Source organism: Setaria viridis, chromosome 3, assembly GCF_005286985.2.
Source record: "Setaria viridis chromosome 3, Setaria_viridis_v4.0, whole genome shotgun sequence".
Classification (NCBI taxonomy): domain Eukaryota; kingdom Viridiplantae; phylum Streptophyta; class Magnoliopsida; order Poales; family Poaceae; genus Setaria; species Setaria viridis.
The window spans coordinates 17990449-18057408 of record NC_048265.2 but is presented as its reverse complement, the minus strand read 5'-3'; the positions used below and the strand labels follow the sequence as shown (position 1 = coordinate 18057408).

The following is a 66960-nucleotide window of genomic DNA, read 5'->3' as shown; positions in this document are numbered from 1 at the left end:
ATGCTGCATGCATACTGTCTCCACACCACTCGCTCGCCCCTGCATTAGCCTTGTTATTTTGATTTCTACTTGAGTAACTCTGCTGATACTTGCTATTGATATTCTCATAGCATTACAAAGTACTTGCTGATTTACTAGTGTGACCGTAGGCTGTTTTCTCCAAGGGCACAATGCGCATGAGCTAATACTGCTGCCTCGCTCTCTGCCAGCTTGTCCCGTTTCGTTTTGCTAGTTTGGTGATTGGTAGACCACAAACATACTAATCTTCCCATAAGCTATTTATTTTGCTATATATACAGTAGCACCTTGAATTGGGTGTGTCAGCTTTATGCATAGAAGAGCATAATTGTGTAGCCATGGACTAGTGGTCATCTATATGGAATTGGCCCCCCTTGAGTTTTCACCACGCTCCCCCACTGCTGCGGTGCTGCCTCCTGCCCTGCAGTCCGGCCTCCTCCAAATTCCACGTCCTTGTCACTCACTTGGCCGCCTCAGCTCCTCCTGCTCGCCGCACACCGCGCTCATTGGACCGAAGGTTCGCCGCCGCACACCGCGCTCATTGGACCGAAGGTTCGCCGCGCTACCCCCACGCCACGGCGACGCCGACTCCCCGAACCTCCAAAATCCAAATCCCTGTTGGTGCACACTCGCCGAAACAACGGACCACAAGCCATACATGGAGAAAATTCTGTCATTGAAATTTAGCCCATACTTTATATGCCATCCAAATTGAGTCCATCCCTTCAGTGCCACTAAAAATTTAACTTCATCCCCTACATGCCATTGCTGTCAGCATGTCACTACACGGTTAGTTGGCCGTTAAGTGAACGAGGAAAATGTTACTCAGATGAACCATTTTTCTTCCTACCCCTTTCTATGTCACATTGCAATAAAAAACAATACTCTGTATGCATATAAGCATAGACCAATACTGGCAATACACGCATGGACCGAATCAAAAACCTTTTGAAGTCCATACGGATGCGCATACATCCATTGATGTTCACTGTTAGCACACTGCCCAAGATAATGGTGAGTCCCACATGTTAGATGCCTTCTCTCATCTTCCTCATCTCGCCAGAAGAACAGGCGGTCGATCCTCGGCTCCATCCTTGCTAGCTTGCGGCGGAATCCGCGCATACACCACGCCGACAACCAAGCCAGGATTGCGCAGCGGCCCGCGGCCACGCCTCCACGGCTGCATGTCCACCTCCGTGCTCGCGCCGGCCTTGCTAGCCCGCGGTCCTCCTCATCGGCAAGCTCAACTACTAGAGGCTCCGCTCTGCTTCCGTCCGCGTCGGGCGTGCCGCGCATGGCCCGGCCGAGCTCCGATGGACGCCATCGACGGTGCCCAACGCTTCTCCCAAGCCCATCTCTTTCCCCAACCTCTCTTCCTCCCATCTCTCCCCACCTCTTCCATGCCGGGAGGCGCACTCCGGCTGCACGCCGTGGCCCGACGCCTCGCCACGCCCCGTGGCGGCCCGGCGGGCTCCGCCCTGCTTCGCCTTGCTCGGAGCGAGCCGGCGTGCGGGCTCGCCTCGAGCCGCAAGTTCGCTCGAGCGAGGGGGCGGCCGCCCGGGGAAACACGGTCGACGGTGTTGGATAGGAGATGGGAAGGGTAAAATCGGAAAACAGTGAATAACGGGCACGATTTAACGGCGTCACGGTACTTTTCCGCAGGAAAGATGATGATAATGACACATAGGGATCAAGTTAAAATTTTAGGGTGTATTTGGTTTAGGTCGAACTGGTTGGAACGAGGTCGATCTCTATCGATCTGCTGTGGCTAAATGCATCTAGGTTGGATCGGACCTAAAAGTGAATATACCTTCTAGATTCTGATGGGATGGATTCCACCAAAATGAGCGGACTATTCCAACCCACATGGATGGCGTCGTTGCTCCGTTTCCCATAGATACAAGCGTGGGTTCCGGCACAACGCCGGCGCGGAGAGGGAGGAGCGGAGGCCGGGGAGACGGGAGAAGGGAGAGGGGAGGGGCGGCGGCCGAGGCTAGAACTAGCTCCGCCTAGGGGAGCTCTACCACCGGCCAGGCGAGCCTATGATCTCCTTCTTCAGCTTGGGTGGCACCACGGACAACACCTCGACGAGCTTCTCGACAAAGGTGTCGGCGTCGGCGAGGAAATCGAGCCACCGGAACTGCGAAACGATGAGCCTCCCCACTTCTTCCTGCAGCGGCAATCCGTCGAGCACCCCGCCGCTGTCATCGAAGTGCTCGGGCAGCTTCTCGAGGAGTAGCGCGAGGAGGCCCGGCTGGAGCGCCGAGACGGAGAGGAACACGCGAGGCTCGGCGCATGCGGAGCCAAAAGGAGGAGCAGCTGGCGGAGCCGTGCTGGGATGCGGACGCGAAGGCGGCGACGCCCGCGAGGAGGCACGGGACGGTGGAGGGGTCGGCGGAGAGAGCGCGCCCAAGGCTGGGGCGAAGGCCGTCGGTTGAGGCCGGCGTGTCGGGACGCCCGTCGGGGGAGGACGCGGTGGAGGCTGGCATCACGGGGAGGAGCGGATGAGGACGCGCCGCGTAGAGCAAATAAGGCCAGTCAGGAAAAAAAAGAAAAGAGAATGGGACCTATAGATGACATGTGGGCCCTGCTGATAAGGGTGGGTAACGGTGTTAAAATGGCATCCATCCTAATTCTCTCAAACCCTCCAAGAAAAAAAATGGAACGGACCCATTGTCGGGCATGCATCCCAAGCCCACGAGTAGGCCCTGTGTGGCCCACTAAGGGGCGCACTCGGACGTGATCAAGACTCAGGGGCTACGCAACAAAGCGTACCCTACTCGGACTCCCGAAGACTAGTTAGGTATATATATGGAAACTACTCTGTCTACACCGAGCAGAACTCTGTAACCGTACCCAACTAGGATTCTAGTTTGTAACCCTACTCCCCCGATTATATAAGGGCGGGCAGGGACCCCCTCAAAGACAACTCCCTCAACTCACCCGAGTTCAATACAATCAACACACAGGACGTAGGGTATTACGCCATCTAGCGGTCCGAACCTTTCTAAATCGTGTTCCTCGTCACCATTGACTCCTTGATTCTCGACAGCACTTACCGCACAAAAGACCACCTAGGGTACCCCCTAGGCGGGTTGCCGGTCTAAAACACCGACAGCTGGTGCGCTAGGTACGGGAAGTCGCCGAGTTTCTCTGCGCGAGCTCAATGGTACCTGTCATTATCAAGCCTGCTTTCACCTTCGAGGCAGGCGCAACTTTTGTTTTTGGATCTTGGCTCTGCATCACCGACGATGCTGGATCGTTTCAGCGTCAAATCATCAGGATCCAAGAGAGAAAACCCTCTCGACGAAAGCTTCCTGCAGACAGAAACGGGAGATTTCGTCAAGAAAAGCCAAATTTTAAAAGTCAACAACACCGAGTTCGACTACGCTTCGGACTTGACTTCGGTTCGGATTAGTCGACACAAGCCAGAGCCCTAGTCACTTTACAATTCGACTTCGACTCCAAAACGATTCCCATATTGTCGTTGTCAAGATTGGCGGATCAAGACTTAGACTAGTAAATTTCTTTTATGCGCGTAAGGCTTCAGATGGTGGCGTGGGAGACACGGGTTTAGACTGGTTCAGGCAAGGGAAGCCCTACGTCCAGTATCGAGGATGCTCGTATTGCCCACGCGGGGTTCTGTAGTAGGGGTTACAGATCGACGAGAGAGGGACTGGTCCCAAGTCTCTTTGTACTTGTGCTCTTCGGGAGCGTAGTGGTGTGCTGTGGCTTGTGGGAGAAGAAAGTCGATCCCCTTCTCCAGCCCTTGGTGCCCCCTTTTATATCGTAAGGGGGGCGGCCGGAGTTACAGCTGAGACCGGTCGATGAGGACAGTAAGAGTGTAAACGTAGTACGGTAAAAATACGGCAGGAAGGGAGGAACAAGTTCCTAGACGTCCGGCGCCTTCGCCGGCCCCTGACGAGCGCCGGCGTGCACGCTGGAGGAGGGGGGCGGCCGTGTGCCAACTGTCGTCGCGCCCTATAGATAGCCCCTTTGGTGTTCGTAGGCGTCGGGTAATGATGAAGGCGTTTCGTCGTCACTTCGGTGTCCGTTGGGGAGGACGGCGGATGCCACCGTCCTGATGATGGCTTCTGGAGAGAGGGCGTCACCTCCCCGCTGCCGGGCGCGCGGGACCCGAGGGCGCGCGGGGCCCGAGGATGGGCGAGTCTTCCCTCTGTTCCAGTCGGCGCAGGCCATGAGTACCCTGCGGCGAATGGAAGGGAGCCGCCAGCACTGTAGTTTGTACAGTGTAGTCGTGCATGGGTACTTGCAGTGGGTTGCGTGAGGAGCGCGGTCATCCTTCTCCCTGCCAGGCCTGCGGCGCATTTATGCCGAGGTCGACAAGAGGGACCCACGGGATTGTTACCTTGGCCACCTGATCCGCACCCGCGAGGGACGTCCATCCTGGGGGCCCCAGCGAGTCCGACCCGTGTGCCCGGGGTCGGACGTGGCGGAACCTTGTGGCGGGGGGTCGGACGCCCCCGACCCCGGGGTCGCGGTCGGACGAGGCGGGGCCTCGCGGCTGGAGGTCGGACGCTCCCGACCCCGGGACCGCGGTCGGGCGAGGCGGAGCCTCGTGGCGGGAGGTCGGACGCTCCCGACCCTGGGACCGCGGTCGGACGAGGCGGAGCTTTGATTATGCTGGGTGGACCTGGGCCTTCGTGTTTGTTCTTTTAAGTGGTATTTAGGAGATCGTTAATATTTCCCCCCAACAGTAGCCCCCGAGCCTGTGGTGGAGCAAAAGTGCTCCTCCGGAGGCTTCTTTCGCCGTTTTGCCGCAGATCTTGTTTATGGTGCGTTTGCTTTAGCCCAGCTTGGCCGGGGAACCTGCGAATCGTGGCCACACGCGTGGCCGTTGGTTGCGATGCTAGCCCCCGAGCCCCCGCGCGTTGCAGGAGACCGGTCGGGAGGCCAGGTCGACTTTTGATCGTTGCCCCTCAAGCGTCCGTTCGCTAGGACGGAGGGGTTGAGCCGTGCCACGTTATCCTTGTTGGACGAACCGTGGTGCTCGTTTGAGCTGCGAACGGGTAGGTTCGAGTGGAGTCCCGGTCCCCGTTCGGGGGGGTCCGGCTCGGGCCAAGCTGGTGGCGTACTCCGATCTCCCGCCGGCCAGTTCATATAGTTCCCGGGTCCGTTCGGCCAGATCTGGGGGCTCGTTGCCTTTCCTTGTGGAAAAACCATGAACTTTATGCCGGTCGGGACTCGAACGTGAGGTCGGGATGCCCTTGGCTTTCGCTCGCCTGGGTGTTGGTCGCTAGCGGACCCGTCCCTTCTCACCCCTCACTCGGGGGGTGTCCTGAGGCGGTTGTCGAACCTGTGGCGGGCCAGCTTTCGAACCTCTAGGCCGTAATGGGCCGTAGGGGCATTTTCAGCCCCGTATCCCTTTCTTACCTTTCGGTGGGTCTTGGGCCGGAACGGAGCGGTCGTTGCGTTTGGGCCGAACGTGGGGGACGTCATGGGCGTGCCTTCTAGGAGACGGAGTTATGGGGAGCATCGTCCCGCGGATCGAGGAGGATAGGATGTTTTCGCGGCCGATCGCGCGCGCAGTTTCTGAAAAGGAAGTGGGCGTGGCAGGGGCGTACCTGGCGCCGCATTTATGGCGGCAGGGGTGTCGATTTGGCTTCCCCCGCGCCTTTCCTATAAAAATGGAAGCCCGCCTCGCTGGTTACGCCTGCCTTCTGCATTTGAGCCCTTTCGTTTTTCAGCCTCGCGCTTAGCTTGCCTGCGTCCGCTTCGCCTTCCTCCGCTCCAAGCCGCGCCCTTTCTTCTCACCTCCGTCGAGCTTCCCCCTCCTTCGGCGATGGGTTCTTGGGGGATCTCCCATTTCAACTCCTCGCGCGCCGAGGGCCTACTGCGGAAAGGCCTCCTCTGTGAGAGGACGGCGGCGGGCGAGTGGGAACTGTCGGGGCCGGAGCAAGTGCCGATGCCTCCCCCTGGCTACGTCGTCTCCTTCGCTCACTTCCATGAGCGGGGGTTCGCTTCTCCCCCGAGCCGCTTCTTCCGGGGGCTCCTCCACTACTACGGGCTCGAGCTCCAGCACCTCAATCCCAACGGGATCCAGCATATTGCGGCGTTCGTCGCACTGTGCGAGGGGTTCCTGGGCATCGAGCCCAACTTCTCGCTGTGGAAGTACTTTTTCACAGTGAGTTTGTACCAGAAGACGGAGAAGAGGGGGAGCCAGCAGCGGTCGCCTCCGGTGCCGATTGGGTGCGCCGGGATCCACCTCCGCCATAGTCGCTCCAAGGAGTATATGGCGATGAAGACCTCGGCGTCCCACAAAGGGTGGCACAACCAGTGGTTCTATGTGAAGAACTACTCGGACTCCCCCCTGCCGGGGTTCACCGACCGCACCATCAACGTGGCGCCGGAGGTGTGGGCGTACGGGCTGGTGGAGAAGGAGAAGAAACGGATCTCCGACCTGCTGCAGGCCATCGAGCGGCTGAAGAGGAGCGGGCTTAGCGGCGCCGGGGTCATTGGGGCGTACCATGCCCGGCGAGTGGCGCCGTTGATGCTCCGGGTCCGCCCGCTTGCCGCCATGACTCCCGACGCGCCGACCGAGGGCACCACCTTGGCGGCAGGTGCGCTTGCCGCCTCCGAGATCCGGCAACGGATTTGGGAGGCGCTGGAGGACAAGGACGCCGAGTACCCGATTCCCAGGCACCCGCCGATGCGCCCGGACGCGGGCTTCAAAGACCTGGTAAGGGGTTGGGGAGTCGACCTCCGTTCTTTTCATCTTGCGTTTGTCATTCTGACATGGGGCCGTTTGCGTTCGTAGGGCGTGCTGTCCCGGGTCGTGGACTCGCTCCCGCCGGTGCCGGAGGACGCTGAACGGCGGATGCGCAACCGTCTCCTTGCCGAGGCGCAGAAGCGTCGTAAGGACAAGGAGACGGCGAAGAAGAGGAAGAAGGCCGCCAAGGAGTTCCAACGGCGATGGAGGGGGCCGGTCGTGTCAAATGAAGACGATGACGACAACGATGATGATGAAGAGGATGAAGATGAGGAAGATGATGAAGAGGAGGAGCTGATTTCCTCCCTCCGATCAGGCGCACTTGTAATCCGGGAGGTGCGCTCGTGGACGGCCGCGGGGGGTGAAGCGGAGGAGGCGTCCGCTCGGGCCTTGGCTCCGCAAGGCCCTAGGGCTGCGCCCCAGGGGTCGGCACGGAGCACCCCCCAGGAGTTGACGCGGGACGCTCCCCAGGGGTCGGCGCGGGGCGTCTTCCAGGGGCCAGCGCGGGACGCTCCCCAGGGGTCGGCGAGGGGTGCCCCCCAGGGGTCTACACAGGGCTCCTTCCTGGAGCCGGCGCGGAGCGCCCCTCGGGGGTCTTCGGAGCCTGCCCCCGCCGCTGCTCTGGAGCCAGCGTGTGGTGCCCCCCAGGAGTCCGCCCAGGGCGTTCCCCGGGGGTCCGCGGAGACCGCCTCCACCGTCGCGCCCGAGACTGGAGGGCGGCGAAGCGGCGACAAGCGGCCGCTGCCGGATGCCCCGGGGTCGGCGTCGGGCTCCGAGGTGAAGCGCGCGCGCCATCCCTGCGCTTCAAGAACGTAAGTTGGCCTTCCTTGCGTCTCGTTCCTCTCTCCTTCTTGCGTTCGTTCCTGCTTACGTTTGCTCGTTGACGTGCAGCGCCGCTCCTCGTGGCCTCGTCCTGCAGCTAGCGCCTAAGAAGGCATTGCGAGCGTCATCCTCCTCCGGGGGGCGGACCGTGGTCCCGCCCGCGGCGAGCGGCGGGGTCCTTGGTGAGGCCGCAAACCCCTCCGTGGAGGCGGCCCTGGTGACGGCGGCTGGCGAAGCGACGGCGGCGTCGGCCGCGGGAGGGGGAGCGGACTCTATTCCGTCTTCGGTTCCCCCGGTTGCCCCTACAGCGCAGGGCATCATCCCCCCGGGTCCTCAGGCCGGGGAGGTGATTGACCTTGACGCCGACGAGGCGGAGGGGACGACGGCGACGGGAGGTGGGGCGGATGCCCCCGCAGCTGTGTCGGGATCGGCGGCGGAGGGGGCACCTGCCCCTGAGACCGCGACGGAGGAGGCAACGGTGACGGAGGCGGAGACCTCCGCCCCGATCATCCCAGTGGAAGTGGCTCCGGCGGCGGAGGCGGAGGGGCCCGCTCGGGGGACTCCGGCAGGAGCGGAGGAGCCTCCCCTGGTGGTTGCGGCGGAGGGTGAGGTAGCCGCGGGGATACCTATCTTGCCGCCTGCGTCGGAGGCGGCGCCGCCATTGGGCGACCCCGCGGCGGCCTCAGCGGCGACGAGTGTGCAGGCGCCGGGGCCGTCGGTGAACCTGGCGGCTTCCGGTGTGATGGTGCCGACCTTGACGGCAGCGTCAGGATTGGCTCCCAGCTCGGCCTCGGCTCCCCCCATTCCCAGGGTGTGGAGAGGGTCTGTCCTTCGCTGGGCATCTCGTGAGGACCCGCCGAGACACCTCTTCACCCTGGACGACGCCGCGGAGTGGCACAAGTGGCAGGCGGTGCAGGGTGGCCTCGCCCACGCCCGCGCGGCTCTGTCCTCGGCGTTGGGGGCTTTGGACAACACCGTTCTCCCGGGTAACCAGGTAGGTTGCTTCTCCTGTTGGTTTTCATCATCTCCCATTGCTTTGTCCCTGATGGCACGTTGCTTTGCGGACCCTCCAAGAGTGCAGTCGGGGGAAATCCGATTTCCTCCGGCTAGAGCGGGGGCTCTGGGAGCGCTTTAACATGGAGAGGGAGCACACCAGGGAGCTGTCTATGCAGGTCGCTGCCGCCCAGGGGGTCATCGGCGACCTGCAAAGGCGTGGGAGGACGGCGCTGGAGGAGGCGCGGCGATCGGAGGCCAAGCTCCAAGCCGTCATCGACAAGGCCCGTCTTGACCACGAGGAGTTCCAGGCTGCCGCTGAGAGGGCCCGCCACGACGCTGAGGAGCTTGCACGGCTGCGGGGGGAGCATGAAGCCCTCCAGAAGACTGTCGAGTGCATCCGGCGCGAGCGGCACCAGGCTTTGCAGGACCGGGTCGCCGAGAGGGCCAAGAAGGAGGAGGCCGAGAAGGTGGCAGCTGACCTCGGCGCGGAGGCCGGTAACCTCTGTTCGCAAGTGCAGGGACTCCAGACCGCCGTGTCTCAAGGAGCCGACCGGGAGCGCGAGCTGAAGGCCTGGGTCGACGGTGAGTCTCCTTTCCGTTCCCGCGTTCCCGTGGTGTTGTGGTTTGTTCTTGACTTGGTGGGCTTTTTTGGATGATTCCTGCAGGCGAACTCGCCAAGTTGAAGGGCTTGCTCGACGCGGAGCGCAGTGAGCACGACGCCCTGCGGGATGCGGTCCGCGTCGTCTGTGACAGCTTCGGCGTGGTTCCAGAGGAGGGATCGAGCTCTCTGCCGGCTCGTGTCCTTGGGGTGCGCCGCCGGAGTCGCGAGATTGCTGTGGACACGCTTCACACCGGTGTGCGGTGAGCCTTCGGAGTCTTCGGCTCCCACTATTCCGGCATCAACTTTGCCGGGATGAGCAAGGGGTACGCCGCCGGTTACTCCGAGGCCGAGCTGGACGAGATTGATGCAGCGGTGTTCACCCCGGCTGAGGCCCTCGCGAAGCTCCTGGAGGAAGAGGCCGTCCCTCCTGCAGACCCCCCGTCAAGTTAGCTGTACCGGGCTTGCGCCCAAATTGTAACTATGTCAATTTCGAACTTGTTTCGCGATGGCCATATGGGCCTGTTTATAACTTTGCCGTGCGAAAGTTTCCGATCCCCTTTACTGTTCCTTTGGGCTTGAAAGTTTTCGAATATGTTGTCGGGTGTGTCAGTAAGCTTTGATGAGTGAAGGTGCCGTAGCCGCTGGGGCGTAGGTCTTTTCGCAGTCCGATCAATCTTGCCTGAGCACCGTTCGCGCATTCTTTTCTTTTTTGCGTCCAAAAAGTCTAGAAAGGGGGGCTCGGTTTGAAAGAAAAAACGTTTCTTTTAGATGGTGCCAAGTGGCTGGGGACGGAGCCCCTGATAGCCCCCGAGGGGTATGCGGCCCTGGAACAAGGTCAGGGTCGGATACCCCTGAGCTTGACGGGAAAAGCCTGAACCGAGACGGCTTGGGGTTTCTTTTTCCGCAAAAAAGAAAATTATCGAAATTGCAGACAAGTTTGTGCAGAACTTGGAAATAAGAGCTATGGGTAAAAGCGCCTTAGCTGTTTTATGTTCCAGGCGTTGCTGAAGATCTGCCCGTCGGGAGTCGCCAGCTTGTAGGTGGGGGAGTTAGCTTGTGCCGACCCCTGTTGTCCTGGACGAGGCGGAGCACCAAGTCGCCGATGTTGAAGGCTCGGCCTTGCACCTTATGACTCTTGTAACATCGTAGGGCCTGCTAATATCTAGCCGAGTGCAGCAGGGCTACGTCTCGCGCCTCATCGAGTTGATCTTGTGCGTCCTCGAGCGATGCCTGGTTCCCTTGTTCGTCGTATGCCTTGACCCTTGGCGATCCGTATTCTAGATCGGTGGGCAGGATGGCCTCGGACCCGTAAATCATGAAGACGGGGTGAAGCCCGTCGCTCGACTGGGGGTCGTCTTCAGGCTCGAAAGGACTGCGGGGAGCTCGGCAACCCACCGTCCGCCAAACTTTTTAAGGCGGTCGAAGATCCGTGGCTTGAGACCCTGGAGTATCATGCCGTTGGCTCGCTCGACTTGCCCGTTCATGCGGGGGTGCGCCACGGCCGCCCAGTCCACTCGGATATGGTGGTCGTCGCAGAACTGGAGGAATCTCTTCCCGGTGAATTGCGTGCCGTTGTCGGTGATGATGGAGTTTGGGATCCCGAAGCGGTGGATGATGTCGGTGAAGAATTGTACCGCCTGCTCGGACCTGATTTGCGCCACCGGTTTTGCCTCGATCCATTTGGAGAACTTGTCGACGGCGACAAGTAGGTGGGTGAAGCCCCTGGGTGCCTTCTTGAAGGGTCCGACGAGATCCAGCCCCCAGACCGCGAACGGCCACGTGATGGGGATGGTCTGCAGCGCTTGCGCGGGCAGGTGAGTCTGGCGCGCACTGGCGCGCAAAGAACTGGCACCCCTCACAGGTGCGGACTACCTGGGTAGCGTCAGCGACCGCGGTCGGCTAGTAGAAACCTTGTCGGAAGGCGTTGCCAACGAGGGTCCATGGCGCGGCGTGGTGACCGCAGGCTCCGACGTGGATATCCTGAATCAGCGCCTTTCCCTGTTCGATCGGGATGCAGCGCTGGAGGATCCTAGTGTGGCTTCTCTTGTAGAGCTCCCGGTCGATGATGACAAAGGATTTGGCGCGGCGCGCGATCCTACGGGCCTCCGTCTTGTCTGCCGGGAGCGCGTCGCGGATGAGGTAGTCGAGGTATGGGGCTCTCCAGTCAGTCGGGGAGTCGGCCCCCACCGCGGGGTCTGCCGCGATTTCCATGACCAGGGGGTCGGACGGATCGGCTTCCGGGGCCGAGTCGGGCAAAGCGGTGTCAACCCCCTCCGGACTGGCGCTCGGGCCTGGGATAGGAGGCGTGCCGCTGACCTCCCCTGAGTCGGGGCCCAACCCTAGGGCCGGGGGTGCTTCGCCGACCCCTGCTAGTTCTGGGTAACGGATTGAAGGCTTCAACTGGTCGCTAACGAAGACACCATCGGGGACGGGCATTCGGTCGGATGCCGCCTTCGCCAGCTCGTCGGCGGCTTCGTTGAAGCGCCTTGCGACGTGGTTGAGTTCTAGCCCGTCGAACTTGTCTTCGAGCTTACGAACCTCATTGCAGTAGGCTACCATCTTGGGGTCGTGGCAGCTCCACTCCTTCATGACTTGTTCGACGACTAGCTGGGAGTCGCCCCGGATATCCAGCCGACGGATGCCCAGCTCGATGGCGATGCGGAGCCCGTTGAGGAGGGCTTCGTACTCGGCGACATTATTGGACGCAGGAAAATGGAGGCGGATCATGTACCTGATGCGCATGCCCAGAGGAGAGACGAAGACGAGGCCCGCTCCGGCGCGGGCCCTCATCAGTGACCCGTCAAAGTACATTGTCCACTACTCCTGCTTCTCCGGCACTGATGGCGCTTGAATCTCCGTCCACTCTGCCACGAAGTCGGCGAGTACCTGGGACTTGATGGCGGTGCGGGGGATGTAGGTGATACCCTGGTCCATGAGCTCAAGCGCCCACTTTGCGATCCTCCCCGTGGCGTTCTGGTTCCGGATTACTTCGCCTAACGGGAATGACGAAACAACCGTTACCGGGTGGGAGGTGAAGTAGTGGCGCAGCTTCCTCTTCGTGATAAGGACGGCGTAGATGAGCTTCTGGATCTGTGGGTAACGTGTCTTGGACTCGGACAAGACCTCGCTGATGAAATACACCAGGCGTTGTACCTTGAGAGCGTGTCCTTCCTCTTCTCGCTCCACCACCAGGGCCGCGCTAACCACCTGGGTGGTCGCCGCGATGTAGAGCAGGAGGGGTTCACCGTTGGTAGGCGGGACTAGGATCGGGGCCTTCGTCAGGAGGTCCTTGAGTCGGTCAAGTGCCTCCTGGGCCTCGCCGATCCATTCGAAGCGGTCAATCTTTTTCAGGAGTCGATAGAGAGGAAGCCCTCGCTCACCGAGGCGGGAGATGAAGTGGCTTAGAGCCGCCAAGCATCCCGTGACACGCTGGACTTCCTTTATGTTCCGGATTGGCCCCATGTCGCTGATGGCCGCTATCTTCTCCGGGTTCGCTTCGATGCCGCGTACGGAGATGATGAAGCCTAATAGCATGCCCCTTGGGACTCCGAACACACATTTTTCGGGATTGAGCTTTATACGCTTATCCCTCAGCCTTTCGAAGGCTAGTTCAAGGTCGGGGACGAGCTGATCGCCCCTCCTGGATTTGACTACGATGTCATCAACGTAAGCCTCAACGGTCCGCCCGATGAGGTCCCCGAAGCACTTTAGCATGCATTGCTGGAAAGTAGCCCCCGCGTTTTTGAGGCCGAAAGGCATCTTGACGTAGCAGTAGGGGCCAAAGGGGGTGATGAAGGAGGTGGCGAGCTGGTCGGTCTCTTTCATCGCGATCTGATGGTAGCCGGAATATGCGTCAAGGAAGCTGAGGGTTTCGCACCCGGCGGTCAAGTCGACTATTTGATCTATGCGTGGCAAAGGAAACGGATCCTTTGGACACGCTTTGTTGAGACCGGTATAATCAACACACATCCTCCATTTCCCGTTCTTTTTTGGTACAAGGACAGGATTAGCCAGCCACTCGGGGTGGTGCACTTCCTTGATGAACCCGGCCGTCAGAAGCTTCTGGAGCTCTTCGCCGATGGCCTTGCACCTTTCTTCGTCAAAATGGCGCAATCCCTGCTTTACTGGCTTGGAGCCGTCCTTGATGTTCAAGGAATGCTCGGCGACTTCTTTCGGGATGCCAGGCATGTCCGAGGGCTTCCACGCGAAGACGTCGCTATTCGCGCGGAGGAAGTCGACGAGCGCGCTTTCCTATTTGGGGGACAAGGCCGCACTGATCCGCACGACTCCTCCGTTGGAACAGCTGGGATCGAGGGGGACCTCCTTGATGCCTTCGGTGGGCTCGAAGGAGGTGTTCGGCTGCTTGGAGTCGGGCCGGCCCTCGGTGGCTTTCGCGAGCTGGACTGTCGAGTCGCTTGTGACGGTGATGGCCGCGGCGTACTCGCAGCACTCTACATCGCACTCATACGCCTTCTGAAAGGTCGTGCCGACGATGATGACCCCGTTAGGCCCCGGCAGCTTGAGCTTGAGGTAGGTGTAGGTGGGGATAGCCATGAACTTTGCGTAGCATGGCCGTCCCAAGATGGCGTGGTAGGTTCCGCGGAACCCTACCACCGCGAAGGTGAGGACCACCTTCCTGTAGTTGGAAGGGGTCCCGAACGTAACGGGCAAGTCGATTTGCCCGAGAGGCATTGCCTGCTTCCCTGGCACGACACCATGGAAAGGTGCCTTGCTGGGACAGAGGCGGGAACGGTCGATCCCCATAGCGTCGAGGGTCTCGGCGTAGAGGATGTTGAGGCCGTTGCCCCCATCCATGAGCACCTTGGTGAGGCGCGTTGTGCCGACGATGGGGTCGACGACGACGGGGTAGCGTCCCGGATGCCGGATGCGTCCAGGGTGGTCGGACCGGTCGAAGGTGATGGCCGGTCCCGACCAGTCCAGGAAGGCCGGAGTCGCTGGCTCGGCCGTGTAGACCTCCCGGCGTTCCAGCTTCTGCTGGCGCTTGGTGTCGTACGCTGCGGAGCCGCCAAAGATCATGAAGCAACCGTCCACCTTGGGAAAGCCGTCTTCCTTCTCTTCGTCGTCCTTCTTTTCCTCATCGGGCTTCCGCTTCCGATCGCCTTTCACCGGATTGCCCACGAAGTACCTCTTCATGAGGTTGCAGTCCTTGTAGGCATGCTTCGCGGGGAACTCGTGGTTCAGGCACGGTCCCTGGAGTAGTTTGTCGAAGAAGCCGGGAGTGCCCTCGGGGGGCGGCTGCCCTCGCTTGCGCTCGACAGCGGCCACGAGGGGGGCCTCGCGCCGCTGTTTGCCCTTCTTCTTCTGCTGGCGGTTGGAGGTGCCCTCGTCAGCATCCTCCTCCCGCTTCGCCTTGCCTTTGGAGCGGTCGAAGATCGCTCCAACAGCCTCTTCGCCCGAGGCGTAACTGGTGGCGATGTTGAGGAGCTCCTCCGTAGTTCGCGGGCCTCGGCGCCCCAGCTCGTGGACGAGGGGCCGGCAAGAGGTTCCCGCTAGGAAATCCCCTATAACGTCGGCGTCCGCGACGTTGGAGAGCTCGGTGCGCTTCCTAGAGAAGCGCCGGATATAATCCCGGAGGGACTCATCTGCCCCCTGGCGACAGCTCCGGAGGTCCTAGGAATTGCCGGGGCGCGTGTACGTGCCTTGGAAGTTCCCTATGAAAACCTCCTTCAGGTCGTTCCAGCTGCGAACTCGTCCCGAAGGGATATGTTCCAGCCAAGCTCGCGTTGAGTCGGCTAGGAAGAGGGGTAGGTTGCGGATGATAAACAGGTCATCATCCGCCCCGCCGGTTTGACATGCAAGCCGGTAGTCGCTGAGCCATACCCCAGAATTCGTCTCCCCTGAGTATCTGGCTATATTTGTGGGTTGCCTGAAACACGGCGGAAAAGGCGCATTCAGGATGCGCGCGGAGAAGGCCCGGGGCCCAGCCGGGCCGGGGCTCGGGCTGCGGTCTTCCCCGCTGTCGTAGCGCCCGCCACGGTGAACGTGGTAGCCTCGATCTACCCCGTCCTCCCTGTCCGCGCGGGAGCGCCTCCGCGCGTTCAGGGTGTCGCGGGCGTCGCGGACGGGGCCGACACGCTGGTGGACGGATCGAGCCTCACCTCCCGTGGGTAGTGGCGTCCGTCGGGCGGACGCGGCCTGATTTGCCCTAGGAGGGGGTTGATGGACAGACTCCCCCCGCCTTTCCGAGGGCGCGTCGGGTGTCGCCCTGCTGGCATTCTGCCCGCGTCGCCGGAACGCGAAACTTTCCGCTTGCTGGACGGCGGCGCATTCGAGCAGGTTGCGCATCTCTTGGCGTGCCCGTCGCTCCTCGGGCGTCGCCGGTTCGGGGAGTTGCCAGAGCAAAACCGCCGCGGCTGCGACGTTTTGGCTGGCGCGGGCAAAGAGCTGTGGATGCTCTTCGTCAGTGCAAATGTGCTGCTGGACGTCGCACGCCCGTTGTCGTGCCCCGCCCTCGTGGTGGGAATGCTCGACTTCTTGGCGGGCGCCTACGCACGCCTCTGGCTGCTGAGAGCCCTCCGGTGCCCTTGGTAAGGCTCTGGTTGTAGCCGCGGCGCGCGAGGGGGGAGTCCTCTGTCTCCCCTCGGCGCCACTGCCGTTGGACCCCTCGGAGTGCACATCGGCCATGAGACACTCTCGCGAGGGGTGGGGGCTCCCGCTGCTGGAGCCAGTGTCGGAGATTGTCCTCGCCGTGCCTGCGAGCTTGTTGCTCGCGGGCAGCGCGGTCATGGACCGCGCTAGGAGGTGGCCGTAAGCCCTCGTGGCGTTGCGTAACCCGAAGGGCCATCCTTCTGGTGAGGGCCTCCTGGTATGCGACCGGCCGCTCGCTGCTGTCCTGGCGGCGGGGCCGAGGACAGCAGGACGAGCGGGCAAGACGAGGATAGGGATCAGCTCGATCCCTTCCCCGGTGGCGAGGAAGTCCAGGCTCCCGAAACGGAACAGGGAGGCCGGAGCGAAGCTGCTATCGTAATTGGCCATCTAAGGCTGGAAATGTACGCGCAAAGGGCCCCTACCTGGCGCGCCAACTGTCGTTGTCAAGATTGGCGGATCAAGACTTAGACTAGTAAATTTCTTTTATGCGCGTAAGGCTTCAGATGGTGGCGTGGGAGACACGGGTTTAGACTGGTTCGGGCAAGGGAAGCCCTACGTCCAGTATCGAGGATGCTCGTATTGCCCACGCGGGGTTCTGTAGTAGGGGTTACAGATCGACGAGAGAGGGACTGGTCCCAAGTCTCTTTGTACTTGTGCTCTTAGGGAGCGTAGTGGTGTGCTGTGGCTTGTGGGAGAAGAAAGCCGATCCCCTTCTCCGGCCCTTGGTGCCCCCTTTTATATCATAAGGGGGGCGGCCGGAGTTACAGCTGAGACCGGTCGATGAGGACAGTAAGAGTGTAAACGTAGTACGATAAAAATACGGCAGGAAGGGGGGAACAAGTTCCTAGACGTCCGGCGCCTTCGCCGGCCCCTGACGAGCGCCGGCGTGCACGCTGGAGGAGGGGGGCGGCCGTGTGCCAACTGTCGTCGCGCCCTATAGATAGCCCCTTTGGTGTTCGTAGGCGTCGGGTAATGATGAAGGTGTTTCGTCGTCACTTCGGTGTCCGTTGGGGAGGACGGCGGATGCCACCGTCCTGATGATGGCTTCTGGAGAGAGGGCGTCACATCCCCGCTGCCGGGCGCGCGGGACCCGAGGGCGCGCGGGGCCCGAGGATGGGCGAGTCTTCCCTCTGTTCCGGTCAGCGCAGGCCATGAGTACCCTACGGCGAATGGAAGGGAGCCGCCAGCACTGTAGTTTGTACAGTGTGGTCGTGCATGGGTACTTGCAGCGGGTTGCGTGAGGAGCGCGGTCATCGTTCTCCCTGCCAAGCCTGCGGCGCATTTATGCCGAGGTCGACAAGAGGGACCCACGGGATCGTTACCTTAGCCACCTTATCCGCACCCGCGGGGGACGTCCGTCCTGGGGGCCCCAGCGAGTCCGACCCCTGTGCCCGAGGTCGGACGTGGCGGAACCTTGTGGTGGGGGGTCGGGCGCCCCCGACCCCGGGGTCGCGGTCGGACGAGGCGGGGCCTCGCGGCTGGAGGTCGGACGCTCCCGACCCCGGGACCGCGGTCGGGCGAGGCGGAGCCTCGTGGCGGGAGGTCGGACGCTCCCGACCCTGGGACCGCGGTCAGGCGAGGCGGAGCTTTGATTCTGCTGGGTGGACCTGGGCCTTCGTGTTTGTTCTTTTAAGCGGTATTTAGGAGATCGTCAATATTTCCCCCCAACACATACGGATTCCGCAGTACGGCCAAAGTCTACCAAGGTCTCCTTACTCAAACCCAACTCGAACACGGGAAAGACAAAGACGACAACTCCGATTCAGACTACGTTCAAGAAATTCCATTATCAGGGCCAACCCAAGGTTTGGTAGTCACTTCAACGCCCCATGGCAGGTTTGTTCACTGGCCAGGAATAAGGCCATCTCTCCTTACCCACGACTATGAGTCACGCCTTGTCGCTCACATAGACAACCTTCCGTACCAAGTAGGCACCCCACTCACTTCAAGCCACGAGGAGAGCTCCACAAAAATCGCAACGTCAAGCTCTGGAAGCTACTACCCAGACAGAGAAGTCTTTGTCATCACTCAAAATAACAATAAGGGTACTAGTCAACAGAGAACCCCTCGACGGATAGCGCAGCTTGACAACGTTTTAGAGGATGAGTCATCGGCTAACGCTCCACAAGATGAAACTTCCAATCAAAGAAATCAAAGAAGGATGCGAAATATTACTCGGGCTGAACGCCGACAATTGCTAGCCACAAACATTCCCATCACAAACCTCGAAAGAGTGTTTGATGCAGTACAAGCTCAAGAACATAACACTCCACTTGCAGCAATTGCCTCAATCAATCTCATATCAACTCTCATATCTCAAGATAGAGACAATGAAATAACAGCTCAGCTTGCACAGCGAGGCAATGGGCTAATCGCGCAACTCGCAGAACAAACATACAAACTACTCGATAAAGAATCACCAATCCCATCTGTTCCTCGCAACTCGGCTCTTCAGGAGGGCAGTAGGGGTGCTACAGTCGACAATGGCCTTCACAAAACCCAAAGGAACAACGAGGTCATCAACCAATCGAGGCGACTAAGCCAGGGACAGAGCAAACACGAAGCTCTAGTGCGACATAAAGATGTTGGAGAGGTCAGCTGCATTCCGCAAAAAGTCCTCGCCATATTAGGAAAAATCACGAAGTATCAAACTTCAGCGATCTACGGGAAATAATCAATAGTCGACACGAACGAGAAATCGACAACTACAACCACTTTCCCACCTTCACAACTCGGGTAATGAGGACAAGACTACCCAAACAATTCAAGCCAACAGGAATCACTAAGTATGACGGCAAGCAAGACCCAATTCAATGGCTCTGATGTTACTCATTGGCAGTCCAGGCAGCCGGAGGCAATAACGACACAAAAGTCATCCATTTTCCCATATGCATGGAACCCGCACCTCTAACATGGCTTGAGTCACTCAAGCCCAGAACAATTGACTCATGGGAGGATTTGACAAAGGCTTTCACCAACAACTACGCGGGCTCCATGACTAGACTAGGCAACAAGATCAACCTAAGTCAAGTAAAATTTAAGGAAGGTGAAACACTGCACGACTACCTACGGCGATTCTTCGAGAAGGAGGCCACTATAGTCGACATTTCAGAAACAGATGTCATCGAGTACTTCCAAAATGGCCTCTATGATCGGCGAACATACCAAGACTTTGGCAGACAACGACCAGTCACCGTCAAAGACCTCAAAATTATGGTGCAACAATGGACAAATGAAGAAGATAAAGAACGAGAACGATTCGGCTCTCATCGCAACCGTGGGCGCGACAATAACAGCCACGAGCAGGACAGGAACTGAAACAACGATACTCGAAACAATTACTCGAGCAACCAAAATCACAAACGCAAAACAGACAACACTATTGCTTCCATGACCAACTCAGGAAAGAAGGGATCCCGCAAACACGATGAAGGACCAAGCTTCACTGAACTACTCAAAAAACAATGCCCATGGCACCCACACAGCAAATACTCAACAATAGACTGCTACAGCATGCGCCGAGTAATGCTAGACACAACCGTGCACCCCCCTCGAAGAGTAAAGGGACATAGTACTTTTAAAACAGCAATGACAATAATTGACGACCGCACGACTACTCGGCTGGCACTCAGACTTGCTCCAAAATGACAAGAATTGACAATGACTCAGCAGACTTCAAACAAAATTCAGAGATTATCTCGGGTAAACAAAGTACTTGGCAGATTACAAGGCTATACAAGCCTAAGGCTCTTCCAAAGATACAAACTCAGACATCTTTGAAGCGATTGGCTCAGCCACCTCAAGATATTACGCATAAGCATCCTCCGTGCAGTTTCGAGCAACACCGTCACCAGCCGCTGTCAAATCCGCCCTCGGGTAATATGACTTAACCACCGCAAGGACTTGTTTACAAACAGCCTTGCAGAGGCCAGCAACCTTACCCGGAGCAGTCTTCAGTCGCTCGACTAATGAACGGGGCATCGCATCATCCTCAAGAGGAGCAATGGCATTTACCACATCCCGCGTAGCATCAGTTAACTCTTGGAGCTCACCTTGAAGTCTTCCTATGGTCTGGCCATGATCTCTACAAGCCACCATGGCCATAGCGAGCGTAACTCCATTCTGATTCTTCCTGTCCCTCTGATGCTCACATGCAGCCTGAGCTTCAGCTAGCGATGCGCGGAGACGATCAGGCTCATCAACTACTCGGTCATGCGCATTCCTCCAGTCAAGAAGCTGACTACTCGCAATAGCCTCTTTCCTCTTGAGCTCTGCAACAAGGCAACAGTTCAAAAACCCTCGACTATAGTCGAAAATACTCAAAAATTGCAAGTACTCACCTTGATACTTCTTATTCAAAGACTTATAGCGGCTCTCCAACTTCTCTTGCAAAACTTCATGATCCCTCCGCTCCACGGCAAAAGACTTCGCAGCCTCCTCATGAACCTTCAAGGACTCGGTGAGACGGCTGCACTCTTGCTCCAATTGTGCCAACCGTTGCACGGAATCATTTCACTCTTGGAGGGTCCGAGCATTTTTCTGAGCGCTGTCATAAAGATCCTACGAATAAAAGAAAATCATCAAGTTTTCAGGAAAAACAGTCAGACAAAGAAAAAGCACACCTGAAAGCTCTGGATAGCTCTCCGAAACTCAGACTCCGATGGTAGCTCGAGCACTGGACCTTCAGCATTTTTAACAATCTGAGGCTCTGGAGCTCCGTCCAAGACAGCACCTGACAAACAACACACATTAGTCACAGGATATAACACATCGACTTAATAAAGAACACCTATACTTCGACTACATACCCGGTGCGCCAGCCTCATCCGCTTTAGTCACATCAACTAAAGTCAGGGTACCACCAGTCGACGTTGAAGATGGCACACCTCCAGAATCTGAAGGGACCGTAGGGCTCTCCACTGAGCGGAGCACTTCTTGAAGCATGGACATAGTGGCACCAAGGCGGCTTGTGTTAACCTCAGGTACGTCATCAACAGTCAAATCAACCAAGGGACCAGAAAGAGTAGTCGAAGGATAAGACTCCACTACTATGTCCACAGGGATAGTGTCCTCCGCATCCCTGTATCAAAACATGGAGTCATCACACATGCTTCAGAAAGTTCAAAAACACAACTTAAAAAACTCACCGGGACGAACGCGGCGGTAGACGCACGTGTTTCTTCTCAGTGACTGTCGGTTGAGTACTCGGCACCACAGGGTCAGCCGAAGGTGCGATATTTTCACCAAGTTCTGCAAAGACAAAGATAAGACTACGAAAATTTCGGACTAGCAAAAATAATCAGAAAAAACTCACCACTAGCGATAACATTGGACAACAAGGAGCCAGCGGCGATCACCGGCGATTCTGCCTTCGCAACATCTGCCACCTCAGCAAGCAAACCTAAAACTGCCTGGTCAGGGACAGCAACTCGGTAGCCGACGGTGTCAGGACTGCAGGCTCGGGGGCTGCTCCCGAATCTACAAGCGGCACCCCCACCGGCAAATCTTCAACAACCGCAACACTAACAACATCCTTGGCGGTGGTGACTCCCTCGCCAGAAGTAGCCTCATCACCACCAAGAGTCGCATCGACAGCCTTCCAAGTAAACTAAAATCATCAAGGATTACTGGACAACTCTACAAGAAAATTACCAAGAACAAATGACTACGTACCTTGGTACTCTGCGACCCTTCAGGGGTCAAACTCGACGTCAAAGCAGACTTCATAATAGCCCTCTTTCGAACTACTCGTCGCTTTTTTGCAGGAGGAGAAGGCTCGTCTTCAAAATCAGACACGTCTACCTCCTCCCCCTCAGACCGCGCCAAATAGCCGAAAAGAACCCGGGACTGCAAACAAGTTGTTACTCAAAGATATCCCAACATCTCCAAAAACAGAAGTCAAGCAAAAAAAAAACATACCTCTTTTGGCCCATACCAGCTGTCAAATTGACGAAGGACTCCTGGAATAACCGGTACCCCCTGATAATTCCTGAAGAACTTTGCCAGCAACACCTCCACATCATCATCAGAAATATCATCAGGAGACATACGCGACGGGTCATCAAAACTCGAGTACTCGGAGCCTGAGCGAGTTCGCTGCTGTAAAGGCTGAACTCTCCGCTTGAGAAAACTAGCAGCCACATTGGTGCCAGTCAAGCCCAACGACTTCAATTCAGCAATTTGAGTCAGCAGGTTGGAAATCTTAGGGGTGTCTTCAGGCTCGCTCACCCAATTCTCCGCGTGCTTTGGTGCATGTCCAGTGACTACCGGCAAAGAAGGGTTGTGATTCCCAATATAAAACCATTTTCTCTTCCAGTCACCATGCGAGTCAGTCAGATTGTAGTCAAGATAAGCACCCGAGTTCCTAAGCTGGAACCCGACACCTCCAAAAACCTCTGTCCTAATCGCGCTAGGCTGCGGCTCACAGCGAAACAGCTTCCTAAATAGCTCAAGACTAGGAGGGACACCCAGGTATACTTCACACAAGTGTACGAAGGTAGAAATATGAAGTACACCATTGGGATTCAAGTGGATCAACTGGAGTTTGTAGTACTCGAGAATACCTCTGAAGAAGTCGGATGTAGGCACTGATAGTCCTCTCTCAATAAAGTGTGCAAGCATGACAGTCTCATTCGGATGCTCCTCGAACTGCCACGCATTGCCAAAAGCAGGCCTCCACTCGAGTACCTGCTTTGGCTGGAGAAGCTTGGCATCAACCAGTGCCTGAACCACTGCCTCCTTCATCACAAAATTCTGCCATGTGATCCCAGGCGGTGGCGGCGTAGTCTGGTTCGTCGGACCAACCTTTGGCACTAGCAGCGCAAGCTCTTTCCCCTTCTTCATTTTGGATCTCAACTTGCCGGCTGCCGCGGCTTGGCCCTGAGTCTTCTCGGGTTTCTTTCCCATCTTCTTAATGCACATCAGACGGCCTCGGGGACAGCAATGAGGGGGAAGAATCTGCGACAAATCCCTCTCAAATGAAGGAGGAAGCAATAATGGCGGTGGCGGCACTGGAAAGCACGACGGCTCAACGACGAACAGGAGGGGGGGGGACAAAATAGATCTGCTAAAAAAGAAACGTAACCCTAACCATCAGCCCCCCCCCCCCCCCCCCCCGTTATATGTCCATCACCTCCGGATTCCAAGCGTCAATTACGCAACGGTCAGATATAAACCGGATTTATCACCATAATATCCAACGGCTACTCAAATCAAGAGGTTTTGACCACTTCATCGACTACAGAAAAATCGCCTAAGTGCTCGGGGGCTGCGGATACCATACCTGCTGGACAAAGTTTTCTTTTTTAGAAAACTACTGAAGAAAAATAACCAGAACACGAGATTGACCCTCAGCCTGATTCTTCGATTCAAACTAAGGCTCGAGGGCTACTCCATATGGAGTGCGATTGTTATCGCACTACCATATAATTTCTCAAGACAGAAGCAACTCGAAAGCGAAAAAATGAAGAGTACCTTCCAGCCACACGACAGTATTCGAGTACTCGAAGACACTAGAACCGCTGCTGGGAACTACTCGGATAGCGGCTTCTGAGTACTCGGAATTGTGCCGCTCGACTACAAAGTACTCGGTGGCTTGTCGGACATGCATCCTAGGCCCACGAGTAGGCCCTGTGCAGCCTACTAAGGGGCGCACTCAGACGTGATCAAGACTCGGGGGCTACGCAGCAAAGCATACCCTACTCAGACTCCCGAAAACTAGTTAGGTATACATATGGAAACTACTATGTCTACACCGAGAAGAACTTTGTAACCGTACCCGACTAGAATTCTAGTTTGTAACCCTGCTCCCCTGATTATATAAGGGTGGGCAGGGACCCCCCTCAAAGACAACTCCCTCAACTCACCCGAGTTCAATACAATCAACACACATGACGTAGGGTATTACGCAATCTAGCGGGCCGAACCTGTCTAAATCGTGTTCCTTGCGTCACCATTGACTTCTTGATTCTTGACGGCACTTACCGCACAAAAGACCACATAGGGTACCCCTAGGCGGGTTGCCGGTCTAAAACACCGACACGCATCTCTCCTAACCAAACATGAGATGGATTGAACCCAACTTAGAAAAGTAGGATGGACCCAATCTATTCTACTTGGTCCCAAAACCAAACACATTAGTGGCACCGAAGGGATTAACCAAATTTAGATGGCATAAAAGATGAAAGAGATGGAAGGAATTTTCTCCGAGGCCTAAGCCTGCGGAGGGGGGTGGGCGAGTTTGGCTGGACACAAAAATAAAAGGCCCGCCGGAGAGGAAGCCGCGGGCTCTGCTGCATGGATAGTACTATTTTGCGGCCCAGACTCTCCTTTCCTTCGGTTTTGATTTTCCTTTTGGCATACTCAACAAGTCAACATCCTACAATTTAAAAATTGAGTGAGTATTAGATTTACAACATCCCGAGTGCCTTTTTAAATTGGAAAAACATTATGGTTTTCTTTTAGGATTTTTTTCAAACAAATAAGTACTTTTGTCTAATTATTTCAAGAGTTACTCCTTGTCTCTTAAAGATCGCAATTTTGGTATTTAAAAATGTGTCATGAAAAGTGACATCTAAGATATTAGACCACCTTACTCCGTAGTACTCCCTCTGTTCCAAATTTGATCAAAGCATCTTCAGTTTGATCAAATTTATACAATAAAATACTAATATTCATGATACCAAATAAGTACCCTTAGTTTCATCATTAAATATATTTCCATAGTATATATATTCGGTGCTATAAATCTTTGTGATTCTCTCTACAATTTTGATCAAACATAAATGGTTTGACTCTCTAATAAAGTTGGAATGACTTATAATTTGGAACGGAGGGAGTATTCTACATGGCAAGTGATCAAACTTAATTTTCCATCCTTAATCACATGCATGCCTAATATTATGTACGGCAAATGGTCAAATTTGATGTCCCATATACTCATTCTGTCCACAATTATAAACATTTAGAACATCAATACGATTCCAATATCTTACTTGATCAAAAATATCTATCAAAATAAATTATTTCAAATAGAAATAGTTACATATTATAATTATTGGTTTCACGATCAATCTAGTATCATTTTTGCATTATAAAACTTTACAATTTTTCGCCATTGGTAGTCAAACTTTAAAAGGTCTGATTAGAACAAAACAGAAATGTTTATATTTGTAAAGAGGAGTGTATATGCCAAATATTGCCCCCGTGGATACCGAAAAGGCAGCACAACTAATTAGGTAGGCCTTTTGCGATTCAGGTGTAGAAGTGTTTAGTGCCAATTCATTGTGCGTCCAATGGCCCAGAAAATTAAACTTCCTGGTTTATGGCATGTGGTTGTTCAAGATACAACCATTAAACTTGAAATGCCTTTGCTCTCAAAATATGAATCCAGACTCTGTTTAAAATATATGTGTTGTTAAGAATCAAACCATCCATTATAATACGATCCGACACTGAATGGCCCTTGTGGACTGCGATTTGGAAGAAAAGATTCACACGGAGGATATGCAAAGGAGGTCCAGCTGCGTGCTGCCTCTGCAAGCAATTTCGAGGTAGTGCACCACTGCACCAACTGCCAAGAGCCCAAGAGGCGAGAGTAGTTGACTTCATGGCGATTGGTTCAAGGCGTCCGCCGCCGCCGACGTACGAAATTAATCGTCGGGTAGGATAGGCCATCCTTGTACTTGGCAAATGCATATGCCAGGCCTAAGCGACTTGACATCAAAGCCAAAGTCTAGCTGCAGTGCTGCGCTCATCATCTGCGTCTGATTGTGATTGATGAGCAATTCGGGAGGGAGCACCGTACCATGCGCCTTCTAGTCCTCTACCTTTTTTTCTCTTTAGAAAAGAGAATATAGCCTTTATTCTGGCTTCTGATATGCCTCTATGGGCATTTGGTTTGAAGAATCACTCCATTTTAGATGAGGTGTTGCATCATGAGTCCATTTCCCAAATTCGGTGGAATGATCCCATTTCTCATACTAGTACTAATTATTAGCTTGTGAGGAATGAAGTGACAGTGGATCAACTCATTCCATTCCACGAACCAAAGAAAGTAAGGAGTGAGAAGACGATAAACTATCTCATTCCTCGGACCAAACATCCTATACATACCTATTGTCCATGCTGAACAGAGGCAACAAACACTCTGAAACATCTGCAAATTATTGCCGGTGCTATTCACCCATTAAACAGGTCATGGTCAACCAGACGTCGTCTGTTTGTCATCAATGGCGATTTCATACTAACAGGCCTGGCGTCACTTCTCTTCAGATCACTCTCATGAGTTTGTCGCGACACAACCTGCAGGCGGCACTTTCAAGCTTCATCGTCCTTCAAGCACCACATTGGTTATATAAATACGAGCATAATTCATTATTGATCACAGCCAGTACAGATCAAGCCGTTTCATCGTCTCATATACCAGTACTCCACAACAACCGATCTAGAGACGACAGAAGCGCACAGTCCACAGGATGGCAGGATCAATGGAGGCTGGCGTGACGGTCCTCCTAACCGTCATGGTGGGGCTGTTTGGGCTGACGAGCGCCGTGCTGGGGTTCATAGCCGAGGCCCAAAGTCTCACCGTAATGATATGATCAAATTGCTAATTTGCATATGAATGATACAATCGCCAAGGCGTTGATGGATTGATTAATGTTCTTGCAGCCGAGTGACATCCACGTGTCGGGCAGTGAGTGCGTGTACCCGGCCAACCCCGCTCACGCGCTGGGGGTATGCGCGATCCTCCTGCTGGCGGTGGCCCAGATCACCGCGTCGGCGGCCGGCGGCTGCTGCGGCTGCTGCAGGCCAGGTGGCGGTGCGTCCAAGTCCACCAGGCGAGTCGTGGGCGTCATCGTCGCTATGCTCTCATGGTGAGCACTAGCCCGATGCACTTGCACCGGCCGGCTTCGTCGTTCTCAACTCCATGTCCATCTTCTCAAATCGATGATGAGACGTGGTGTGTATGTGTGCAGGATAATGGCCATGATCGCTGTGTTGTACTATTGGAAAGGCGTGGAGTGGAACGCGCCGGGGACGCACCCCGCCGCCATCGCCGGCGGCAACGAGGAGTGCGTCTACTTCAAGGACGGTGGCTTCACCAGGGCGGCGATCCTGAGCCTCGTCGCCACCTCGCTCGCAATCAAGTCCTTCTTCCTGCTCCGTGCTCCAGCTTCTACGCCTGAGGCGCTAGAAGGTGCCGACGAGCCCAAGGCCGACGGCCAGCATCCACCGGAAGCCGGGGTCGCGGTCGGTCTGCCACAGTGGCCGGCTCCGGGGAACGGGCATGCGCCATACTCGCACCCTGCACAGGGCTAATTTTGGTCAAGCGCCGAACACGCAGTTGGATGAAATGCTTGCAAAGGGAGTGCTTGTTTGGTCTGTTTTTTTTTCTTTTTGGATGAAATGCTTGCTTTTGGTCTGTTCACATTTTTCTATTTTAATTGTGTAATAAGTAGCAATAAATAAGGTTCAGTTGTGTAAAGACTTTGGATATACATCACATTATTCATTTCAAATTTGAAGCATCGCTTACCGATTGAATAGTTTAAAATTCAGATATTAGGAATCCAAGAATACTAGAGCACTTGTACAAACGCTTGTTTGAATGTCATGGTTTTAGAAAACTAGTGGTATTAAGAAACACCAAAATAAGGCCACCTAGTGAGTTTTACTAGGACCTCTTTTTTGGAGTTTTACAAATTCCATAAATACTATATGGATTTGTTTGGATGTGTTAATTTTAGAGAAACAAGAGTAAAGATTTTTTATGCACATGGCACTCCACCTCACCGGGTAAAAATGATGCATTTTTTCAAGCAAAATACGTGTGTACATCGCAACATGTAACAGTGTAACTTCTATTGCATGCAAGTCCACCAGTCCAACTCATGTTACACAGTTACAGAGATTGTTTACATAATAAGATTTGTAAACTTCTTTACCTGCGTACATTACTTTGTTCTTATAACTAGCAGATGGTACCGTATATCCTGTCTTAAGTAAACGCTGGCACGTGGATGTCATCCATTTGCATATGAAGTTGTCTTTGTAAAGGTTAATAAGTATATGCTTCTTGGTTCATCAACATATACAATAGAAGCACACAATTAAGTGCATAACATCGAGGTGCTCAGGTAAATAATTTAACATCGCAAGGCAGCGATTCACACTATGTACAGAACAAAGTCACATGTTTATTTGGAAGTAATAAGGCATAGTTTTAGAAATGTATAGGTCGTCTTATCAAATTACACACTTGCTTGATCAAGACGTGACGGTGATAACAATCCAAATTGTAGCTCTACTCATCATTTATTAAAGATGAAATAGCAAAACCCTCCTACAAATCACTTTAAGTTGCAAATACCTCATCTACAAGAAAATAATTGTATCTATATATTACCTCACGAGTCTAATCTCATTACCCCGAAACATGACAAGATCAACACACACTTCCTTGCTTGTGCTTACCGACCTCCTACGCCAGTACCTAGCGAACATGGCCTCATTATGCCATAGTTTAAGATTTTGATGATTGAGTGATAACATAATAGTTGGAATTAATGAACTGTTTAGATTACATCTTAAAAAAAAATTTAGGTCCCAAGGAAGCAAACCAAATCAAAGCTATGAAAAAAACCAAGGAATTGTGCACTGACCCAATGCAACAACGCAATTGGTGGGGCAGCGAATTAATCGGTGACCAAGGCGCAGAAGAAAATTGGGACCATCCGATGATCTGATGGGTGCCAGACTGAGGCATCGGACTATCCGATGGCCACAATGGCAGGTATATGAGGGGAGGCACACCGGATGATCCGACAGGCTGTCTTTTGAAGGCGTCGGATGAATCGCTGGAGCCAAGGCAAGAAGACACCAAGCATCGAATGATTCGATGGGTTGTGTCGGTGACTGTTGGAGCAACCATATTTACTTCGTGAAGTTCCAGAGAGGTTTTGGGCTGAAAACCATCAGCACCAGATTATCCGATGCACCATCGGACAGAGCACTGGATGAATCGATGGGGCAGCGGATGAGTCGATGGAATACGTTGGTGAGGAATCTGGGTGCGGGGAGACCAATGGCTAGTTGCACCGGATGTTCTGATGCTTCTACAATGTAACCATCGAAACATCCGATGGTATATTTTAACTAGCTATTAGAGCAACGGCTCTTTGAGGCCTTAGGTTAGTTATACCCCCTCCACTTGCCCATTTGAAGTTGTTGGAGTGTGCATGAGTCCATTGGAGTGCAAGACACATCAAGAACACATCCAAGCCACCAAAAATGCATAAGTGATTAATCAAAAGCTTAGCACATTGCTTAGAGAGTGATTAGTACTAGTATAGGTCTAGAGAGTGAGTGCAAGGTGCTGCTATCTTATGATTGGTTGAAAGAGTGAACCACCATTGTAAGCTAGGTGTGCCGACATCTTGGAGCCTTGGTGGCTTGTCGGTAAGTCTTCGAGCCTCCGGCTTGGTGTGGAGCGACGTCGACGATCGTGTGCGGGGGATGAGGAGACCCCTTCCTTAGTGGAGAAGCTCCGTAGTGGAGACGGCATCAAGGTGATTGGAAGAGAAGGAGTAGTGAGCCTTGCCTTGGTGGCAAGCTTCTCATCCGGCTTGGCACGAGCCTTTGTGGCGAGTCCAAGGCCTTGATCGGGAGAGACTTGGTGACCGGGAGCATATCCTTGGTGTAGCTCCAACGTGGACTAGGGGTGGTATTTGCCTACCGGTACCATGGGATAAAATCGTTGTGCCGAGTTTGCATCCTTCCTAACCCAATCGGCCAATCCTTTACGTTTCCGCATTTCATACATGCAACTTGTGTACCTTTATCTTGCTAGGATTGGCTATAGGTTGCAAAACTCTTCGTGGGTGAGAAGTTTCACCAGATAACCATAGTTGCACATCTAGATAGCATGACCTCATTTATATTTTGAAGCAAATAGTGGAAGTTATCGGCTAAAGATTTTAAGATTGCCTAATTTATCCCCTCCTCCTCTTAAGCTAAGAGCACCGACTCCTAATTTATCCCCTCCTCCTCTTAAGCTAAGAGCACCGACTCCTTACACAGCATTGCAACTTGCGAGTGAGCTGAGCTCTCTTCAAGGCTGCAAGTGTCTATATACGCATAGAGACAGAAGAGCCACGGATCTCTTTTCCCTGCCGGAAGCACAGAGGGAGAGAAGAAGTCCACTGAGAAAGGGATAAGACGGTGGTCATCGTGTGCGCAGTGGTCGGGTCTTTAGGAGTGTTGAGTGTCATATTGGGTTTCTCGGCTGAGGGGACAAAGCACACTGTGCTGAGTGCCCGGTGACGACTGACGAATCGTTTTGATGGACGCATTGTACATCACAGTGTAGTTCTTCAGTTCACGCAGAATTCAGGGGAAACTTCAGCATGCAAGGTTACATAACGTCAAGCCGTCAACAAGCGAGACGTGACTATCACGACGGCGGAGGGACAACCCACAGCTTTACTGACTTGGCGACCATTATTGGCTAGTTCATGGAGTCAAGGCATCTGTCGCCGGCTAGCTAATCAGGTTCTGGTTCAGGAAATTGCGCCCAATCAATCAGAACTGACCGGTAGACAGACAGGTCATCCTTAAATCTGACAAACTAAGGGCATGTGTTCTGGCAGTATTGCCTTCCGGGTTGACTTGGGACCCCAACAGCTATGCACAGGCTATAGCCCAAGCCATAATCATCAGCTTTTTCTCCGTTAAATTGCTGGGATGAAATCCCCTTTGATTCCCTTTGATCAAGCAAAGCACGTCGTGCATGCTACCTATGCCTCTGGCGGACATGCACATGAAACACCAGGGAGGCCGAACTTTTCTTTTCTTTCCAGACATTGCCTATTGATCTCTCTTCAAACATATTCATATTCTGCTTGTTCAGCTGCAAAAATAAGCGGCTACAGCTCCTACAGCCGCTTATTCTTCTCTCACAAAATTTGTAGCTACAGTACTTACTACAGTACTTTGTGTATAGTGCTTTTTGAGACAAGAATAAGCGGTTGCCGCAGCCGTAGCCGCTTATTCTTGCAGCCCAGGTTGAACTGTTCAGATTTGTCTGGAACGGTACTCTCAAAACATCAAACTTTAATTTTCTTTTATAAATATATGTGAGAATGGATATTATCAGCAAATTTTGTGTTCTACCGACTCTCAATTTCCAAAAACATATTTCTTTTCCATCCCAGACAACAGTATAAAAGCAAGTTGTTTCCACCTGCCTTGTTGTTGCCATTACTGTTATCTTAGCTAGTATTTATTTTGAATCAGTCACCATCCATATGTTGGCTTAATTAGTTACTAATATCACCCATGTAATCAGAGATTCAGATCATCATAATTGATATATCATCAATGTCAACTCAAGTTGGTATAGTTAACCACCATGCCGGGTAAACTACGTTATCATCTGGTATTGCGGGTTGGCATTAGTAAGAGTCTAAGAGATACCATTATCTGTAGCACTAGCAGGTACCTCCTGAATCTTTTTGCCACACAAATCAATCATTTGAAGAATTACATCAACGAGTCCTGATTAGTATTCTCTGTCGTGACATATAACTTGGCATTCTCAACGTTCTCTATATAAACACGAGCATAGTTGATCACAACTTGTACAGCCAAGCAGACTCACGTTTCCATATCTCGCACCTGCAGAAAGACACAGAACGAGACACGCTGCAAGGCATTTGAAAGATCATCAAGTCGGATTCATGGATACTAGCGTGATTGCCCTGTCCGTCGTGGTGCTACTGTTCGCGGTTGCGAGCGCCGTCCTGGGGTTCATCGCGGAGACCACAAAGCTCAATGTAAGCAAGCTAGCTACGGCATATCCTTTCATTTCCGTTCTACTCTTGACTACTGCAAACCTGTAGCTAAGACGACAATGGATCGACGAATAATGTTGTTGCAGCCGGATGAAATCAAGTACTCTGGCGGCGTGTGCGTCTACCCGGCCAAGCCAGCATACGCGCTGGGGATATGCGCGGCGGCCCTGCTGGCGGCGGCCCAGATCATCGCGTCGGTGGCCGGCGTCTCCGGCTGCTTCAAGCCGCAGGGCGGCGCTCCCGGTCCCAAGCGGAAGAAGGCCGTCAGCTCCGCCGTCCTCTCATGGTGAATACTATTTCCAGCCGCCGACGCGGCGACGTGCCATGGATAGGAGCCCTGCCTGTTAATAATCGCTGACACCATCGTCCCCACATGTGCTGCAGGATATTAGCGGTGGTGGCGGTGGCATCCTACGCGCAAGGCGTGGTGTGGAACGCGGCCACGACGCGCGACGCCGTCACGGACGGGTGGTTCATCAAGTGCCACTACCTCAAGGGCGCCGTCTTCAGGAGGGCGGCGTTGCTGGGCCTCGCCGCCGCCGTGCTCGGGATCTGCGCGTACGCCATTCTTCGCGAGCGACCTGCTGGGGACGAACCCAAGCCCGACGGACAGCAGCCGGCGGTCGGGGAAGTGCAGAACACGCGAACTCCTCCTCCACAGGTTCAAGCACATCCGCAAGTATAGCGTAGGCGTGACCTGATGACAAGACACGAGGGCTCGATCTGCTCGATCGTGCTGAGTCCGATTCGGAGCCGTGGTTCTGCCTCTTTGTGTGTGGGCAAATGTACGTGCCAATGTCTGTGCGCGCGCGCGCGTGCGACGTTGAATCTTTGAATGATCTGTGCCATGTGTGTGGGGGTGGCGCGGTTTTTTTCGTAATTCGTTACTCCTGCCGTCTTTCTTAAACATAAGCATTGTGTAAAGATTTAGCTGGTTTTCCATTCTTAAACATAAGTATTGTGTAAGACCTATGGAATTTCCGTTCTATGAATGAGAATGGGGTGAACCTCGTATCGAAAAAAAGTGTAAAGATTTAGCTGGTTCTTGGTTTCCGATCATGAACTGATCAACCACTACTGGAAACTTTTTTTCCCTTTGTGTTTTAAATTTTCCTGTAGGTTTTTTTGAAAACCCATAGGGAAATTCACATTTCCTTGTCAGTTTTGAAAAATGCACGGGGAAATAGCATAGAACACACGGGAAACTATGCATTTCCTTGTGTGTTAGCTAAAACACAAAAAAAATCATATAACGCACATGAAAATTAGACATTTCCCTGTGAGTTAGGTAAAACATATAGGAAAATTCACAAAACATACAAGGAAATTATGAGTTCCCTTGTCAATTTATGGTTTCAGAAATTTAATAGTACCAAAGTTTTTTTTAAAAAATGTAAAATTTGGTTGATGACAAAAATACATTCTTATAACATCCCTTAAAAAGTTTTATCAAGAAAATCAAACTTAGATAACGGTTGCTTCTTTTGGTGTTTAGTTCATAGCACATGTGTATAGCTTTGTATTTCCTTGTCGGTGAAAAATCAGTTTCCAGTAGTGAACTCCCACTACTACATGGTCATTTGATCGATCAGTCCGTGCATGAACGATGGACGCTAGTACGCCACAAACACAATCGTGTAGCAGCCCGAGATGCTGAAACGCGCGGAGCAGTTCAGTAAATTGCACGGTTGAGGAACTTTTACTTATGTACTATCATGTTTTTCAAGAGAATGTGCTTTTATCTGATATTGTAATAACCAATGGTTGCAGGGTTCTAATAATGAATGCCTATGTTCATGTTCAGTAAAAATTAGAAATAGAAAAAAAAAGGTGACATCCGACACGTGCCGCCTATCGTGAGGTGTGCAGGTGGACCGAGATGTTGGGCCATTAGCATATTTTGTTCCATGGATCGTCGCAAGTTTTCTTACTTCTCCTATACTTGGATGAAATTCTCTCTTTCATACAATTGATGAGGGTGAGTTCGATTCCGCCGATAGGTTTATCCACCGCTAGGCTTCGAGTGATGATCGGTTGAGGCGATACCGGAGCATGGCGGGACACTACCAGCCATGACCAATGAAGGACAGCCAAGTGGGCAGCATCAGCAACAAGTGAGACAATGACATAGCATAATGCAGAGAGAACAAAATTGTTATGATGCCACTTTCTCAAGAAGAAAATGGTGAATAATGCTTGATAGGTTGTGGATAGCTGGAGAGAGTCCAATGAAAGAGAGCCATGGACTGGAGAAGAGAATACACATTAGGATACTATCACCATTTTCAGAAAGGGAACGCAAAAGATATGGTAGCACTTTGATTGAGCTGTACCCCTCCTCAGTTGGACCGGACACGGAATTCAGCTGAAGGTCCAAGTTATACATCATGGACCACACCATCCCATAGGGTTGAAGATGTGGCCCAGTAGAGTGGCCCTCCTAGCAGAAACCGCGGGCACTGGAAAGGGATTCGACCCGACCTAAGGTTTGGGAGGTGATTTCTCCACCACCACATCACTTTAGAACTTGTGTCAGCAACGAAATATAGATGAATTTGAACCGTTTTGGACCGGTGGTCCAACCGGTCAGACCAATGAACCATCAAACCGAGGACTTTAGCGGTTCAATCACAGGGCGGTCTATCCCTAATAAGTAATAGCTATGCTTCCTAGTGCATTCTGCTGTTGACAAAGGAAGTCAAACGAGACTCTCACCTGCGAGATAATGCCAACAATGCAAACATGATTAGCACGAAGACGAACGAGGTGCTGGTACATCCTGTACCTGGCTGACTTCATGATTATCTGGAGACATCCGCCGGCTAATCAGGCTTCAAGGATACTTGGTATCCAACAAATCATTAGACAGTTCATCCTTAAATTTGGCAAATGCACGCCACTACCTTGCGAGTTGACTTCAATCCAGAGTTGGGATGACCACTCGGCACGCGGCAGCAAGCCACATTCTAGCTGAACTCACTCTCCGCATCTTTTGTTGCTCAGATAAATCCCCTGATTACGCATTCCACGAGCACGTCGTCCACGCCATCCGTATCCATTGCCCAGCATGAGCAAGAAAAGGTAGCCGCTCCTTTATCAGAAGCGAGATTACCGGTCTGTCTCCTTAATAAAGAGTCGAGGAATAGGAGGAGAATCCACTGGTAGTCTTAGCAAGGAGCTCCCCGAACACAACAGTTATGCATGCACCTAGGAATGGATGTTCTTGTGGAGCCTGTCGAAAATCCTCTGCCTACGATATTCCAGTTAACATAGCATTAGTGTAATCCCATTACTATTTTTTGTGGAAAGATCCATCCCGTTACTGAGTAGCCAGTTGTCAGCTGTCACCAATGTCAACTCTCCGGTTAGTATGCGAAACCACCATCGCGCCTTGCCGTTGAACTCGAGTACATTATGTTATCAGCAGGACGGCTTGGCTTGGGTGAGTTGATCATTTCGGCAATACTATACGCTGCGTATGTTTCGTTAAGAATGAGGAGCGCCGCCTATGTTTGTCGAACATGACTTGCTACGGAACGTACATATGTCGCAACCATCGTTCTTCACCTCACCTGGGAGATGCTGACCACGCACCGCGTTGACTACTGGGCTATAAGATATCATTTCCTCCATCGTTTTTCTTTCCTCCACTTTGGTCGTGGAAGCAATGATGATACAAGAGCTAATGCTAATGGACAGAGCGAACCAACCTTCCGTACCTGATTAATCAACATCCATCGCTGTCACGTAGCCAAACACCCAAACGCACTCTCCGGCCACCTTCTCTACATATAAACATGAGCACGTACATTTGGTCGCCACCAGCCGTCTCATCGATATCCCTGAGAGAGGGGGCGAAGCGCATAGGATCGAATCGATGGATGTGGGCGTGATCGTCCTGACCCTCGTGGTGGGATCGTTTGGGTGGCGAGCGCCGTGCTGGGGTTCATCGCCGAGCGCACAAAGCTTACGGTAAGCAGCACAGCAACAATCCCAACTCCACTCTTAGTCGATCTGTGTTTCAAACGGCACTTGCGATGAGATGGATGGCTGTGTTCTTGCAGTCGGATGACATCGGCATCGACGTATACTCCGAAGAGTGTGACTACCCGGCCAATCGGGCTTACCTGCTGTCTATAATCGCGATCCCGCTGCTGGCGGTGGCCATGATCATCGCCTCCCTGGCCGGCGGATGCTGCGGCTGCTGCAGGCCGCGGCACGGAGCCTCCGAGTCCAAGCGGATCATCGGCATCATCGCCGCCGTCCTCTCATGGTGAGTAACGCCATCTGTAGATTGTAGTGACATCTGACAAGGCACAACCGGCGAAGGCTGAACCAGAGCTGTGGTATATAATTTGTGCGCAGGATCGCGGCGCTGCTCGCGGGGGCGTTCTACGCGAACGGCGCGGTGTGGAACTTCCCCATCACAAGGTATGGCATCACGTGGTGCAGGCTCCTCAGGCACGGCTACTTCAGGCTGCCGGCCCTGCTGAGCCTCGCCGCCACGGCGCTCGCGATCCTGTCGTACATCATGCTCCGCGCGCGGGCGCCGGATGCCAGACCGTCGACGGCGCCGGCAGCAGGGGCCTCCGAACCCAAGCCGCAAACACCGCCGGTTGGGGAAGCGGTCATGGTTCCACCGGAGCCTCAGTGGCCCTCTTCTCACGGGCACAGGCAAGCGCAACAGCCGCTTCCGGAGCACCGTGTGGGAGGGCCCAGTTGGACGCCGTACCGACAGGTCGCTAGTCCCCCTCGGCGTCAAGCACAGCCAGCAGTAGAAATGATGATGGCTTAAAACTTAAAAGAGACACGACATCCCTACTCGTGTTGAAGGCTTTGAAGCGGATGTGAGTGCAAGGTTCCTGAATGTATTCCAAGTTGCAACGCCTGTGTGTTATGTGCCAGTACGTGTGTGTGATTCTTTGGATGTCCTTCTACCATGTTATGTCCAATCGGGAATGTAAGCGTGCAGCTTGCTGATCAGATCTGTTTTCAAACGTACAAATTTCAATGGGGGGAAGGCCCAATCAGCACCCGAATTTAGAGTGTTGATTCATCTAATGTGACGACCTATTTTCCCACTCCTTTTAACATTACCGTCGTTTTCTTCACATGTCACGTCTTATTTTAAATAACTATACCCACCGTATCAGTTAATATTGCCAATAACAACTCTGGCGATCACCCCGCATGCACATCCTCTACTATACCCACTCAATCTTATTTATAGGCTTCTTAGTTAGGCTCTCACCCTTTCCACCCCATCATTGTTTCCGATGGCTTCCGGCTATTGAATCCGACGCCACAATGACTTAGTGAAACATGAAGCCTCCCTCCCCTCCCCCCAACACACACACACACAACCCAACTGGTGGTTCTCCGCCTCCCATGGATGGTACCTCAACCGCCACCTCACCGCCCCCACTCCAATATCGACCACCCCACCTGAGCCTACTCTTGCATCCCTTTTAAGCCCAAGTACTTAAGTGAGAATACAAACTCCTAAACTATAGTCTTGATTCCTTCCTCTTCGAGCAATCACATTTGCCTTTCTTCTTGATGCCCATGAAGTGAAAGTGTCAATCTGGTGCGCAAATGTCATTCTCAAGTTGCCTAAATAAAAGTGTTTAACTTGATGGCAACTTGAGAATTTGCTGCAGGCATCTGTCTTCTATATGTCCTTGCATTGGTTGTTGGGTTTACCTTGGTTCATTGAACCAATTGGATAGTTGAACACCTTTATTTGGGTTTACCTATGGATGACCTCGAATTGGTTTGCTTTGGAATCTTGTTTTCTACTCCCTTTTGCGATCTAGATGTCAATGGATGTCCTTAGATGCTGGCCTGCTTTGGAGTGGTTGATATGTTGTTTTTCTTGTCTACGTGCTTGCTGTAGCTCGGTCGCAATCTTTATTATATGTTGTTTGATTTATCTTCTCCTTTACCTAAGTGAGCGTGCATTGTGATTTAATTATTGAAAAAATTGGTTCTACGACATCGAAGGAATACCGTTTTAGAAGTATACCATCGAACCGACCTGGTACACTTAAGGGGGTGTTTGGATACCACCTGCTAAAGTTTAGCACCTGTCACATCGGATATTTGAATACTAATTAGGAGTATTAAACATAAGCTAATTATAAAACTAATTGCACAGATGAAGTCTAATTCGAGAGACGAATCTATTAAGCCTAATTAGTCCATGATTTGACAATGTGGTGCTACAGTAACTATTTGCTAATGATGGATTAATTAGGCTTAATAGGTTCATCTTGCGACTTAGCATAGGGGTTCTGCAATTAGTTTTATAATTAGCTCATATTTAGTCCTCCTAATTAGCATCCAAATATCCATGTGACACTGCTAAAGTTTAGCACCTAGTATCCAAACACCACCTACTAGCGCAGAAAGATTACCCCGTTTAGAAATTTACCATTCTGTCACGTTTTCCGTCCAGGCTTTCTCGTTTCCGTCGTCTACCGTCTTATTCGCGAGTCAGGGGCGTCTGAGCATCCGTTCCACTTTCCTTTTCCTTCTTTCCCTTCTTATCCCAAACCATAAGCTCAATTCAGTGCAAATCTGTGACAATTAGATGATTTGGACGAGGTGGAAATTGATCTCGTCCACGGCGGCAAGCTCCGCCTACACTGACTGATGATGCTTCAACCGGCGACCTGCCCATTGGAACCCTCGATTTGATGCATTGTTGTTCCGTTTGGCCACTGGGATGCTTTGATTTGGTGCACTGTGGTTCAGTTTTGTTGCTGAGTTTCGATTTGGTGGATTTATAGATCAATTTCGGTGGCCCGCGGTTTGATTGGGCTATTTGTGCTCGCTTTTGGTGAACGGCAACTATGAAAGCAATCAGCACCCGGGTGAGGGGCGGCGTTTCGGCCTGTGCACTCATTGTTGCTCAGATGGCGTCACTTGCCTGCTGCTGCCTGCTGCTCATCACGCGCGTAATTGCTCCCGGCAGCTTTGCCAAGAAACGTGAGGAGTTGCGAAGCTTTTGGAGGAGAGACGCGTGCAGCTTGGAACAGAGCAGCAGGACGAAGATGCAGCAACGGAGAAGATGACTGCATTGACGGAATATTTGTAGTTCCCTTTCTCCTGATTGCCAACATCCCGTGATAGGGTTGACCACTTGATCTTGTAATACCTCTTCGAAGAACTGAATGTTTAGGTGGGTCCTTAGCGCTTCTCCAGTGGCCGGTGCACGGACCTACGTGGCATGCTCAAAGCGACTCATCATGAGGAGTTCGATTCATCACAGGGAAGATTCAATTTATATTTTTTAATCGACTCATAGATGTCAGGGCATTAGGAAGAGTTGTGCCAATTTTTTATCCTTTTCGTGGGGCCTATATAGCTTACTCAACCATTTTGCTTGCGTGGCTCTCTCTCCTCGACGAATCGGATCACTACTAGGATGCTCTTAGCTCTCCAAAAGAAACTATAGTCTTGGCAGGAGGACTTTCAAGCCCAAGTACTTGTGTGAGGACCCAAACTCTCCAAGTATAACTTTGGCCGGCCTTCCCAGAGATGGAGTAGAGAGGGTGGCCAGGAGAAACAAGAAAATTTAGGTGCGCACGAGGTAAGAAACAGTTGGTTTGATTTTAGCTTTTTAAATAAAAAAGAGTATAGTTCTTTATAGATTTTTTTTTAGAATTCACAAGTCCCAAACAATTGCTATAGAGATGCTCATTTCTTAATTTGATCTCAAATGGAAGTCTTTTCATCTCGCTTGTGTCTACTGCTTAGCACGTTTTGAGAAACGGATTGGTACTACAATGCGGCCTTAAGTACATTTTATTTTGGACCGAGAATGCACGAACGACGGATCGAATGCCACAAACAAAGTTGCAGCTTAGATTTCTAAAATATTTATAGATTAGGTGGGAGGTAGGACAACAAGAATCGGAATCACGAGAAACTACTTAGGTGGTGATTCTGATTCATAGTAAAAAAAAAGCAGAAACACTATAAACGTTTTTAGCAGGATGTGATCGTTCTCCGTGATCGTTCGGCAGCGTTTCTAGTGATTCAAAAAAGAATCGGAACCGATTCAACCAGCCAAACGGGCCTAATACACGATGTGAAAGCACCAAGCGGCTTCGCGGTAGTCAATATACGGATAAATTTCTTTATTGCCATTGCAATTTCCTTAGGTCCCTTGTTTTGTCAGTTTTGTCACTGTTGGTAGCACAAGTAGTTACGAATTTGTTGCAAACGGCAAACAAAGGATTGCTCTATTTTTTCCGAGCCACCAAAGGGTTCCTCTATCAATATAATAATGTGCTAAACTACAAACATGATGGGATGTTTTCCTTTATTTCGTTGGCAAACTTGTGATTTATTACATGCATACTTTCCACACAAACAAAATGATCAGTACAAACACATGGCGAGTTGCAACTTGCAAGCGTCAGTCACCTCCACCTCTGCTCTCCAGGCGCCCGCGGGCGGAAACGTTTCAGAGCGCAGAGCCGCAGAAGGGGCAGAACCGGAACTGCGGGTCGACGGCGCGGCTGCACGCGCCGCACCGGGCCTCCCGGGGCAGCAGCGACGGGCCCGGCTCGGCGCCGAGGGAACCCGGCGCGAGGAGGCCGCACTCGCGGCAGAGGTAGGCGGGGTCCTTCCCGGGCCACCGCCAGACGGGGACGAAGAAGAGCTTGAGCACCTTCTCCGTCTCCACCAGGTCCGCCGTGCCGCCGCACCGCAGGCACCGCCCCGCCGCCTCCTTGAGCGCCCGCCCGGCGCCCTGCTCCACGCCGCCCACGAAGAAGAAGAACATCCTGCCGGATCCCGCTTCCTATCGTCCACTCTTGATCGATCTCGCTTCGATTAGCTGGTTCGGTTCGAGGTGGTTGGGGATTTTGAAGGGGTTTGGGGCTCTAGGCGGATTGTCTCTCGGGAGAGTGGGGGGAGGAGAGGAATTTTCTCGAGAGCTCGGATTTGGGGATGGATCACGAATTCACTAGAGTTCGAGACGCTTCACACTTGTGTTGGGAGACAAGCTGGTGGATTGGTGGTGGCCTGGTGGGTGCTCGGCTTGAGTTGGAGCTTGCGGGCCGTAGGCCGGAATGTCAAGCCCAATATACGTCTAAGCTCTTTTTTCGAATGGCCGAGCGGAAAGGCCCAAATCGTCTGTGGTCTTTTTTCAAAGGCCCGAATCTAGCTTCCTCATTCTCCGCAAGTGTTTCTAGAACATTCCTATAATATAAGGGCTAGGAAAGTGTTTTTGGGAAATGTGAGGAGTCTATTTTCAAATAAATAAAGTGGTATTTCGACACGGAGGTTGGTATTGTTCAGGTGGGACCCACGCACATTCAAGTGGGTCCCTCCCCCCACACACACATTCTCTTAATCTCTGATGGCAAAACCTGCATGCAACCATAACCCATCTGTTCTTTAATCTCTCATGGCTACTGTAACTGCAAATCTGCTGTGTGTTTCACACGTACTCATCGCTCTCCCCCATGCATTCACACTACTTTTTTGAGCTCTCGAGCATTTCCCTGTTCTCAAAAGCATTGCTAAGCATTGTCTTGAGCAATGTAGGAGCTCATACAAATGAGCGATATATGCACAAATACATCATCTCATATTTCAATGTGCACTTGTTGGATTCTCTTCCTCACGAACAAGGACGCAAGCCGCACGGTAGTAATAACTAGCTGTAGATGGAGCTTATGCACCTTGTCGTCTTGCAATTGCGTGCTGCTGCTTTATTTGCTTTGCTAACCGGCCACTGCGCCACTCGACAGGTGGACGTTTGCGAGTACTCCTTCAATTCACATAAGATTGCTTTATCACGGTGCATTTACTTATTGAATGCAATTATTTTAGTTTTACAAAATTGTCCAATACAAATGGATATCATGGGAGGCATAATTTAAATTGCGTAGATGTTGATTAGCATGAAATTGCCCCCCCCCTCGCCCCCCCCCCCCCCCCCGTTTTAGCTCACGCTTTGCAGTTTAGGACCCACAGTACTATTGAGTGGCTCTATTCATGATCGTTTATTAAAAAAAATTATTGATGGCAATTTTTTCTATTATTTGCAGTTACATTGTATGAAAAATATAGAATATATTTAATTTTTTTCTATGTACGAAAGCTAATTCATTGGTTGGATGCTTTGTTTCAAGATTTTTTCTATTGTTCTATTGGGTCTCACACGACTTCATGGGGGCTACTCTCTATTCTCTAATTACTAATTAAGATTGTTCATTTTGACTGAAGCGTCTTTGTTCCCAAATGAGCTGAGTCCACATACACAGGATGATCAGTTTATGTCATCCAATTTTGAGACAAAAATTGAGAGATTATAGCTCTTCTGCATGGGATGCTTACAGCAAGTTAAATGCAAATAAGGACGAAAAGGCCTAGCATAATTTCGAAACAGCATAGATGGATTCGACAAGACAATTTATATCATAATACTCACACAATATTACAGAAGCCATTACATGCTCTGTTCCGAATAACAGAGTACAGAATTACAGGTGATCAAAGAAGTATAAAGTCACACGCACTGCAGCTTTCGTCTCTTCGCACAAGCCGCAGGAGCCATGAGCGGCTTCTTCTTCCCGGGCAACGCCGATGCCACCTCATCTTTCCTTGGAAGCTCCAACGCGTCGACCTTGGCAAACCACATGTGCTTGAGCGCGGCGTCCGCCGTGAGCCTCTTGCCGGGGTTGCAGGTGAGAAGGTCGTTCAGGACCTCGAATTCTTCCTTGGACAGCGTCGCCTCAGGAAAGAGCTCGCGCAGACGATTCTCCCGATGCTCCGCTTCCCGCTCCGGCGAAACTTTGGCGGCGAACGGCGTGGAACAGAACTCCGGCCATGTCTCATCGTCCGGCACGCCGAGCACGTCGAAGATGGCGCGGAGCTGCCCGTCCTCGTCGCCGCCCTGGAACGGGGGCCTCCCGTTGTTGATGATCTCCGCCATGACGCATCCCAGGGACCAGGCGTCGACGCGCGCGTCGTAGTCGGGCATCTCCAGCATCATCTCGGGTGCCTTGTAGGAGAGCGTGCCGGCCTGCTCGTACGGCGGCGCGTCGGACATGGACATGGCCAGCCCGAAGTCGCAGATCTTGACGGCCCTGCGGTCGCCGGCGACGAGGATGTTCTCCGGCTTGATGTCGCGGTGGACGACGCGGGCGTCATGCATCGCCTTGGCGGCCGTCAGCAGCTGCCACATGACGGCGCGCACCGTGGGCTCCGGGAGCGGCGGGAGGCCGCGGCGGCGCCGGTGGTGGAGGTAGTCATGGAGGCTCGGCCCGTCGACGCACTCCGTTACGAGGCAGATGCGCGACGTGGCCGGGTCGCGTGCGAGGCCGTGGAAGCCGACGATGAAGGGGTGGTCTCCGCACGCCTCGTGGAGACTCGCCTCGCGCATCGGGTCTTCAGCCGCGTCGGCGGCGGCCGTGGTGAGGCGCTTGATGGCGACGGTCTGGCCCGTGACGCGATGGCGCGCCTTGACGACGCCGCCGAAGTTGCCCTCGCCGAGGCGGGACACCTCCTCGTAGTGCTCGGTGCTGCCCACGGAGACGCGCCGCCTCTTGCGGCTCGCTCCTGCGGCGGCGGGGGCGGGGCGCTCCATGTCTCGACGGGATCGTTCAGAGGAGGAAGATGAGAGACGGCTCAGGCATTGCGTTGCCCGGCCATTTATGCACGTAGGGATCAGAGGCGTCTGAGGTCGGAGTGTCGGATTGCTGCTGGCGACACAGATCATCGAGCTTCGTTTGCCCTAAGCGCGTGTCGGACCGTAACGAACTCGGCTCCGACTCTTCTTCGGTTGCCATGGCTTGAAGAAACGCGGGAAGACAATAGAACCGGTGGTAAATCATCGGATGGACACGGAGCCTGTTCAGACAGAGTCGGAAGTCGGAACACATAACGGAAACAAACTAGGGAGCGCTCTATGCGACTTTTTCCCCTTTGAGATGTCTTGCTATTCGATTCTTTGCATGATATAATTCAGAAATGTTGTAGCAGACGATTTTTAATCGCAAGGGAAACTGAAGCAGTCTAGAAAACTGAAGCAGTCTAAAAAAATTCATGAAGCAAGTCAATTGGTACTCGGCTCTTCTGGAACGCAAACATCTGAAGTTAGAATGATGCAACATTTAGCGTCTCCGTGCTTCTGAAATTTGCAGGAGCGAGCGCCAGAAATCTTTAGAGCACAATTTGAGTTCAGTGAGCACCCGTCTGCAAAGTTTCTGCTCCATGTTTACGTTTTGACCTAAGCATCGGCGATTCGGCATTCATGTCTCTCGAGATTATCAGAGTCCTCGCTTGCTAGCACCAGCAGCCACCACAAACATTCAGAGATGTATTCGGAACTAAAAAATTCAATTTAGGAATGGATTCGAGAACCAATTATGCACTGATAAACTCCTAATGCCAAGGAGCCGGGAGAGGAAAACGGAGCTTCCAAATCGTGCATTATGCCTTTTTGAACATTATAACATTAAGAAGCGACTGTAACTAGTATTAATCCCTTATTATTAAACCTTGGACATTAAGCAGCGACTGTAACTATTTTAAAGAAGCAAATCTGACGGGACTCAATAATCTAACTATTAATCCACAGCGGCCGGCAGCGGCCTCTAATTCTTGAAGGCCCAGTCATTCTCCTTGCGGACCTCCGCCTCCTCCTCTGGCGTGAAGTCGTTATTGTAGAGCTCCGACTTCTCCTAAAACCGTTCCAGCTCTGGCTCCTCTAGTGGAGCGGTTTCTCTGGTGTAGATGGAGCCGTTTTAGAAAGTATTTGGCAAAACAGCTTCTCTTGTATTTTGGAATGGATGTAGGAGGTCAAATGTCCTATATACCCTTGGATATATATTTTTTAATAGATGAATTGAATATTTAATATTAGTTTATAGTTTAAGTCCATTTGAATTAAAAAATAAATGGAGAGGGTCTCCTCTCTCCTTTTTTTTCTTTTTTTTCCTTCACCTTTTCTTTTTTCTTTATTTTCCTTCTCCTTTTCTTTTTTCTTCATGTTCTCCATCTGCCTTATCTCATTTTCCCATCTCCTCTCTTCCGCCGCCCTTCTCCCTACCGCGCGCGCCCCGCCACATAGCTCCCCGTCACTGCCCAGCCCTCAGGTCCCCCAGCGCCGCGCCACCTCGGCTCACCGCCATCCCCGTTGCCATGCTGCCTTTGGTCGCTGCCCGGCCACCTGTTGCCCAGCTCCCTGTCGTCGTGCCATCTAGCTCCCCGTCACCGCGCCGCCTCGAGTCGCCGCTGCCGCGCCACGGAACCACCTCCTGGAAGCACGCCGGCGGCAGCAGCACGGGGGGGTGGGTCGGGCCCAAGCTCCTTCGCCCGCGAGGCAAGGCGACGCGAGAAGAGAGGGGCGCGTGCAACAGATGGAGGCGGTGGCAATTTTGCTGTAAAATTGGCCAACTCGAGGGGCACTTTGGTAACACCAAGGGTGGCGTGCGGGATGGAGCCGACGGAGCTAAAAAAACTAGCTCCGCCTCGCGCGTGCAAAACGGCTCCGGCTCCGGCCGGCTCCTCCCGAGGAGCCCTTTCATTTTTCTCCCTTTGGCTCGGCTTCACCAAAGCTCTACCAGAGGAGCCCTAAATATCTGCCTGACCTCCTCCGGCGACTTGTCCTTGATCGTATTGGCGACCTTCTGACACGTGATGTCCAGCAGACCCTTGATATCGAGGTAGTTGGCGGCAAGAATAAGGTCGAACAGCGTGGCCTGGTCGACGTCGACGAACGCCTCGTCGAAGCTCTTCAGATGGTCCTTTGGCACAGTGGTGGTGGCGGCGGCGTCCAGAGACGAGGAGGTTCCGGTGGCCTCAGCGCTGCTCGCGGGGCGTGCTTGTTGCAGTACTCGAGGACCATGGCGAGGATCTTGCCGGTGATGTTGGGGAGCGGGACGCCACCATCGGTGCAGCCGTGTCCTCGATCATGTGGTGGATGGTCTGCAACAGGGTCGCCGCCGCTTCCGCCACCTCGAAACGCTCGTTGTCCGAGCTCATGAGCGTGATCATGGCCGCCGGGCCTTCTCGTCGCCTGACCCCGCCGATGCCATCATGCTGCTACGGTGCTACACGTACGTGTACCAGTACCACGCCGAGTTGCTCCTCGTTCGCTTCTCCGCCTTGTCGGAAGCGCTCTCTCGCAACTCGCAAGATTGATTTGGAGCGATTGGTGATTGCCTGATTGGCGAAGAAGTACACGGCGGCGCCCACCGCGGCGAGGACGACGAGCACGGCCAGGGCGGCGGCGGCGCCCGCCGCGACGGGAAACGGCATGCCGAGGAGGGCGTTCCTGTCGCCACCCACGAGCTCCGACGAGCTCGTTTTTGTAGTCAGCTTGAGCGGAGAGGGCCGGGAAGGGGTGCTCACCTTGGTGTGTTAATGGCGGCCGGCGAAAACAGGGCAAGGTCGGAGGCGGCGTTATGGCTGATGGCATTGGGCAAGGAGTGCCTGGGGTTGTTTGGGAGGGTGTCACGGCACGGTGTGCAGAAGAAATCGGCCGGAGACGGCTCAATGGCGACGGAATCGACGGCGAGCTCAAGCGGGCGGCACTGAGCGGAGAGAAGAACAGAGAGCGGATGACGATGGTGCTGCGATATATATATATATATATATATATATATATATATATATATATATATATATATATATATATATATGAAGCTTCGTCTCTATCCTTCACGACTGCCTCTGCCTGCTTGCTACTCTGGCTTCGCCGCTCCATGGCGCATGGCGGCTTGCAGAGAATTACCGCGGCGGCCCGACGGCGAGCAGCGGCGCTGCTGTAGTTTTACTGCTGTATGTTTTGGCTTCGGTACACAGAAACATTCCTTCTTTCTTAAGCAAAATTCGTCCAAACCAAACACAATCTCTTCAAGCACCAATAAACAAAAGTGTAGATGTAACATAGGTCTACAAATGATAGATGGGAACATTGTTCAAAGGATCCATGGTTTGAAATATTAAGAGCTCTGAAAGATCGTTCATGAACTGACACTTCGAGTTTCAGTTTATCTGACATGAACTGACACTTCGAGTTTCAGTTTCAGACGAACTGTGATTCTGCCTGTCTCAAAATAGCTTAAAGGTCAAACTTTGAGCTTCAAATAAAATACGCAAACATCATATTCTGTGAACGACACCTAGTTCAAAGTTCTCTGTACACATTATACTCAAATTCTCAATAAAACATTTTTGGTTTCATGCGAATTTCCTTTCAAAAATAGTTATTTACATGCGAATTAATGAACATATTATTTTGTTACCAGCAATTTGCATATAAGCAAACCCTCAGGCTTTTAGGGGCATTACAGATATTTCTTACGCGATCTACAGTTCCACAATTACTCTAACTAAACAGCCTTCTACTTTTCCCACAGCTACTTTTTCACAGCCGACAGTTTACAGTAACTTATTTTTAAACCACAACCTAACCAGACGTACCTTAAATGATCACCGAGTCGGAACTGCACCCAGGAGAGAGTAGGAGACCGAGCCCATGCCGTAGCCCGTGAGGTCTCTCCGGCCTTTAGCAATGCGGGCTGTTTCTTTGCGGGGTTCGAGCGCACGGGCCGTCATGTTTATGATCAAGATCAACATTCAGCCCGTTTATCTTATGCAACAAACCAGATAATCGCGCGCTTTGCGTGTCAGGCACCTCCAACAGTAAAGTTATTCTATTTATAGACTACCTGGCAACTACTTCCTCTGTTCCAAATTATAAATCATTCCAGTTAAAGTATCTCAAATTTAACCAAATTTATACAATAAAGTACTAACATTCATGATACCAAATAAATACTATTAGTTTCTTCATTAAATATATTTTCATAGTATATCTATTCGGTGCTATAGACCTTTGTGATCCTCTCTATAATTTTAGTCAAACATAAAATGGTTTGACTCTCCAAGAAAATTGGAATGACTTATAATTTGGAACGGAGGAAGTACTAGTTAGCTTTCCTCTCTCTTTTTTTATATTTTCGAATAAATTGGTGACATTGTTACCTTAGAGTTAGCTAGCTGACTTGATATTTTTTGAGGTGTTGTTAAGATTTCATATTTCCATCTAATCTCCATTGCCAACTTAATTGGAAGGACCAAAGGAAAAATAAAGAAACGAGAGTCATGGAGGCATGAGGCCATCGTGATTGTGCTTGAGAAGAAAGCGTCAGGATGCAGAAATTGTCGCGAGGAGGAACGAAATTAGACGAACTAAGCGTTTTTACGGATGCTCACATTTTTATTTCTAAATTTATTTTAGGATTTAACTAACGCTATTCTTTCAGTAGTAAGTGACATACCTGTCAACAACGAGGCGTTAGTTGTGACTTCGTCAATCTTTAGATCTGCCAGCTCAGTCTCTCGCAGGTGGTCACAGGAGTAGAGTTATGTGTATGTATTTATAAAGATGAGTACGTGTGTACATGTAAAAAAAATAAACTAGAAGCTCGCGATGGAAAGGACATCGATGGACAATTAAATTGGTTTGGTTGAGTGTTGTTTTGCAGGTTTAGTGACTAAGAGGGTGTTTGGATACGAGGTGCTAAACTTTAGGAGTGTCACATCGGATGTTCGGATGCTAATTAGAAGGACTAGACATGAGCTAATTATAAAATTTATTGCAGAACTCCTATACTAATTCGCAAGACGAATCTATTGAGCCTAATTAATCTATGATTAGCACATGTTTACTGTAGCAGCACGTTGTCAAATCATGAACTAATTAGGCTTAATAGATTCGTCTCGCAAATTAGACTCCATCTGTGCAATGGGTTTTGTAAATAGTCTATGTTTAATACTCCTAATTAGTATCCAAACATCTGATGTGACGGGTACTAAATTTTAGGAGGTGTATCCAAACACCCGCTAAAGATCTGTTTGGAACTTTTCCCTGTTACTGTATTGCCTAGCTAGGTAAGATAATGGGCGTGGTGTTAGATTTTGGTTGCCTGGTAACATCACCTCGGAACCTGTGCTGTCCAGATTTTCCTAGCTATTACTAGCTCGAGTGAGCCAGAAATGCTCTTTCTAGGTGGGCAAGAATAAGGCCCTATTTGTTTCCACCCTTCTAAATTTTTAGATCCTAAAAAGTGACTAAAAGGGATTAAAGAGCCAAACACTATGACTAAAAGTGACTAAAAACTTTTAGGAGGCTTTAATTTCTTTAGGAGCTCCACCCCTCGTAAAACCTCCTAAAGCCCATCCTGGACCCCATTGCTCCTCATTTATTGCCCCCTCTCTCTCTCCCACCCTCCCTCCCACCCAGCCTCTTGCCGCCATTCCGCCCGCCGCCGGCGTCCCTCCCCGCCCGGCCCCCGCCGGCGGCGTTCTTCCCGCCGCCTGCCGCCGCCGCACGGCAACCCCACCCCCGCCGCCCCCGCTCCCTTGCGCCGCCGCACGGGCCGGTCGGGCGTTCCCCCGCCGGATCCGGGCGAGGGAGGACCGGGAGGGGGACGGTGGTGCTGGGGAAGAAAAGGAGGGGAGGGGTGCGGCAGCCGGGAGAAGGAGAGAGGGGAGGGGCGCCGGCGGGAGGAGGGGAGGGGGCGGCGCTAGTGGGAGGAGGGCAGCGCCGGCGGGAGGAGGGTGCCGGCCAGCGCCGCCACCGGCGGGGGCAGCGAGAGGGAGAGGTGACGGCAGGAGGAGGGTGCGTGTGTGCAGGGAAACGGGAGGAGGGGAGATGCACGCAAAGAAGGAGCAGGGGCATGAGGAGGGTAGTATGGTCATTTTGCCATATTATTTATTGCTTTTTGTAAGTTTTAGGAGGTGGAACCAAACATGCTTTAGACCATGGACTAAAAACTAACTAAAATTTTTTAGAAGCTAAAATTTTAGGAGGTGAGAAATAAACAGGGCCTAACCTTTGCCAAGCAAGGCTAGGCTAGGCAGGCTAGAGAACCAAGCAAACCATAAATACCAGTATCATTAATCATTGATTTGGGGTTTAAACTTTTAGATGTCATTTGAACGTGTCTTTACGCGCCTACTGCTCAAGCGCAAATCCAGACTAGTAAAAGTATAAAATTATGCATGTGCCCTCTTTATTCTGTGAATAAAGGAGTATTTTAGAAGTTTGTGTAAAAATGGTCGGCAAAATCCGTTGACGGCTGGTTTGGTTGGAGGTAATCGGTGAAAGGGAAAGGAAGTTTAGAGGAAAGAGATTAAAATTCTATTGTTTGTTTGGTGGGCAGGTGAGTTTTAATGGGATGGGGAATGGGAGTTTAGGGAGGCAACTCCCACCAACCACTTCCCGGGAAGAGGTGGGAATTGAGTGAGAATTTATTTTAAGTGGAAGATGAATGCATCTACACCGTTTACTATGACTTAAAATATAATTTCTCATATCTAAACCCTCACACCAAACAAAAGATATCTAGTTTCGCTTAAACCCCCGCCCCTTAATTTCCTAAAAAAACAAACAAGAAAATAGGATTAAAAATCATATTGCAAGTGAATTCCATCTACCAACTCCCGTCACTAATTTCTACGCCCTTGCCAAATGCACGTTGAGGTTTCCGTCTCCCCACACTGCCAATTTGCCACCTCGTACGTATCGCGTCGCTCCCCTGCCCCGCTTCAAAACTGTACCCGCTTCCGCTCTCCTCTCCTCCCCCCTCCCCCTCCCCACCGATGGAACCCGCAACCATGGCAAGATCCCCGTGCTCCGCCATCTCCCAGGCCTCCCTACCATCCGCTCCGCTCGTCCCCGGCCGCCTCGCCATCCGACCCCGCCGCGGGCTGGCCCTGTCGAACCCCGCCGCCGCCAGGCGGCTTGTCGCTAGGTGCGCCGCCGGAGACAAGGCTGAGGCGGAGACGCCTATCGAGAAAAGTCGGTGCCTATACTTCTGCTATTCCTTGTCATTTTAACATGTATTTATGGGTTCGGTATTGCTGATTGGAATATGTTTGTATCGTAATATTGAATTTACTAATGCGTGTTCTCTACCGGGGTGATCTGTTCCGTTCCAGGGTTTCCTCCCTTCCCCACTGTCATGGACATCAACCAGATCCGCGATATCCTGCCACATAGGTGAGCTATTGTAGGTACTGCGTGTCCATTTGTTCCTAGATTTTATATTTGTGAGTTACTTTGTGCATAGATTTTTTTAAGCAGATGTTGAAATTTGCCCAATGTTGTTGCATCCCTAACTGTTATTCCAGCAGTTCACTGGCTGAAGATACATTAACGTGAAAGGAATCTATGCAATGTTGTTGCCAAATGTTGTTTCATAGTGAGAATTTCATGATCTTGTTGGTAGCAATCCATTTGCTGACTTTTATATAGTAAATGTGCTGTTAGATTGTTGGCCTAAGAATGGGTGGTTTTGTTTGTTCCTTGTATATCGATTTGATTTCAGTTCCTCTCTAATTCTACAACTATGAAGCCAACAAATTCTCTCCGTTCTTGGACCCTCATGTAACTTGCTATACTGGGGCTCCTTTTTATTCAATTGAGTTGCTAGCTATCTAAATGAAAAGTAGCTGGAAGAAACTTAAATAAATAAATATAAAAGATTCACCATGGTCATAGGAAGACATGATCTTTGCCAATGATAGTTATATGGTTGAGAGACAAGTGGTATGCTTTCTGGCCTGTCCTCATGGGCTAATGAGCTATTCGCCAATGTTCTAAAGAAAAGCCTCCAGAGCAGCGCATGTGCACGGTGAAGTGTTCAAGCTAACCTAGCGGCTGTCCGTACTGAGGCTTCTTTAGTTTCTTATTAACACTGAATGTTGTTAACTGTATAGTGAGCACTAAAAGGTAGGGCAGCATGCTAACCACTATTTAGTACATTGTGGTTAGCTATGTTAGTAAGGTTTATGAAAAACCTCCTTCATTTGTAGATTTCCTATCCATGCTTCATAGGTGATACTCAACTTCCATGTAAGCTTTGTGTGTGAAGTGCTTCATTTTTTTTTTCATGTGCATGCTAGGTTCCCATTCCTTCTGGTTGATAGAGTGATTGATTACAAACCAGGAGAATATGCTGTTGCAATCAAGAATGTGACAATAAATGATAACTTCTTCCTAGACCATTTTCCGGAATGACCCATAATGCCTGGTGTTCTCATGGTTGAGGTATATAATGTTCTCTTTATTATCATGTCCACATTTTTTGCTTCATGAGATGCAGGTGCTTCGTCATTCTTGACATATTTAATTTCATGTTGTATCATAATACTTTTCCTCGAACAATACCTGTTGGAGTCTTGTTGCCACTCTTTATGGTTTAGTTCAGGACTGATCTACTTCAGTCGATGTTTCTAATTGTACGGCAAATTAATTAATACTAGATAATTGGTGCTGGATGTTACCGCACTTGGTGGCTACCTTCCAGCATACTTCATGGCTCTGTAAAATCGAAGTTTCTGTGCACCAAAGCAATTTATGTTTGCTTTAACAGTGCTACAGATTCTTAAAAACACAGACACAGGGTTTCAGATTGTTGCAACTGAACTAGTTATATGGGATTGCTTATTTTCCTTTTGACTTGTCTGAATACTTATATTAACAAACTGACCAGACAATCTTCTGAGATCTTCTCACAAGTCTTTAAGGAATTGGTAGAAGTTCACATATTTTGTTTTAACATATGGGATATATGCTGGTAACTGTGGTAATGCTTTTGCTTGATGCATTTTCTAATGACACTGGCATAAAATGCCCAATATTTGATATACAGTTTTCTATAATGTTGTCCATCCATTCTGCTTTGCATTTTTGCTCAAGACATTACTTCAGTGACTTATTATCTGACTGACATCTAGCAGGCAGTTTTCTAATTTGCTTGAATGAGAAACGTGTTTTAACCTTGAATTGCAGGCAATGGCCGAGGTTGGAGGTATAGTTATGTTGCAGCCTGAAGTAGGTGGATCTCGAGAGAACTTCTTTTTCGCAGGGATTGATAAAGTGAGGTTCCGGAAGCCTGTAATCGCAGGAGACACCTTGGTCATGCGAATGACTCTGATCAAGCTGCAAAAGAGGTTTGGAATCACAAAGATGGAAGGAAAAGCTTATGTCGGGGCCGACCTAGTATGCGAAGGCGAATTCTTGATGGCTAGTGGATCAGAGTAAAGGCAAGAGACACATTAATACATATTACTTTGCTCTTTGCTGTGATGAAATCAACTTTGGGGCCTGAGTTTTCAGCCTGTTATAGCATGTGGTGTCTTTGCCTTTCCAGTAGTCTTGAATGAGTGATGAGTGTTGGACATGGACTACATGTATAACAGGTTCGTAGGTTTACAAGTACTGTGATATGGGTTATGAGGTGTGCCCCCTGTCTAAACTAGTACATTAGTTTGATTGGCAAACATTTTAGAGGATTTATTAAATGGAGATCTGTCATATAGCTGAGCTTGAGCCACAACCAAGATCATCTGTGACGTTTGGTTTGTCTACTTGTCAACGAAACTTTCGCTACTGAAAATCATTCTGTATGCTCAGATGCAGTGCCCAGGAAGGATAGGATCAATGCTACAACGAGATAGGGATATTGATAAGGATGTTAGTCGTAGAATCAAAGCGGGGTGGATGAAGTGGCGGGGTGGATGAAGTGGCGCCAAGCATCAGGAATTTTATATGACAAGAGGGTACCATTGAAGCTAAAAAGCAAGTTTTATAGGACGATGATTAGACTTGCAATGATGTATGGTGCAGAATGTTAGCCTAATAAAGACGACATGTCCAGCAGATAAGTGTTGCGGAAATGCGTATGTTGCGTTGGATTTGTGGTCATACGAGAAGGGATCGAATCTGGAATAAGGATATATGTGATAAGTTAGGGGTAGCACCAATTGAAGAAAAGCTTATCCAACACCGACTGAGATGGTTTGGACATGTCCAACAAAAGCCTCTTGAGGCACATGTGAAGAGAGGTAGAGGAAGACCAAAATTGACATAGAAAGAGGCAATAAAAGGATATTTGAAGGGATAGAATATACCTAAAGACTTAGCCTAAATAAGAGTGCTTGGAAAACAACTTTTCATATGCTCGAACCCTGATTTGTGGCTCTTGTTGGGTTTCAACTTTAGTATAAAAGGCTATATTGTTGTTGTAGATCTTGACGAGCTATACTTGTCTGAATTTTTTTGAAAGCTCTAGTTAACTGGTTTGTTTGTAAGCATAGACTTGGAATAGATATATGATTTTTATAGGGAAAAGTTAAAGGTCACTCGGGTATTTCTTCCATCCTCAGCACCCGAATTTCTGTCCGTCCGATCGTTTCTGTCTGTCATCTATGTCCGTGTGATGCTCTGTTATCTGCTCTGTCTCCGTGGCTCTTTGCATTATTTTTGCTGCTGACAATCTGGGACAGACTATTCGATGGCTTCAGTCTGGACTTTGGAGCTTCTCTCTTCATTTTCCTCATCGTTGTCACTAGAGTGAAGAAGCAAGGCGCTCCAAGGGTTCATCGATTCCTCCACTCAATATGTGTGTTATTAGTTGATTTGCCACCGAATCCCTTGTCCTCCCTTATCAGCCCCAGTAGATCTGATTTTTTGCATAGGATTTTTCTAAGGAGCGATGTTACAGTAGGTACCCGAAGATTTTTGCATCATCCGTGTGTCTAGCCCTTTGATTTGCTCTTTTGCTCAAATTTTCATTTGAAATGTGGCTGAATTTGTGATTGGGTAATACAGTAGGGTTGCAGAACATTTTGGTAGGGGATTTTGGGGCTTCACTAGGAATGTTGTTCTATGGCATTTTGGAGGAGCAGCTAAATAACTAATTTTTTATTTAGGTTTTGATTTGCTTGTTCTCAGTTCTGTATGACTAGATCTGCTTGGTTCACAATTTGATTTGTCAAATTAGGGTTTGATATTTTGTTTTGTTTCATAAGAAATCCGCTGATTTTTTCCTCTTCCAACCATTTCATTCTTGTTTCATTCTCATATGTGAACAACAGTCCCCTAAATACGTGTTTCCAAGTGGTTGGAAACTGAAGTTTGATTTTTCTTTTGAAGTATGAACACATACAGGAGTTCTCACAGAACCAAGGCATCAGTAAAACAATATCCCTATTCCTCGTCATAGATAGATGTTTTATTTTTTATTACTTCTTATGACTTACTCTTTACTTTGAAGTGATGGTTAGTTGATTAATTAGCTAATTAAGCTGTTGGGAAGATATATATAGTGAACCAAGTCCACCTACCTAACTGGTCAGTATCGAACTACCCAATTTATGCAATACATAGTTGGATATAAGATGTAAATTTTGCTTTACTTGTTCAGGTAACTAGTTGTAGGTTCTGATGCTGACCAAATTAGCGTGTCCAAAATTGGTGCCATTTGTAAGTTAAAATCCTAAGTTTGTTTCTCAGGTTTCTTATGTATTGGAATTGTAGTGTGTATATGGTTAGATGCTTCAGTTTCTTATATACTCCACTTAATTTAGCCAATTTTTTCACATGAACATAAGTTAATACTAGTTGTTTTTATCTCCACCTTTATATTTTGTGGGTTTGTGATATTCCTCAAAACTTTGAGCTTTTATAATTCGTAGAATTTTTTTTTCTAAATTTTGTACATCTATCATTTACGGCATTTCACTATCCACCCAAAACTTTGAAAATCTTTAGTACCAAACAGCTATTTCGATTTATTTTTCATATTTTGGCTCAGCATCTATAGAATTTACCTAAACCTATTTGTTAGTGTATCACTTGCTTATCTTAGAGTTTTGGAACGAGAAATGCATCATATGCTGATAGGGGTAGCAAGTAGTACATGATTTTTTTTGTGTATTTGAGGTTACATATTATGTTCCTCCTGTATGTTATGAGCGAATGTTGTATTCCTCCACTTCTTCTATGTGTTTAGCATTTTATATTTTTTAATAGTTCTTGAATTGGTAGTATTTTGCAACCTAGTCTGATCTATAACTCCTCCTAAACACAATTTACTATTATATACATTTAGGCTCCAACACAGTACAGGTGAATTGTTTTTACAATGAATTTGTTGCTGTCAATATGGTATTCCCACATTGTAATTTAATATGTTTAATTTTGAATTCCATTTTAGTCATTGTTTCATTGATTATGCTTGGCAATTTTATGTTTCATCTTATTCCCCTTCTAGATCTCCACTACGAGTTTGGCTGACTCTGTATGATATCAATTTAATCGCTAATTTTGTGTGACTTGCAATTTTAGGCTGTAGAATCATAGTTACGTTTAGGTCAGGCGATTTTACTCTTCCTCCCACATCTCTTAGTACAAATCATTTAATCTTCCTTTTCGTTCTCTAATGCAATATAGAAATTTTTCATATTGAGCGCTACATCAGTTTATTTCATTATGCCTTATGAAACAAAATCTTAATTCTTAACTAACAAATCTTTTTTTCTCCCTATGACCTTTTTCATATAGATTTTTCTTGGCACGAACAGTCTATCGGGTTTCAGGTACATTCTTAAAAATCTTATCTGGTAAATATGCTCATATACATCGTATTTACTATCGTGCGATTGAAGCAGACCGCTATGCATATGAATCCATGATATCTTTTAGTTTGTCCTTTGTAGCTGAATCGAATAGCTTCTATGTATCTTTCATGTATTAGAGGATGTATCTTTCCATTACAAGTTTAAACTTTTAATAATTCCCCTTGAAATCTCATTGTGTTAGAGTTCCCTTGGTCTTTTGTACATGTTTAAGCATTTATGCAAGTTTAGACTCAATTCATTACCATTGTTGACATGAACACTGCAGTAGAAGCTTATGAAGATTAGCTATACATCTGGAATTACTATCAGATTTACGTGTGATGCCAATTGTATGGTTTCCTAAGGTTTAATCATTACTCATATTAGATACATCTTGTACATTTATCATGTATATGTCATCTTAGGTAATCCTACTTCTAGTGATAGTTCTGCTATATAGTTCAAGTCATCACATTTTATTTGGGTATACTTGTACAGTTCTATTATCTTAGATTATCCATATTTCTGACTATGCTACACTATTATTTTCTACAGTTACAGTTTAGAATAATCATAATTACAGTGATATTTCACTATAATTCATATACGATGTACATGTAATAGTTCACTATGTATTTTCATATGCCTATTTATCATTTGTATCTGAGGGCTTTCATTCATCACCCAAACTATCTGCCATTTGACAGGTCATAGAAATAATATGAACATTTGACATTTGCAATTTGGTATTTTTCTCTTTTTGATTTTCATATTTCTTTGCATATGGCTGGTTCGTCACGAGGCCTCTAAATTTGTAATTTGACTGGCCATAGAAAACATCCATCAAATCTGGTATTTTTTATGATTTTTACATAATCCTTTGCATATGCTGGGGTTCTCTAGGAGTCCGCTCACTTTACAATTTGACTGACCATAGAAAGCATCTGCCAAATCTGGTATTTTTCTATTCTTTTTCCATAATCCATTGCACGTGTTGGGGTTCGCTAGGAGCCCACTCATTTTTCAATTTGACTGACCATGGAAAATCTGGTTCGGTATTTCTACTTTGTATGCTGGATAGGTAATTATGAAAAAGACATATTACATATACAGTTCAGTCCATATATGTTCATCTCATCATCTGGCAACTCTTTTCTCTGATTTGTTCCCTGCATCCATTTTTTAGGATTCTTTGTGTCTAAATGCATTATCCAAAGTAAGTAGAATTCATATATAGTTCAAGTGTGCTAAATTTACATGGACATCCTCATTGTCATTTGTATTGTATACATATGTAATTTGTGTTCATGTATGTAGATATCCACGTGACTAGGGTTAAGATGCTTTTCTTTGCGTTCCTGAGCCGATCTGCTTTTCAATTCTGGAGCTGTGCGTCCTTCTTCTTAGCAGCCAAGTTTAGTTTTTTTTTCTATTTATGCCCTCCTGTTTCACGTGAGTTCTCTGTTAGCTTGATTTTTTGGCTTGATTTGTTTGATACATAATATTCTTTTCAACATGGGTCTTTAATGTTAAGAGTTCAATTTGGGCATATCTTATGACATTGGTTTCGTTTATTTTGTTTCAATTTCAATTGGAGGCCCATCATCGATACGGATCTTAGTTAATTAGGCCTAGTTTTTGACCCATTTCTTGTATTTTCCAGGGAAATCTGATGATCGGTCGCATTTCCGGGTGTGAAATCGGATGAACATCTCCACCTCTTCTATTGACGGGCCACTTTACTGCCTCCATTTGTATTTCTACCCCCTCTTCCCTCTGTTGTCTTAATTGCTTCTCCACTTTCTCATCTCTACATTTGATATTTCTGCTGTTGGTAGAAGTCGGAGAGGAGAAACTGCAGAGGCCGGAGAACTTAAGGTATGGTCTCGATTCATTTCTCTTCTTTCGTATGTTGAACTGAACATTCATTTTGTTTTGACAACCCTACAAACTCAGTTTCTTCATTGGATCATCTTGTTTCTTTTGATTCTTGCAATGAACTGCACAATTTGGCATGCCCTTTTTTCATTAACTTCCATGTTCATCACCTATATATTTTCTCTACTAAAATAGTTAATTCTAGCAACATGATGTATAGTTTTCCCCTTATTTTTTAGCGCTATTTCTTGTTCTTTCTTTCTAAATTCTAAATCTGCATTATTTGTTCAATTTTCCAGGTACCGTGACTGCAAGATGGCTATGATCTCCAAGGTACTATCATTATTGATTCAAATGGTTATTTTTCTCATAGAAAAATTGTTATGATTTCTGTACATAAAGTATTTTCCTTATCTAGGTATCTTGATATTTTCCACTAAGAACATGACCCATAACTATAATAGAATATATGCAACTATGAAGGTAGTTATCACTAAATTGTTCCTATTCTCAATGATAACCCAATTTATTTAAATATCATATACTATATCATCTATATATGTGTGCTACAACAAAACGCATTTGTTTATAGTGCTTTAATTATTGTAAAATGTATAACTTTGTTGTGTAAATATCTGTTTGCATTTGAGGGGTTGCAAACTTGCCTAAAAATATTTGTAATTTTACTAACTGTAGAAAAAATCTGTAGGTTGGTTTTGCATTTGAGGGGTTGCACACTTGTCCAAAATATTTGTTATCTTACTAACTATAGAAAAAAAATCTGTAGGTTGGATTTGAATTTGAGAGGTTGCACACTTACCTAAAATATTTGTTATTTTACTAACTATAGAAAAAATATGTGCATCTGTTTATTTTGGATATTTTTGGACTATTTTTTGAGCTGAGTTATCTCTGTATGAGTCTGTTCTTTAAGGTTATTCTTTAGCTTTTGTTTGAATTAATTCTTTACAATTTCATCTTTTGTCTGCTTGATGCTTGTTCTAAATTGTGTTAAAAAAAATTTCTTATTGACTGCAGAAACGTCGTTTTTGTTAGAAGGCCTTTGTTAGGCATGATCTTTGTTAGGCACGATGTTCAGATAACCAGGGATGACATGACTTATCTCGGTATGAAGAAGGTGTTCAGGAATGTCTTGTTCTAGCTTGGTCAGCTACTGATGCAGAACATGTTCATGACCATAGTCCGTGCTCTTGACAAGGATTTTTTTAGATTGTTTTGGTTCGATTTGTGACATGGTTGGGTTTGGCTTGCCTTGTACTAAGATATGATTTGGGGATCATACTATACTAGGGATTGATTTGGGGATCGATTTGTCCCCTAAAGGCTGTCGCCGGTGCAGACCATAAGGTTTATGTTGTTTGGGTTTTTTGGGGGGTACAGAAGTAGTAGCGTGCAATCGGTGTGCAGCAGAGTTGTCTAACTATTGGTGGTGTCCTTCTGTTCGTGGAAATTTTTGTGTTCTTTGACAGTTTGTTGTCACATTTGCAGATTTTGCCAATTTTTGTTTGTCACATCTCATAATGGCTGATTATATAAAATAATTTGTTTGGCGATCAGTTTTGTATCTACTCAGATCAATATAAGTGTACCATTATTGTTTGTAGAACACCTTTTTGGCCTACTATGCCTTTTTAATGTGCACCATTAGATTTAAATCTAATGCTGGTAAAATCGTGTGCCAAGTCCTATTGCAGCACCCGATTATTTGTGTCCTGGCCAATCGTGTGTTTTGGCCAATCAAAACACCCGAGTGTTGAAGCCTCCTAAAATACCCGGGTACCACATAGACAGTCCGTACGCACGGATCCTAAAGCAGCTGTGATCTCGCGGTGGTTGCAACGATCGGACTTCTCACTGTGTACTTGCCGGCGTCGTCCACCCACGTCAACGATCCTTGCAGCACATCGCCGGTGTTGCTATTCATCTGCCCCCGGATCACGAGCGTGTACTTCTGCTTCTCGTTCTTGCCGTTGAAGACCAACCTGTCCGGAGTCACGGCCACCGTCAACCCCTTCAGGCCAACAACTTTGGCGCTGTAGCTCGCCGGCACGCCGCCCACGTTGGTCACAGTCCTAGTGAAAGTGAACGTCCTCTCGCCCGCGCCGCTGCCGTCCGGGTTGAATAACGCTATGAACGACGGGTAGTTGAGGTCGAGGGACGCGCCGGCGCAGTCCACGGCGTAGGACGACGACGTCTGCGCGACGGTCCTGATCTGCTCCGCGGTGAAGTTCATGGCGCACATGAGCTTCACGTAGTCCTCCGGCGCGGCGTCGTAGACCAGCCCCGGGTCCACGGCGCGGCTCGGGTCGATGTGGCCGGAGCCCATCGCCAGCGGCGACGCCGGGTGGTTGCGGTTGCCCATGTCCTTTATGGACGCCCCGGTGTTGTCCAGCGCGCTGGCCGTCGTCATCATCGCCGACCGCACCATGGCCGGGCTCCACTCCGGGTGCACGGCCCTGATCAGCGCGGCGAGCCCCGACGCGTGCGGGCACGCCATGGACGTCCCGGAGATGATGTTGAACCGGCTGTACAGCTGCTGCGACCCAACGGTGGCGACGCTGATGTTCTCCGCCCAAGATGCCAGTATAAGCGAGCCCGGCGCCATCACGTCGGGCTTGAGCACCGTCGGGCAGCTCCCCGACGGGCCGCGCGACGTGTACGTCGCCACAACCGGCGCCGGCTTGGTGCCCAGGATGGTCACCTCGAACTTTACCGCGGCCCTGGGCGCCTTGCTGCTTCGTATGTATTGGAGCAGCAGGGGCCCGTGCTGCGGGCTCAGGATGACGCCCGGGAAGGAGAATTGCTCGTAGAGCTCCCGGAACGAGTCGTTGGACAGCAAGAGCCCCGCCCGCACCTTGGCTTCCTGCAGCGCGGAAACGGCGTCGTCCAGGGAGTCGGGTTCGCAGAGCACGACCTTGTCGCGGTTCTTGGCGAGAGCGGTGGAGTTGTCGCACGCGTCGAGGAAGACGATCCCGGCGGCCGCGAGCGAGGTCGGGCCGCCCGGGTACAGTGACTCGCCGATGACGGTCGTGCCGTCGCCGAGCGTCACGACGCCGGAGAACTCCCGGTCCACCGTTCCCGACGCGACGGTGAGCGTCCACGGCGTGCCATTGTGGAGGAATCCGAGTTCGGGGCCGTCGTTGCCCGCCGAGGTCGACACGAACACGCCCCGCTGCATCGCGGCGAATGAACCTATGGCGATCGGGTCCTTGTAGAGGGGGACGCCGTTCTGGCCGAGGGAGAGGGAGATGACGTCGACGCCGTCGGCGATTGCCTGGTCAATGGCGGCGAGTATGTCGGACGGGTACGTGCCCTCGTCCCACAGGGCCTTGTACACGGCCACCCTGGCTCGAGGCGCCATGCCCCGCGCGGTGCCCGCGGCGTACCCGAAGAAGGACGCGCCCGGCACCGGCGAGCCGGCGGCCGTGGACGAGGTGTGCGTGCCGTGGCCTTCGGAGTCGCGCGGGGAGTTAACGGCGATGGTCACGTTCTGGCTGGCAATGAGGCCCTTGTTGAACTTGCGTGCGCCGATGAGCTTCCGGTTGCACGCCTTGGAGCCGTCGAACGCCGTGCCGGACTCGCAGGCGCCCTTCCACCGCGCCGGCACCGGCGGGAGTCCGTCATCGCGGAAGCTCGCGCTCTCGGGCCACACGCCGGTGTCCACCACGCCGACGATGACGCCGTCGCCGTAGCCGGCCGCCTCCCACAGGCCCCCCTGCGCGCTGACGCCGAGGAACTCGGGAGTGTGCGTCGTGTCGCGGGTCACCGCCCTGGGGTCGTCGCGGTAGCACGACACGAACCCGCGCGAGCGCCTGAGAGACTCCAGCTCCTCGGTGCGGAGCCGCGCGGCGAACCCGTGCGCCGCGTGGTCGTAGACGTAGTACATGTCGGCGCCCGGGGCGGCCGCGGAGAGCGTGGACTCGTACCACCGCTGGTGGCTCGAGAACGCCCTCGGCATCGCCGACTTGTCCATGTGCACAATGTACGACTCCGTCTCGGCCGACGCGGCCGGCACGCGCAGCATTGCCAGTAAGCACACCAACGCCAGGAGCCACGGCCACGCCATGCAACGAAGCGTTGCTACGATGGCCGCCATTCCGGCGCGTTCGTTAGAGAGAGAGAGAGAGAGAGAGAGAGTTGTGAGTGAGAGAGAGAGAGACGCTGCGACGGCGTGCCCGGGCTATATTAACGACGGGATGGACACGCACGTCATGTAGCGCATGCATGATTGGGCAGTGGATGCCCGCCCGATCGATTCGGTGGTTGCGTAGTCCCTGTTGGGGGACACGCCGGCGCGTGCGAGGCTAGCGGAATGGGCACCCGTGTCGTGTGCTTCGGCTATAGCTCCGGGCGAATTGCGAGCCGAACCACGCGGTGGTGCTGGACGATGTGTCGTGTACTGCGGACCCGCACAATTGTGAGAGCTACTTTGCAAGTGTATGATAGTGTATCGCGCAGCTACCGCCGTGTATGGCCTTCTCGTTGGCAATGGCACATTCCTATGATCACAAGGCAACAAATGTCTGTTATTTAACTGTAGATTCTGCTCGAGAGGTAGACTAGTAGTAGTCTCGAATCTTGACAGCATGATGAAGCAGTGGTTACATCTTGCGTCTAGATCGAGCGGCGCCGATAGAACATGGAACAAGCTCGTAATCACGAAGCGTGTTCCCATGCGCAACTATCAAAATCGAAGAATATCCAAACGGACAGCGTGTCAGCAACTCGAACATTGGGGTGCACTCCTCATCAGGAACTTGCTAATTAAAACGAAAAGGACAGCAGTCTTACAGGAATCACACGAACACTGAATTGAACATGCCCTCTTAATCTCAACAAAAAGAACTCTAAAATAATCCCCTCAAAACTTAAAGACTTGATTGGGGTACCAAGTACCGTCCTCGTGGACTGTCGGTGGTTCAGATCAGATATGTTCAGCTATATTCTCTTTTGTCCTTTCTCAGGATTCTGAAACCGGACAGCGACGGCTAACCCAATAGAAACCGATGCATGGTAAGTCCTTGATAACCCGCCCGATTTGTCGATTGGCCGGCAGCCATGCGTGCCAGTAGGTAGTCAGTAGCATCTCGCATGCATTCACTGCTCAAAGACATGGACCACGAGAACATCCAAGGAAACCGCGCGAGGACCCCCAGTCAGGCCATCGATCGCGTCGCGTATGTGATAATGCAAACGATGATTGGTCATTAGACGGAGCTATAGCCGGATATATACTGCTCGCCACGAATTAGATCCCAGGCGCAAATCCGAAGGATGGACGGATACAGCGACGCGCCACCAGTTCGAGCTTTTGTTCGATCGGGAACGGGATAGGCGAAGCAAAAGCCGTTTCGTGGCCACTGACTCGGCACTGCGCTAGCTGCTGCTTGTGGCGTGGCAAGCTAGCTAGATGCGGGTGCCGGCAAGTGCTCGGCGCTTGAGTGCGCGCACCGTGTGACGGTGGTGTGGCCGGCCGGCCGGTGACGCTTACGCGACAGGGGCGCCCGCATTCACCGGCTGTGCGCTGGCGGGCCGGCGGCGATGATTTCCTTCCTCTCTCCCGTCGATCGTTTGACCCGGCCGGCGGCGCTGTGCGGTGCGTGGCGTGGCGCCGGTGCGGGTGCGCAACCACGATGGCTGGTGGAGCCTCGGCGTCTGCAGTGCCCGCGCCCGCACGGCACAGGTCAATCGTCCGTCGTGCGGCCGGGACGTTTTCTGGCAGCAGTGTCATGGGTCGTTAGTCGTTACTCGATATCGGTAGTACGACCATGGTATCCGATTAATTGGCAACAGCTAGCTGGCCGGCGTGCGCTGTCGTGGAGTTTGACGTGATTAATTGGCAGCGGGATGGCTGATGGTGAGAACCGCTGAGCACAGGCAGCTGACGCCGACGCACGGAAAGTCAAATTCAGGCAGCGTACGTTTGGTTTTCTGGATAAAATTCAGGTGACCGGCAGGCAGGCTTCTCTCAGTTTCTCTCCAATTCAGGAGCAGAATCCTCCCCGGCAGGCCTCCATTCCACGTCCTCCTGGGCCAGACCAGCCAACCTCGAGCTTTTCGTTGCTCCGGGAGCCCACTCTCCCCTTGCCCGGAACGATTTTGGGCTCTCACATTCTCGGCCTGCTGGACCAGCAACAACAGCCGCACTGCCGCAGACGGATGGGCACGCCGCCACGTTGGTTTCGACGCTGCGGCGCGCGGGGCGCGAACCGTGTCAGCGCGCACTCGATCTTGATGCGGCGCTGGAAGAACTCCACCGATCAGTTGACCAATTTAACGGCGCATCAAGCAAACAAAGATACAAGTAGCAGTAGGCGCATAGCGAAAATTCAGGTTCGTTTCTTTTATTGAACGGCCGCAGAACGGGAGAAGGCCGTTCCTCTCGCGCGCTCACCCAGCAGGTTGTCGCAATAGTCACGGGCCGAATATAGGCACCTTCTCGTACCGGTGAATGCAGGGAACCCCGGCCTTCTCGGGGACGAAGACGACGCCCTCGCCGAGCTTGAGGAAGTCGGCGCCGGACGGGAGAGCGCCGCCTTTGCTTGCTTCCTTTGCGGTTGCGGCGTTCCGTTCGCTCAGAGTGCGAGCGGCACTCGCCGATGACACGGCCATCGTGGCCACAAGGACGAAGGCTGCAGCGGCAACGGTGGAGGAGCGCGCCATTTGAGTTCCCTTGATCTCGAGGATCTGTTGTGCACTACTTGTGCTTGTTGGTCAGGAATTTATATATAGGTGCAGGGATGCATGCCTGTGTTTTTGGTAGAGTAATTTCAACTGGGGGTAACAGGTGAAGGCTTTTAAGTGCAACTGGGAATAATCAACGTTGAGGAGTTACACTTGACGCCCCTTTTGCGCCATCAAACTGCTGCAGTTTAATGATGTAGGAGTATCATTAACCGCAAAATGAACTGCATCAAGCGAATACCTCTATGTCATTATATATTTATATTGCACCAAGAATACTACAGCACCGTACCCACATAGAAAAAAAACAAGAGCACCTTACCACAAGTCCACAACAATGTTCTTCGCTTTACTTTTTATCCTAAGTCAAAATTCTCTAACTTTGACTAAATTGTAGGTCATTTTGACCTTTTTCAGGTTCATAATTTTTTCTATGCAACTAAATATATATATCGAGATACATATATAATAAAAATTATGTAATTAAAAAATCAAAACGGCCTATAATTTGAAACGGAGGGAGTATGAAAATACCAAATAAATGTATTATATAAGCACATATTTAATGATAGATTTAATGAAATTAATTTGAAGTTGTACATGTTGATGTTTTTTCACTAAAGTTAGAGATATCTAACTTAAGATAAAGACAAAATGAACTATCATTTAGAACATAGGGGGTAGGCTCTATCTTTTTTAAGCAAGGGAATACTACAACGACATGGCAATCACAATTGATTAGCACGCAACATGAGGGCATCTGCCTCGAGCAGTCGAGCATCAGAAGGAACCGCGCTGCAAGGCTGAAAGGACATCACCTTATTCGTGACTCGATGACTCGATTCCACCGTATGCAGCCTGACAGGCAAATCTGTTGATGCAAAACATGACCAAAAGAGTACCGGTGCAGGCAGGTCCGTACCTACGTTTTTTTGGCCTGGTGCAAAACATAAAGTGGGGCTTATATTTATAAAATGTAAATAGCCAAAGTGCACGTAGACTTTTTCATGTAATATCATAAGCATTCGCACAAAATGATTAAATGACGAACCTTAGTTACTGATACCTTCTTAGCTTCTATTAAAAAGCATCATTCGTCTAGTATTATTCGAAATGAAATCTTCAATTATATCTTCATATTTAATCTTCTCTAGAACATCATTTTCAAGCACAATTGTCGCCAATCCATTTAGCCTTTCTTGTTTCATAGTATTGCGCATGTAGGTCTTTAGCAACTTCAATTTGGAAAAGTTCGTTCTGCGGATGCAACTGTTACAGGAATAATTAACAAAATTCTTCATGCGCTTTTCATTACCTGACTCATATTTTCTATTTCTAGAAGACATGATAAATAAATAGGCCTCCCTATTTCATGAATTACAAAGCAACAAAGCTAAATTAACAAATCATTGACCTAATTGCACACAAATCATTGAGCCGATCACCACATAGCATTACATTACCTGTCAATATGAACTTGTACCAGCGCTGGTCAGAAGCCTGCACCTTCTCAGCGAATCAGCGATCTTGTTCAGATCCTTTTGGAACGACTTCGCCGCAGTCACACCGCGTAAGGCAACCTGAATTGTACCAACTGATAGCAGATTGATAGTTGATGCTTGACTGCTTGTCCTGCCGTCCTGGCTTCCTGGGCTCCTGGCGATTCGAGCACCCGGCGACTCGGCGAGATTGCGGTGGCCGGCGGCGCTAAGGTGAAGGCGAGAAGCACGGTTCCTACTTCCTCGACGGTCACGATGTCAGGCGATCTAGCGATTAGAATTTTAATCGGCAGGCCTGCTAATTGGACGGACCGGCAACATAATCTCAAAAGTCACATGATCAGAGGCCACTAGAGGGAGGTCAAGTCACGTTGTACTTGTTGAACACGGAGCTCCAAAAATTTGGAGGCCTGGTTTAGTCGGCCCACTTGCCATGGGCCTGGGTGCAGGAACCTTTTCCATGCACAGGTAACAGTTACAGATACAGCATTCGCACGCGATGACGCAACCTACTTGCTACTTTGCTAGTACTGGATAGTGGCTGTGGTAGAGACGGGACGGCGCACGCAATGCAGCTGAAGAAGCGAAGAATTTGCTGAACTAGCAGGCTAACGCAGGCGCAGCAAATGTCCGGCATACAGTTCAGGTAACCACAAAACCGGCCAGCTCATGAATCATGATGCGGGGTTGCTGGTGCTTGAGGGCCTGGCTTCGATGGCTCTGATTGCCGGGAGACGGGATCTCTCGAGCGCAGCAGCTGCCTCTTTTGGAGGTCAGAGACTCAGAGTGTAGCAGGGAAGTGCTGCCGCT

The 66960-nt window shown here is 50.6% G+C and overlaps 6 protein-coding genes, 1 non-coding gene and 2 pseudogenes across 8 annotated transcripts; 5 read left to right on the top strand and 4 right to left on the bottom strand.

The window, feature by feature from the left end:
* The first annotated feature begins 26263 nt into the window (after positions 1 to 26263).
* Positions 26264 to 27095, top strand: LOC117849101 (uncharacterized). Its single transcript, XM_034730696.1, has 3 exons — positions 26264 to 26362; positions 26445 to 26650; positions 26753 to 27095. Exons 1-3 carry the CDS (start codon positions 26264 to 26266, stop codon positions 27093 to 27095), a joined length of 648 nt encoding a protein of 215 aa, XP_034586587.1.
* A 4311-nt stretch (positions 27096 to 31406) lies between these two features.
* Positions 31407 to 32634, top strand: LOC117850764 (uncharacterized). Its single transcript, XM_034732628.2, has 3 exons — positions 31407 to 31609; positions 31714 to 31913; positions 32012 to 32634. Exons 1-3 carry the CDS (start codon positions 31514 to 31516, stop codon positions 32310 to 32312), a joined length of 597 nt encoding a protein of 198 aa, XP_034588519.1. The 5' UTR covers positions 31407 to 31513; the 3' UTR covers positions 32313 to 32634.
* Positions 32635 to 35260: 2626 nt separating this feature from the next.
* LOC117850713 (uncharacterized) lies at positions 35261 to 36708 on the top strand. 2 transcript variants are annotated; one of them, XM_034732572.2, is made up of 3 exons: positions 35261 to 35599; positions 35692 to 35900; positions 35993 to 36708. In XM_034732572.2, exons 2-3 carry the CDS (start codon positions 35794 to 35796, stop codon positions 36420 to 36422), a joined length of 537 nt encoding a protein of 178 aa, XP_034588463.1. In that variant the 5' UTR covers positions 35261 to 35599; positions 35692 to 35793; the 3' UTR covers positions 36423 to 36708. The 2 variants fall into 2 exon arrangements, with proteins under 2 accessions (XP_034588463.1, XP_034588462.1); XM_034732571.2 differs by having other exon boundaries at positions 35261 to 35900.
* A 3218-nt stretch (positions 36709 to 39926) lies between these two features.
* On the bottom strand, positions 39927 to 40715 carry LOC117850020 (uncharacterized). Its single transcript, XM_034731794.2, has one exon. It carries the CDS (start codon positions 40419 to 40421, stop codon positions 40101 to 40103), a length of 321 nt encoding a protein of 106 aa, XP_034587685.1. The 5' UTR covers positions 40422 to 40715; the 3' UTR covers positions 39927 to 40100.
* Positions 40716 to 42108: 1393 nt separating this feature from the next.
* On the bottom strand, positions 42109 to 43235 carry LOC117849100 (putative cyclin-dependent kinase F-2). The gene has a single exon (XM_034730695.2). It carries the CDS (start codon positions 43233 to 43235, stop codon positions 42156 to 42158), a length of 1080 nt encoding a protein of 359 aa, XP_034586586.1. The 3' UTR covers positions 42109 to 42155.
* Positions 43236 to 45198: 1963 nt separating this feature from the next.
* On the bottom strand, positions 45199 to 45740 carry LOC117849099 (SKP1-like protein 1; annotated as a pseudogene).
* A 4523-nt stretch (positions 45741 to 50263) lies between these two features.
* On the top strand, positions 50264 to 52709 carry LOC117851020 (uncharacterized; annotated as a pseudogene).
* A 3648-nt stretch (positions 52710 to 56357) lies between these two features.
* Positions 56358 to 56440, top strand: LOC117851080 (small nucleolar RNA snoR77Y). The gene has a single exon (XR_004639446.1). It is a non-coding gene; the product is annotated as a small nucleolar RNA snoR77Y (small nucleolar RNA).
* A 3096-nt stretch (positions 56441 to 59536) lies between these two features.
* LOC117846998 (subtilisin-like protease SBT3) lies at positions 59537 to 62246 on the bottom strand. The gene has a single exon (XM_034728131.2). The coding sequence runs from the start codon at positions 62061 to 62063 to the stop codon at positions 59775 to 59777; it is 2289 nt and encodes a 762-aa protein (XP_034584022.1). The 5' UTR covers positions 62064 to 62246; the 3' UTR covers positions 59537 to 59774.
* Positions 62247 to 66960: the final 4714 nt, after the last annotated feature.

What these genes read in the sequence shown, in the direction of transcription:
- LOC117849100 (XM_034730695.2), bottom strand. Translation starts at nt 43,235, where the DNA reads ATGGAGCGCCCCGCCCCCGCCGCCGCAGGAGCGAGCCGCAAGAGGCGG.
- LOC117849101 (XM_034730696.1), top strand. Translation starts at nt 26,264, where the DNA reads ATGGAGGCTGGCGTGACGGTCCTCCTAACCGTCATGGTGGGGCTGTTT. An exon ending in CCGAGGCCCAAAGTCTCACC is followed by an intron (nt 26,363 to 26,444) that starts GTAATGATATGA and finishes ATGTTCTTGCAG; the next exon opens with CCGAGTGACATCCACGTGTC. An exon ending in ATCGTCGCTATGCTCTCATG is followed by an intron (nt 26,651 to 26,752) that starts GTGAGCACTAGC and finishes GTATGTGTGCAG; the next exon opens with GATAATGGCCATGATCGCTG.
- LOC117850764 (XM_034732628.2), top strand. Translation starts at nt 31,514, where the DNA reads ATGGATACTAGCGTGATTGCCCTGTCCGTCGTGGTGCTACTGTTCGCG. An exon ending in CGGAGACCACAAAGCTCAAT is followed by an intron (nt 31,610 to 31,713) that starts GTAAGCAAGCTA and finishes ATGTTGTTGCAG; the next exon opens with CCGGATGAAATCAAGTACTC. An exon ending in AGCTCCGCCGTCCTCTCATG is followed by an intron (nt 31,914 to 32,011) that starts GTGAATACTATT and finishes CATGTGCTGCAG; the next exon opens with GATATTAGCGGTGGTGGCGG.
- LOC117850020 (XM_034731794.2), bottom strand. Translation starts at nt 40,421, where the DNA reads ATGTTCTTCTTCTTCGTGGGCGGCGTGGAGCAGGGCGCCGGGCGGGCG.
- LOC117846998 (XM_034728131.2), bottom strand. Translation starts at nt 62,063, where the DNA reads ATGGCGGCCATCGTAGCAACGCTTCGTTGCATGGCGTGGCCGTGGCTC.
- LOC117850713 (XM_034732571.2), top strand. Translation starts at nt 35,665, where the DNA reads ATGAGATGGATGGCTGTGTTCTTGCAGTCGGATGACATCGGCATCGAC. An exon ending in ATCGCCGCCGTCCTCTCATG is followed by an intron (nt 35,901 to 35,992) that starts GTGAGTAACGCC and finishes ATTTGTGCGCAG; the next exon opens with GATCGCGGCGCTGCTCGCGG.